The sequence below is a fragment of the Botryllus schlosseri genome, chromosome 2, assembly GCF_051294905.1.
Source record: "Botryllus schlosseri isolate E-star chromosome 2, Bs_hap1, whole genome shotgun sequence".
Lineage (NCBI taxonomy): Eukaryota > Metazoa > Chordata > Ascidiacea > Stolidobranchia > Styelidae > Botryllus > Botryllus schlosseri.
The window spans coordinates 32,513,932-32,586,020 of record NC_137237.1 but is presented as its reverse complement, the minus strand read 5'-3'; the positions used below and the strand labels follow the sequence as shown (position 1 = coordinate 32,586,020).

The 72,089-nt window shown below is 40.5% G+C and overlaps 3 protein-coding genes and 1 non-coding gene across 4 annotated transcripts in view; 3 read left to right on the top strand and 1 right to left on the bottom strand.

The window, feature by feature from the left end:
- The window catches only part of LOC145434440 (uncharacterized), a 28,707-nt gene extending 17,756 nt beyond the window's left edge, over nucleotides 1–10,951 (top strand). The window contains exons 10-14 of the mRNA XM_080311787.1: nucleotides 461–589; nucleotides 1,996–2,038; nucleotides 4,279–4,393; nucleotides 5,474–5,628; nucleotides 6,030–10,951. Coding sequence (XP_080167913.1) covers nucleotides 461–589; nucleotides 1,996–2,038; nucleotides 4,279–4,393; nucleotides 5,474–5,628; nucleotides 6,030–6,251 — 664 coding nt within the window. The 3' untranslated portion in view covers nucleotides 6,252–10,951. The remainder of the gene's footprint in view (nucleotides 1–460; nucleotides 590–1,995; nucleotides 2,039–4,278; nucleotides 4,394–5,473; nucleotides 5,629–6,029) is intronic.
- A 17,116-nt stretch (nucleotides 10,952–28,067) lies between these two features.
- Nucleotides 28,068–43,355, bottom strand: LOC145458292 (uncharacterized). Its single transcript, XM_080336631.1, has 9 exons — nucleotides 42,497–43,355; nucleotides 42,268–42,371; nucleotides 41,894–41,953; nucleotides 36,175–36,222; nucleotides 36,060–36,110; nucleotides 32,077–32,112; nucleotides 30,863–30,916; nucleotides 30,766–30,800; nucleotides 28,068–28,229 (listed from the first exon to the last, which is right to left on the bottom strand). Exons 1-9 carry the CDS (start codon nucleotides 42,627–42,629, stop codon nucleotides 28,145–28,147), a joined length of 606 nt encoding a protein of 201 aa, XP_080192757.1. The 5' UTR covers nucleotides 42,630–43,355; the 3' UTR covers nucleotides 28,068–28,144.
- Nucleotides 43,356–50,346: 6,991 nt separating this feature from the next.
- On the top strand, nucleotides 50,347–50,429 carry Trnal-uaa (transfer RNA leucine (anticodon UAA)). The gene has a single exon. It is a non-coding gene; the product is annotated as a tRNA-Leu (tRNA).
- Nucleotides 50,430–56,564: 6,135 nt separating this feature from the next.
- On the top strand, nucleotides 56,565–71,738 carry LOC145458258 (uncharacterized). The gene is made up of 13 exons (XM_080336587.1): nucleotides 56,565–56,839; nucleotides 63,172–63,214; nucleotides 66,121–66,228; nucleotides 66,322–66,425; nucleotides 66,573–66,638; nucleotides 66,700–66,750; nucleotides 69,990–70,034; nucleotides 70,267–70,302; nucleotides 70,367–70,417; nucleotides 70,537–70,572; nucleotides 70,821–70,868; nucleotides 70,929–70,961; nucleotides 71,550–71,738. Exons 1-13 carry the CDS (start codon nucleotides 56,675–56,677, stop codon nucleotides 71,622–71,624), a joined length of 861 nt encoding a protein of 286 aa, XP_080192713.1. The 5' UTR covers nucleotides 56,565–56,674; the 3' UTR covers nucleotides 71,625–71,738.
- The last annotated feature ends 351 nt before the right edge of the window (nucleotides 71,739–72,089 follow it).

Below are 72,089 nucleotides of genomic sequence, written 5' to 3'. Positions count from 1 at the left end.
ACCTGTCGTCGGAATAAGCAAATATAATTAGGCTGCGTCAACGACTGTTGGCTAACAATCCGACAATCGCAGCGCAGTGGAACATTGCGGTATCAGCTATCTACCTCCCTAACCGACGGTGTAGTATCGTGAAGTTGTGTCGGCCACCATGCAGTACGGGGCAGATACCTTCTCTTACTATACAGTGTGCGACGGGACATTTTCCTTGTCACCCTCGAAGTAACTTTAAATACCCGCGATATCCTCTATGCCACTGCCTCAATAATATCGATTTCCGCCTCGCTAATCATTGAGTGGAAGGTGGAAACGGTGTTTCAAACCACGAACTATCACTTTACTGAATGATGCCTCGTTCAGATACTCCCATAGGCAAAATTGTGATGCTGAGATTGAATTGTGTCAAATATTTCGCAAGAATAAATCCTACTTGAATAACCCTTTACCTTTCCCTTTATTGTAGGTGTTGGAGCGTTCTGAAAATCGTACCGCAAACAACTGATACTTGTAACAGCGTAGATTCTATGACCATCGATATGTGGACGACGCCCAGCGGTTTCAATACCTGTGATCCCACCTTAACGATTGCAGGGTAAGGTCTATTTCAGGGCCAGGGGTCGCCAACTCAAAACGAGTCGCGGGCCACTTTTCAAAATTTGTAGAGGTCACGGGCCGCATGATTTCAATATCGAGGTAAAAATAGGCAATGCAGATTAACAATCACGTTTTGATAACTATACTTCAGTACAAGGCTGTGCTCTTTAGCATGAGCGACGGACATGGTTACCACAAAAATATCATTGAAGAAATACAAACCCAACAAAAAATATCATGATCATCACTTTCATTGTATTTTGAACTATGAGATGCTCACGATACCTCACTTGTACTCGAGTCATTGCGCGTGACTCGGACCGGACTCGGACTCTTCTATCAGTACTGGTGCATGAAAATGCTACCAGAAACTGTTAAAATGAGGAAAATTAGAATATTATGAATGCGTAGCATTCGATATCACCAAGAAGTTGTAAAAAGTGGGTTTCACGTGGCATTAACTCGGAACCGAACAGTCAGCACAATGACTTGGACTCGGACTCGAGTCAAAACTCTATGACTCGGACTCGACCCTCTACTAGCTGACTTGGACTCGGACTTGACTCTGTGATAATTGAAAATGACTCGACTTGACTCGAGTCAAAACTGTAAAAGTGAGATTGACTTGCGACTCGGAACCTTGTGACTTGGTTACAACCCTGCAAGTTATTATTGCTGTTCTGCATCTTTGGGTGGGCCTAATTGTTATAAGACCTCTTTGTTGCATGCTGTTATTTCTTGACCTCCAATCAGGATTGTCGGTGTAGTTGAAAAATATTGGATTCGTCCAAACGTATGACTACCAGAAACAAATTTCCTTCGCGATGAAGAGACCACGAATATAAATTGGTATTTGTTTATGACGCATCATTTTCCTCTGCTGTTCGCATCTGATCTGTGGGGCTCAGGTTACAAAGGAAACTACAGTATAAAAATCCAAAATTAACTCACAATGAACTCCGCGTAGCGCGAAGAAAATTTCAAAAATCATTCAAACCTCTCATTAATTCGGGAGTATATTCGTGAATTCAATTTGCAAATTGACGGCCGCTAACACATCCTAATCGAATCAAGTGTCGACGGCCACATAATATTCCTTCTACTGCCGCAGATTGGTCACATCTGGACTAAAGAATGATATTACCAGCGCCGAAGCCGTATCTGCTACTGAGAAATAGTGATATTGGGCACAGGAGAATAGCTTGCTGTGAACGACAACAGCAACAACATGTTTAAACTGAAATCAATTTCAGCATTTTGAAATTCTTTACTAAGCGTTCTTCCGAGATTTCAAATCAGGTCGCGGGCCGCAGAATGTGACCTCGCGAGCCGCGTGTTGGTGACCCCTGGTCTATCTGAATAATTTGTTGAAACCATGGTTGGAACCTGAAATTCTCCTTTTAGGGCAAAAGAAAGGGGACAAATAGCGACAGCTCCGCTAACAAAGGTAAAGTTTTATGAAAAAATGCTAAGGTGAACGCCATCAAGGTATAAAGTGGAGAAGTTTCGGTAGCTGGTGGTCAATTGGCGTTTGCCTTTGCCCTTCGTCAGCTCTAATACTTGATAGTCGACACCCTGCATTTTATATATCTATCCGAATTCATGAGGTCTTCAGTCGAGAATCTGTCAGATCTCTCATTTAAGGAATCGTCTGATTAGCCGAATCGGATGTTGATAAAGCAGGCTGATCAAATAGGTCCGGGTCCGAACCGAAAAGTTGCTTGAGCTGTAAGATATGCAATGACTCATACGGTATAAAACTTTCAGACGAGCCAAATATTTGAATAATTGGAACCATAAGACCTGAAATTTTACGGTGCGAAATTCAATTCTCTGTAAACGGCTCTTGATCGGTATAATTTAGAGCAGTGCTTTTTAACCTTTTTGAGCACCATCAGCACTTTCATGCAGAATAAATTTCAGTCGCACGATCCAACCAAAAATTGTTCTACCAAAAGAAGGTGACGATACTTAACAATATTTTGTTCAGATATGCAAAAGATAAGCCACTATATCTTAGACAAGGCCGGATCCAGTCCGCGACGGGGATTTGAGCACCCCGCAGATAGTCTCTATCTACCCTTAAAGAAAATTTCTAATCTGAAACATGTTTTAGTTATCCATGACTGAAAGTATTGAAAATTTTTATGAGTCACTGCATGAATGAATCCAAGTCTGCCAACCTGAGAAAGATGACCTTCAGGGTTGTCCAAAATTCGGAAAATCTCGAAAATACTCCCTTGTAATGTTTCCTCCTATATTAAATTGACAAAAACAACAATTGGCTTGAAATAAGCTCACTGGAAAGCCGCTAAGATTTCGGGCAAACCGTTTGAAAGTAGCTGCCGAAGAATGGGCGTGCCACTGACCATAAAACGGCGAGAAGACTAGTAATCATGAAACCATGGCTCTTAATTGGCTAATCGTCGATTTATTTTGGTGACCCGACTTAACTCGAGTCCTTTTCTTAAAAATGAAAAAAGACTCGACTAGAGAGTCAATTTGTGTATTGAATCGACTTGTACTCGAGTCATTGCTCATGACTTGGACAAGTCACATGACTCGAGATTGGGAGTACAAAGACAGGTACTTCATTGTAATTTCGAAGAATAATAAAGTTATCACACTATTTTATTATTTCGTCCATTAGTACGGGTACTTGAAAATGCTTCCTGAAACTGTTAAAAGTGAGGAAAATTAGTATATTATGAATGCGAAGCATTCGACATCACCGAGCAGAGCTGTAAACAGTGGGTTTCACATGACATTATCTCGGAACTGAACAGCGAACACAATGATTTTGACTCGGACTCGACACTCTACTCCGTGACCAGGACTCGGACTTGACTCGGTGGTGAATTGAAAATGACTCGACTTGTCTCGAGTCAAAACTATAAAAGTGAGATTGACTTGTGACTCAGAACCTTGTAACTTGGTTACAACCCTTATGTCAAGTAGCGTTCGGTTGGAGTGCATCACGATTTGTAAGTGAAAATATCATTCAAACGGCCTCATCTGTGTGACAAAATTTAATTGCGCATACAGACCGCCGACTTCTTGAAATAGATACGTTGCACTGTAGTTGGAGTTCTTCTTCTCTGATCAGGGGCATCAGTCAACATAGCTATTCGAGTAGACAAAAACGTTACGACGTAAAATTATACCTAATTACAAGTATTAGTAGCGATTTCTAAGCCATGTCAAAATTACCTCAGGTATGGAAGTATAGAAAATAAAAGTTATTTAAGTAATAGAATTAGTTGCTTCAAAAAGTTGAATTGGTCGCGGGTTACATGCTTTTATCAGTCGATCCGATGTGGCTAATATCGAAATGCAGGATGTATCTTTGCAATTACCGCAAATGATTAATGCCACGACAAATAGGTAGTATATTGCAAAATAGTCAGATATCGTGTTATAGTGTCTATTCCACGCGATTCTCATGCGAAGAGTCAAATCCATAAAGGCGATACAAACTCATCCCCAAATTACATTCTAATTCTCACAATACAAACGTCATCCAAGACGTTAATAGGTATAGGAGGCAAATAAGAATGAGTGTACGATTAAAAAAGATATCTACAGTGTTCGAGTCGATTGATGCTTTATCTTGCTTTCTCTACACTTCTTTGGAAAACACGACTATTGTACAATACCAGATATGATATGGCCCATGTTCTTATCTAGATTTTGCTGAAGAACCACGACAGCTTGAAGTGGATCGCATTGGCCATCCAGTTGTTCATTGCAATCAGCACTACGGTTTCCTTTATCATTGCTGCGACGTCTATGCATCACGCAAGTATGTTGGGTTCCCTTGAATTGTATTGGAAACGTCATAAAATACATCACATATTCTCGCAGCTTTGTCTACCGCTCGCCGTAGCTGTTATATAGGCCGTGTTCAACTGAAATCCCATTACTTCGCGGGTAGAGAGCATAGATGAGCATAAGCATAGATTATAGTTTCCCCAAAAAATGATTTTGAGAGATATCCCAGTTGAGGGTTTCCGACTTTTGCTAAACTGGATATTTATATGCACACCAAATAGATGACTTTGAAACGAACTATAGTTATGGGCGTGACATTGGGCAGTGAGAACGATACTATAGTAGAGTATCTGATACGACTTTGAACTTGAGTATAAAATCCATCACGGAGTTCGTGTGATCACGAGTCTTGCAAGAACACGCCAAGAACCCGATGACCCGGTTATAATCCGAGGTGATCAGTAACGAAGTTCTTCTACTTTTCCGGAGGACTCAAGTAGAGTTTGCCTACATGCACTACTTACTCAAGTAGGCCTACTGTTTTTTGACTAATTCCACTGCTACTTCACATTGTACAGACAAATAACTTACTTTTTAAACTTTCACTTTCATAAAGGAGACGGTGATTGCCGGATAATTTTACGTCACGTTTTCAGTGAATTTCCACAGCAACCTGACCACTCTCCTACTGAACTCTATCACAGTAACTAAAGGCATTTTCGAAAATCGCACCTATTTGTGGTCGTGTTAAATCAGTCGCGGAGATCCCCCCCTGTACTTCCGAAAATACCCACCGCCGACCGAATCTACTCTTAAAACTACGAACTCAGTAATTTGCAGTCCTTCTTCTTCTAATTCCACTTGGAGTAGTTTTCACATGCCTTGTTTACCCACTGCTTCGAGTTGTATTGGAGTATAATGTACAGCGTCACTTCTTCTTTTATCTCAGTACCAGCGCTGCGTACTTCGAACAGCTCTTTACAAACTAACAAGTTGGACTGTGCAAAATGAAAGTTTGCACATGTTGGTGCATACGGCTAATTATAATTGTATTATCGCCCCTATTCGCTACCCTACACGTCATCAGTGCTGACCCGTGCTTCGGATTTAGTGTGCGGCTGGGTGGACGATGTCATTTCTCGACACCCGGAAAGGATGATGTTCAAAGATTGTTTTCCATCGCTGCAAAAAAATTTCGCCTGGCGTGCAGCCGTGGGGATGCTGTCTTACGCGATTGTTTACACAGTGGCTGTCTTCAATCCAAAGGTAGGTGAAATAGTTTGCGTGTTTAGGTAGACCAGGTCAATGACACTTGTTGCAACACAATAATGCGTTAACACCCATTCCAGGTCATGGAAATAAGCCAATTACACCGCTTCGTGTGGGGATAGCTCCGCTTCGTGAAGTATATAGGTCAAGTTAACTGGTGTAGTTCTTTGTGACTGCAAGAATTTTTTGTTTTGGGCTAACACTGAGATTTTACTCCCGACTCGTTACCAATTAAATCAATAAGCTGACTGAATCTCCCTCGTCGCCCAACTTCATATATATATTATTTACTCCCGAACACGCTGATTTTGACCACCGTACTGCAGACGGCCTACATAGCATATTTTATCCGTTATATAGATCGGTTTAATATTCTGACAAGATGTATATCTTTACAGGGTTTTATCGTCATTCTTGAAAGATTAGTATCGCTGACTGGAGCTTTGATAACAGGAATATTTCCTTTTTTCTGGTTGCACGCGGTGAAGTCCGAAAAGTACAATCACATCAACGTTGGGTTGAAATCCGCCAGTTACCTCCGACACAGTCATTATTTAACTTTAATATTCTTTTCCGTCGTTGTTGTGTACGATATTGTTTCCTGGATTATCGGTCGATGAACTACACCATGTAACAAAATTTTGCAAAACTTTCAGTCGAGTAAATTTTTTTAGGTATGGTGTGAACCTCTGAAAGGTTGAGGTTCGTGTGAACGTGAACCTTTTTGAAAGGTTCTGTGTGATAGCCTATATTATAGGGTTACCATACGCCGGGAAAAATTACCATTTTTCAGAATTTTTCTCCAGTATTCTAAGTCTGAAAATTTTAAAAAAGTGTCCTCTTTTCTGATTCCTAAAATATGGTAACCCTACAGCAGTGATTCTTAACCTTTTTTCTCCAGCGCCCCTTTTCAAAAAAAAAATGCCTGGGTCTGCCCCCCCCTATTTTAAGATTCCTGGTAAAAGCATTGAGTAAGTGGTCGAAGTCCGGTAGGTCTTTTCGAGTCGGGACTTTACTATTGGACATATCTCGCGCTTGAATTCGCGACCGAGGACTACTCGAGTAATAAGCATATAATAATTGTATATGTGCTATTATCGGGATCAAATCGAGGTTGTTATTTATACCAACCATCGGGTAGGCTTACCGACTCATTCCATCTAGTCCGAGTCCGATGTATACACCCCGAATTCACCTCAGCGACTTGCAATACGGGGAGGTTGATTGTATTGGTTTTTGTTTTATTGTATCAAATGATACAATAATCAATGTCTTCCGTCGCTTTGCCAACAATTTCGACGGAGACTTGCTAGGGAATATAAGCTTATACGCATTACCGGTCTGGGCTAGACCGAACCGGACAATGTATTCGACGTCTGAGCATTGCTACGTTGATATTGAGCAGAGTGTAAAACGGGTTTCCATACTTGCTACCGATATTACCCCATTAACAAGTTATACATCAGTAGCCAACACCCCAATCGCACGGATTTGATTTTTATGGTACAAAAAACATATGAAGTCAACATTGACCACGTACGCCTGCTAGATTTTTTTCATAGCAGACAATGATATCAATTTCATTGCTTCGTAGAATAAGCATTATTCGCTGACTACATGTAGTGTATTTTGCTATTGGTGTTGTGTGATTTCTGGTCAAGCTCACAGCTGAGAGTCACTAAATATTCCCAAACGGAAAGCTGGACATTTCGAGCAAACTTCTGTAACAAAGAAAGTAAAATTTTTGAGATTGTCAAGGTGGATACTCGTTTAGTTTTTTTTTATGCTGCCAGTGTCATGCACAGCGTTGAAATGCAGTAAATTTCTACCAAAAATGTTATAATGAAGTGATAATTGTAATATATGAAGAAGGTTCACAGTGCACAACCTGCCAAGGTTCGTTTGTGAACGGGAACCTCTAAATTTATGAGGTTAACACTCAGAACGCGAACGGGAACCTCATGTTCACACCATCCCTAGTGTTTTGCTATTCTAAACTACTCACCAGAATACAAAACAAAATCTAAAGTGTCCTTAGTCTTCGAGTAATGTCAGTTTTCTGATTTCTCGTTTCACTCAAAATTATACCCGACCATTAACGCATAATTCCTTATTAGACGAACAAACACACTAACAAAAAGAAGTAGCCTAGGCCTAATATGCACAAATATCGGTTAACATAGTTTGTATAAGGATGCAAACACTTCAAAGACTTCCATAATGGTTTTGTTTGCGTGATTTGCGTCTATGAACTGAGAAATTGTCTCCTAACACAGACCGCAAATAACCCCTCATCATGATGCAACTCCACCTCCACTTGTATCTTCTTTCCAAATCAGAAATATCATGATGAAAAACATTAATATTTTCCACGCTTACATCACCAATATTTCGACTAAAAACAATGTGAGAGTGCAGGTAATACGTTTATAAGGACATGTCTCACTCTATTCGTCCATTGATATTTTTATCTTTGTTGTTATAAATGTCTTCGATAATAGTGTTCAGTGCCAGCTTGGGGGTACCTTGAACAAAAAAAAAACAAGAATGTTCTTTATAACCTCCTTGCATTGCTTTCAAGAAGCAAATCATTTTCAAATCTCGGCAAAGTTACCAATTGTAGCTGAAAATTATCAAGGGTCTACAACTGACTTTTGGCTGACTGGCAAGACTGTGTCGTAGCGCTTAGTAACGGCTGAGGGTACAATCAGTAATTGACAGAAATGTCCATGCATGAAGATTCTTCTGAAACATGCTTTTCTATGCTGAGGTAGGCTACGACTAACGCTGCGAAGAAAGCATTGGGACTTTCGTTGATGAAGTATTGATATCGGCGTGAAAGCTATTTGAGACAGGCAATGGTCACTTGAGTACTGATCTCAAGGGTGTGTACACTGTACCTGTGATGTAGTGTAGCCCAGTGGTTCTCAACCTCCGGTCCGCTACGACATTCCTGCCGGTCCGCCAGGTATATTACAATTTTATACCCTAATTTCAAGATGAAATGCTGAAGGCTTGTCCATTGATAAACTAAATAAAACATCAAATTTTAAACCGATTCAGAACTTTGTGAGGTAACATTAGGGTAGGGCAGTGGTTCCCAACCGGTGTGCCGCGGCACACTAGTGTGCCAATTGGACTGCTCAGGTGTGGCGCGAGCAAATGTGGTAAACTATGTCGAAGTATAACAAAAATCCAAATTTTGAGTATTTCATTGTTGGTTTTTCTATTGAATTTACCCGATCAAGACACTCGATGTTCAAGCCGATAAAGTGAACAGATATATGCAGAGACGACCATAGTTACGGTATCTCAATCCAGTATCTCAATCTGGCGCCCCCATTAGGTCATGGATTGAGTATTTCTCTGGGCTTTTTATAGTAAAGGCGCTCTGAGCACAGCGAAGTTTAGAGGCGGAGAATCTCATAAATCTGCAACGCTTCGTAACTTGCTACTCCATTGCCATGAATCAAACTGGGCCTCCACTGTCAATGGGTGTGATATACGCTAGTTTGCCCACCATATAGTAGCATTTAGGACGGTGATAACTAAACTCGGGCAATTGGACCGTGCTATTGAGGTGTAGCCGAAGGTGTTCACTGTTCAGCTTTTACGTGTCACCCCCATCAAAACCAGAGACAGAACAGGGACATGACGCAGGTTGATGACCTTATTCTGTTTCTACATTTGTAGTAGTATTCATGCCATGTCTTCGTCATCGATGGTCAATTGATTATTAAATTGAATCAATTGAATATTACATCATACAGACATTACTTTATTTTGATTCCTGAGATGCCAACTAATAGCACGGCCCACCTTTTGTAAGACACTGCTTTTGCAGATCGCAAGGCGAGTAGGAGCCTATATAAACCTCCAACACCTAGGAAGACATTTCCACCATCGACAAATGAACTAAGTTGGAAGAGATGTTCACGTTTGCGATTTAGAATTACCGACACAGACATTCACATTGCGATTGTTGGGTAGCGTGCCAGCACTGCAGGTAAAAAGTAGGCTCAAGGCGCAATGTTTTGTTGCAGGCGACAAATTTGAGAATTGAGAAGTAAAGATGATCAAATTATATCAGGTAACAAATTTCCCCGCCGCTGAAGTTTATTATCTCGGTTTGTTGGAACTACATTTGAACTGCAGGTGGCTGCCAGTAACACTATTGAGGTATTGCTATCCTCACAGGCGCTATTACACGATCTACGTGGAAATGCGTTTGGCATCCATGTATAATACACTTCTACGCCTCTGTATATGTTAGTGGCGATCGTTATTGGACTCTTCGATGCGACGGTTCATTACATCGACTATGCGGTAGTGAGTAGACTACGTTGCCGAGCCAATCTTAAGAAATGAAGCTCAGCCTGAAGTTTAAACGAGATCTCAGCAGGCCAGTTACGTGGTAACAGAGGTAATAGCTCATAATTCTTCTTCCGGCATGCAATAAAATTGTAAAAACATTTTTGGGAAGAATGGAAAACGATTTCCATGTCAATTGATAGGCTACCATTCGTAGATGTATTTGTGACATGGTTAATGTAATGGTTATGTAATGGTTATGCGTCCGGCTTCTCGAGCGGTAGGTCGTGGGTTCGATTCCCGGCCAGGTCATACCAAAGACTCGAAAATTGGTATCCGCAGCTATCCTGCTAGGCGCTCAGCAATCACGGATAGCATGGAGGAGAAAAAAACGGGGGCGCAGACTAGATGACCTCATGGCGCCGTATCGCAACTCCGTCGTCAAAGCATCTCGATGGTGCAGGCGAAAAAGAATATCATCTCTCTCTCTCGGCGGTAGCACGTTTATCTGGACAATTTTACCTCGACACAGTAGACTCAATACCATAAAATCACATGGATGCCATCACAAAGATAATTAATTACGATAAAAACCCTATAAATGTCACTCTCCAGCACCATATGATTGCATAAAACGGTTGCATATTTCACATATTGGCTTCCTTTCAATTTTTGAAACTCCACCGGTCCGCCAGACATTTTCGGAAATTTTACCGGTCCGCGAGGTGAAAAAGGTTGAGAACCACTGGTGTAGCCTACTGGACAGGGTTACCATATTTCAAAAAAATCCTGAAAGCTGTAGTACCGGAAAAGAAAACTGGTGATTTTGGAAACTTTTCGACCAAAAGTACTGCGTTGAATAAAAAAATAGGTCATCACTTTCACTCACTTGACTCCTGAATTGCCCGATTATTACGAAACTTCTGTGGTAATGGAAAGGCCGTATATTCCACCTCTACTCCCGAAATACCCGTCGCGCCGTATTTCTCGTTGTTTGTCTTGCCTACTCTGGCTTTCGCTGCGTCGGAGTCTTAGTTTGTGATCGCATTTTATTACGTAAATTCACAAAAAGAGGACATTTAGGGTCCTTCGAGGACTCTTTCAATACTACAATGTATTTATGGCATTCTAAACCAGTATAAATATTGATTTAATAGTTGTTTGTAATGACTCTTTCCTCCAGTGGTGGTATTGCAGTATTAGAGTTTACATATTATGTGTCGCTATTTTCTAGGCTCCTCCTAGCCATGCGATTCCTGTGAGCGGTGTCTCACAAAAGCCGGGAACGTAAGTGAGCCGTGCTACAAATAGATACACCGAAAATGATACTAAGGAGTATCAGCTTGGTGTAATATGACCGTAGTACTCGAAAGACCACAATGTTTGAAATGAATAGATGAAGAACGGGGTATGACTATTTCACCCATTTCAGAAGTCACTGAATATCCAATATTCCCATAATAGTATATTCACAACTAAATGTCATGAATATATATAATGTACATGAATTGACTCTATCGATCTAATTAATCGACTCTAATTAATCGATCGTTTCGACCAGTTCACACGGGAAAGCAATAGAAAGTAAGCCATTATGCTGCAGAAATGCGCCAAGTTGTCATATTTGGTAAACGTTTACAACGAACAATACATACACATTCGCACATATATCCGTAGCCGGTTTCTATTCACCCTTTTAGCGCTAACACCTCTTGGGCTTTTATTAATATTACTCGTAGTTCATCGTCAGGCCACTGCCAAACGCTGGTCTTGAGCCAATATGGAGATTTCAAAACAACGTATAATATAGGGACGGTGTGAACCTCTGAAAGGTTCAGGTTCGTGTGAACGCGAACCTTTTTGAAAGGTTCTGTGTGAACGCGAACGTGAACCTCGAGACGTCATATTGCTAGTTCCGAACCTATATTTCAGTGAAGTGATAGCCCATATTAATGTACACAATACCTAGCGACAAATAATGCCACAATGCGGAAGTACCCTACATATTGACGTTTTACACGTCGCCAAGTGTATCGACTGGGGCAATTAAATGATATAATAACCCCATGGAATCAATATCTTCTGAGTATTGCTGTTGATATTGAGCAGAGTGTAAAACGTCTTTCCATAATTGCGACCGATAGTACCCCAATAACAAGTTATACAGCAGATATAGAAACACCCCAATCGCGCGGATTTGGTTTTGTGATACAGCTAAACATATGAAGTCAAGATTGACCACGTACGCCTGCTGGATTTTCACATCAGACAACGATATCAATTTCATTGATTGGTCGAGTCAGCATAATTCGCTGACTACATGTAGCGTGATTGCGGGTAAAGCTCACAGCAAAGAGTTACTAAATATTCATAACCGGAAACCTGGATATTTCGAGCAAGCTTTTGTAACAAAGCAAGTAAAAGTTTTGAGAATATCAAAGTGCATGATCGTTTAGGTGTTGATTTTTTTTTATGTTGCTAGCGCCATGCGTAGAGTGGCGCGCAGTTAAAATTCAATAAAATTTCAACCAAAGATGTTATAATGAAGGGAAATCGTAATATGCGAAAAAGGTTTACAGTGCATAACCTACCAAGCTTCGTTTGTGAACGTGAACCTCTAAATTCCTGACGTTCACACACAGAACGCGAACGTGAACCTCACGTCCCCCACCATCCCTGGATAATACGGGCCATGTCAGCACCAGCCATTATACACGAACAAACACGCCCTTCCCATACCAAATCAATTCCGAGATTGAACAATTCAAGAACGAAAGACGTATCGGTTTATTTCAAAGGGTGCAAATTTTTGAAAGTTAGTGAATGAATTATGTCATTACTGACATTACTATTGTTACTTGAATATATTGATAATATTAAGTCATCTTCTCTATCTCCAAGTGTTCAGATTTACTGGTAGAGCTGATGAAGGCGAAGACTTAAAAAAGTTAGGGCATGACATTGTTCATGCCGCACGGTCAAGACAATTCATGAGTCTCTGGTGGGTTCGCTTCGGTCGGGGACATTATAATCAATTACTTTGTTGAAACATCTAGATATTTTGTGAACTTAAAGAAGTATTGTCGCTTTTCAAGTGATATTGGTATCGTTCACACGCACCTGACCAAACTGCACGAAACACAAGGGACATTCTTTTGCTCTGAGGTTCACATTTGCACCACGGGATCAGATAGTCACGTGCCATAAAATTGCCCGACACACCACTAGCCCAGACCAATGCATCCCGACGGCCTTAAGCCACACTAGTTATCTGCTGTTTTCTCACAGTCCCGAAGACGTATTAAGGTATATTTACGTTGATGTTTATGTTTCATTTTTATTTTTACTATTATTTGGGCAATGCTCCGCATATTAGGGATAAAGAATAATTTTGACACTAAATCACGTGTAGCGGGAAGTAAATTTTTAAATGGAATAGATCTGTCCAGAAAATATCCTACTTTGTGTTTGTTTGTGAAATAGCTTGGGCTCTAAATGACGTATAATTTCGAAGTGCATCTCGTACCCCATTATTTGGCGATTCGTTCCCTGCAGGATGCAGAAACTTGACTAAGAAACCATGACTGAGATTTTCAACTGACTCTCATCGGGAGCGGCCAATATTAAATTGCGATTAAAAATTTAAAGAGGACATAGATCGTGACCAGGGCTTTGGAGCAGTCGATAGTTTTAAACTGCTCCAGCTCCGGCTTCGAAGCTCTGTTCTATGATGAATTAGCTCCGGCTCCAAGCTCCGGAGCTCATTGATACCACTGCACCGGCTCCAGCTCCGGCTCCGGCAACTATGGTTCGGCTGTCGATGTCGCAAGGAATCATAATTTTGTGGGCGTATGCAAAGTCCTGTGACGTAATAATTACTTCGTGTCGTCTGTCGATGATGTCATATCCACACGAGAACGCAATTTACTCCATGCCATTGCATGTACATTGTACGTACACATGATACAGCATTAAAACAGTGATGTTATGTTCTAATACCGAGACTGCGCTCGTTAATATCAAGCCTTACAGTTCAATTTAATTTTGAAATGGTGCGTTTTGTTCAGATGTAACTGTAGAAATGAGCGCATGTCGCGAGTAGGGCTGGGCACAATGATTCGAGTACTCGAATCTGAATCGAGTATTAATTTTAATGATTCGAGTCGAGTAGTAAAAGACGATTTTTTCGAGTACTGAAATTATACGCTTCTCGCCACCGAAAGTTAATTTATCAACGAGAATTATAGTTTCGATACTGTTGAAGACCTGAAACCTTGATTGGCGGCATCGTAGCATACGAAACATATAGTACAAAGCTAGGAAGGTTAGGAAAGTTACTGGACGTAGCACATTTCCGGAATCATGATTATCCCACAACATTGTCACCAAGTGCTCTGAAATTGGTATGGTCGGAAAAATACCGAAGTATCTTTTATGAGATGGATAACAGGCATTGTATTATTTGTGGTCGCATAAACGGTACAATTTGAACTTTGAATATTACATTATGTTATGACGTCATAATGAGTGATACTCGATTACTCGACTCGACTCGAAGCAAATTGAGTGATTCAGAATCGAATCACCCAGGTACTCGATTTTATCGAGCGAATCGAATAAACTCGAAATTAGTGCCACTGACTATCTGGTAGTGCATCAATACTTGAGAACCTAATTCAACGTCTTGCACTGTACAGGTCAGCCAATTATACCACAAACTCGCAAGTGACATTGCGCGGCAATTCAATAATACTAGTGTTTGTTTGTTTTTGAGTTATTCATGGTGTTCGTCGACTACTATGGTCATTACACCAATTTTCTTCATTTTTATTCCGTAGCTGCCAACTTGTAGCACGGCCCACTTCTAGGCTTTTATAAGACACCGCTTACACGGATGTGATGGTGAGGAGGAGTCTAGATAAACATTCGACACATGAGTAAGAATTCTAAAGTCAACCTTACAATACAATACTAGTGTATCAAGCAGACAAGAGTGCATACACAAAAGTGATGATCAGAAATTGGAAAGCGCGCATCCAATCACTATTAGCTATGATATTCAACACCAGGGCAGAGTTCGGACACCGCATTGTCTAGCTCGCATCGCGGCAATCGTAGGCTATGCGGACTAGAATAGCGATCTGGGCTGCTTCGACGTATTTCCCTATTTACGTACGCAAATCGTTTACTGGAGTAAACGCTCGTGCGCTTGAATGAATTTCAAATCCTAGGCAAAAACGATAACACACCATCTAATTTAGCGCAACGATTAAAAATCTATCAACGAAGAACGTGTAGGCTATTTCCTCGTTCAATTCAGAAATGAGACAATGTTTTTCGGCGGGCGGCATGCGCGCCTCCAAATCAATATGTGCAGCAATGTCATGGTTATATCCTATCACGCCGCTTATATATTCGTCTCAATGATAATTAGTAGGGATGGTGTGAACCTCTGAAAGGTTAAGGTTCGTGTGAACGCGAAACTTTTTGAAAGGTTCTGTGTGAACGCGAACGTGAACGTCATTGCTAATTCCAACCCTACATTACAGTGAAGTGATAGCCCATATTATTGTACACGAGACCTAGCGACTACTCGCGCCACATGATGCCACAATGCTGAAGTACATATTGACGGTTTAAACGTCGTCAAATGCATCCACTGGGGTAATCAACTGATATAATAATCCCGTAAAGTCAATGTCTTTCGTTGCTCTGCCAACAATTTCGACGAGAACTTGCAAGGGATATTAGCTTACGCCTTAACGGTCTAAGCGAGACCGGACAATGTATTCGGCGTCTGGGTATTGGTACGTTGATATTCAGCAGAGTGTAGAACAGTTTTCTATACTTGCTACCGATATTGCGAATTACCCCATTAACAAGTTATGCAACCGTAGCCGAGCCAACACTCCAATCGCACGGATTTGGTTTTAATTATACAATAAACATATGGAATCAAGATTGACCTGTACGCCTGCTAGATTTTTTACATCTGACAACGATATCAATTTCATTGATTGATTGAATGACCATTATTTGCTGACTACCAGCATGTAGTGTATTTCGTTCTTGAGGTTGTGTGATTGCGGGTCAAGCTCGCAGCAGAGAGTCACCAAATATTCACTAACGGAAAGGTGGATATTCCGAGCAAACTTTTGTAACGAAGCAAGTAACATTTTTGAGATTGTCAAGGTGCGTGCTCGTTTAGCGTTGATATTTTTTAGGCTGCCAGCGCCATGCATAGAGTGGCTCGCAGTTGAAATGCAATAAATTTCAACCAAAGATGTTATAATGAAGTGAAAATTCTAATATATGAAAAAGGTTCACAAAGCAGAACTTACCAAGGTTCATTTGTGAACGTGAACCTCTAAATTTCTGAGGTTCACACACAGAACGCGAACGTGAACCTCACGTTCACACCATCCCTATTTATTAGTCTATATAGGCGCCTAAATGACTGGCGTCTAAATGTTCCTGTCTTGGCAATCTGAACCTCACAAGACAAATACCACCCCACAGGGAAAAATTATATACCAGTGAAGAAATACCAATTTGAAATCGGGTGATCTTTTAGTTTAGTAGCCTACGTTTGGGCGATTGTATGTTTTTGATACAGCAGACAGGAGATCACGAAATAACATCATGTAACGAAGTCATACCAACGGGTCCACCCGTCCGAAGATGTTCAATTATTATTTACGGGCTCTACATTTTCCAAGACAACACCTGACTCAGCTTTACCGGTTAATCTGATTACGTGAGCAACTGAGCAGTGAGCATAGAGGACAAGAAATTGATAGCAATATATATGCAAGTCCCGATCTTATTGACTGATTTTATTATGAATTATCGAAAATTTTCGCGCTTCGCGCTGGCTTACTATTAGCAGTACATCTATAATTTTGTGGCAAAAGTAAACGACGTGATGGCGGGTCGGTTTGTCACCCTATGAGAGCCCAAGACTCCAGTTTTTTGGGGCCTGACGAAGTGCTGTTTCGTTCCTGCCAACGGGTATACAATACACCCGGAGATGTTTATTTATTATTGAGGGGCCCTACCCTTTTAAACACACCTCACTCAGCTCTACCGGTAAATCTGATTACGTGAGCAGAGAAAGGATAAAAATTGATAGCAATATATATGCAATTCCCGATCATATTGCCCGATAAAGTGATGAATTATAGAAATTTTTCGCGCTTCGCGCGTTTAGAGGATAAAAGCTGACTTACTAAACGGACACTCAAGATAGAAGATAAGCAGCGGTAAATAGCGTACAGCCTAAGGGGGGTGTGGGGGGCGAAGCCCCCCAGAAGTTCGGTTTATCACCCTATGGGTGGCCCAGGACCAACGTTTTGGGGGGGGGGGGCTGGCGAAGTGCTGTTACGGCCCTGCCCTTAATACATTGAGCCGTCTGGAGCACTTTGCGACTACCGTACGCGAATGCGGACCATAGTTGAGTTTTGCATCAAATGTCATCCCTAATTCGACCTGTCCAATAAGTAAATTGATATTAGGGTACTTGCGCGTTCTCGTGAACATCACACCGGCCGACTTTTTAGCGTTAATTTTGAATCCCCAATGGGGGCACCACTCCTGAATGGAGTTGAGCGAGGCTTGCACGTTTGAGGCTATATCACAAGCATTTAGTCCGATATCCCAAATGCGTACGTCATCTGCAAATACATTGATGTTAGTCGAAAGGTCATGAGGGAGGTCATTGATCATGATTGCAAACAAAGTCGGAGACAATACACTTCCTTGTGGAATACCATTATCGAGCGCAAACGTGTCTGATAAGGTGTTACTGAGACGAACCTGAAAAGTTCTGTTGTTAATGAATGAATGCACCCACCGCAGTATGTTTCCTGTGAGGCCAATTTTCCGCAGTTTAAGTACGAGGCCGTCTCTCCAAATCATGTCGTAGGCCTTTTCAAAGTCCAGGAACACCGCTAAAACGAATCTTTTATTGAATAATGATTTATAGATATCGTCGTGTAGTGACATTATGCAATCTCGAGTAGACCGTTTGCGTCGAAAGCCGCATTGACGTGGGTGCAATATTCTATTCCCCTCAAGCCACCAAGTTAGTCTGTTATTAATTAACCTTTCCATTGTCTTACAGATGTTGCTCGTCAGAGAAATTGGTCTATAAGAAGAGGTATTATTCGCGGGTTTGCTACCTTTTAGAATAGGCACAATAATTGAATGCCGCCAAGATGCTGGGCACTGGCCCGAAACCCACAAATTATTGATAGAATCCAAAAGTTTTTGGAGGCTATATTCACTGAGGTTTCGAAGCATTGCGGAGCAAATTTCATCAATACCCGGCGCAGTATTCTTCTCAAGTCGCAAAACATCAGACAATTCTGAGCGGGTGAAAGGTAGGTTCATAATGTCATCGCTCGGAATTTCGGTCAGGACTGCGGGAATGGTGTCGCTGCAGAAATCGGAGCGGCGTTGGCGGTGTATTGCGTCTATATTTTCATCACTGCTGGTTGACGCGAAATGCCGAGGGTTACAAAAAGACTCCCAGTAAGATCGTTTTGCATCGAGTAGCGTTTTTCTCGTACGCGCTCGCTGTTGCTTGAACTTGATAACATTATCAACGCTAAAGGATCGCTTCAATTTTTGATAAGAGGCCCGCTTCAACCGGACAGCTCGCGTACAGCTATAATTCCACCTAGGCACACTACTTTTTCTAACTTCCTTTGTAAGCGGAATGGTATGCTTAGCGGCTTGGAATATGACGCTAGTTATATCTTCCATCGTCAATTGACCGGCGTCGTTACTGAGGTTAGAGAGTTGCTGATGGCAAATGTTTTTGAAATCTGGCCACTTGGCCCGACGGAGTGACCACGATGGGTGATGTTGATCTTGGATATTGACTTCCATGTCGAGGCTGTTCAATATGACATAGTGATCACTGCCAAACAGTTCGTCCGTGATTGTTGTTTGCACTCTGTGCGCAATATCCTTTGACGCAATTGTAAGATCAAGTAACGATGTTGCGCCGAGACTGGTTGAAGATAAGCTGATACGAGTGGGGATGGCAGTGTTGATCATCACTAGTTCAAGGTCCTCCATCACAGATAAAATGTGCCTACCATAAGCGTTCGGGTGATTGCTTCCCGACATCGGATGATGCGCGTTGAGGTCGCCAACGATAAGCACATGAGAGTCGAATTTCGCCAACGACTTGCGAAAAACCGATCCGGGTATGGACTTGTTCGGAGGGACATATGCGTTGACGATTGTAATACCTTCAAGGTGGACTATTTGGAGTTCGATCGGTTCGATATCCGCAATTATTGTCTCTGTGAAAGATATCCCCGCTTTAATGAATAGGCACACACCGCCGCCGTGTATGTCACGATCATTCCTAACTAGTACATAATTCGGTATCTTAGGTGTATATTTGGCGACAAGGTGGGTCTCTTGGAGGGCAATGACATCAGGGTTTGGGTAGGTACTCTGCAGGAAATATTTCAACTCATGAATTTTACGGTAGATTCCTCGACAATTCCATTGCATTAGGGTGAAGGATTCGATGGATATGGCGTACTATGCTGCTTCAAAGTAGTATGAGGAGTTGTTAGATCGACACCTCCCATGGGCGTTGGAACGAACGGTTGGTATTCTGGTGTATCGGAACTCGCACTTGGCGTGGCGCTTGTAGCAACGGTTGGAGTCTTCTCGTTCATGCGTGAGGGGGTTCCTTCGTCCCCACATGGCTTACTAAAGTTTGTGATATTTTCAATGACCGGTATCTGGATTCCCAGTTGGTCGCCGGCTGACTTCGCCATGATTTCCTCAATTTGTGGCTGCTTTCCCTCCGAGAAAGCTAAAAGTGTATTTTTCATGACTTCAGCTATGAAGATGAATAATGTCGTGGTTGGGATTGTAACAAATTCTTGCGGATCCACTGTATTAGGCCGATCTTGGAATGAGGAATTAGAAGGAATGCTTGCTGCCGTTGTCGAACTCTGGTTGTGAGGCACTGTTAGAGGTTTTAGTGAATATCTCGTGACGTTTCCATGACTCGATGTTAGTGAAGGAAAATCGGTTTCCGACTGCCAATTAGGTGGAGCTTGTCTTTGAAGATAAAGCTGTCTTGCTTCCCAATAGTTAACGTTCTCATTCACCATTATAGAATTTATCTTTGCCTTTTGTCGGAATCGAGTACAACCTGCATAGGCGGCTGAATGCGCAGCGCCACAGTTCACGCAATATGGAAGGTTTTTGCACTCTTTGTTACTGTGATTGATGCCGCATTTCGAGCATCGCTGACGACTTCGACAGTGCTTAGACCTGTGTCCGTAGCGGTTGCAATTAAAACAACGGGTCGGAGGTGGATTGTAAACCATCGTTCGAAAACGCAAAAACCCGATGTTAACAACTGCAGGTATAAGATGGTCGAGGAGAAACACAGCAAAACCGAACAACTAGGTACTATTCCTTCCTTAGCGCGATAGCTCAGAGGTTTCACGAAGGTAACCTGCTGACTACATAGGGTATCTTTTATCTCGGCATCGGACATGTCGAGTGGGACATTGCTATAATCACTCCACGCACTTCTGGAGTTCTGGCTTTTAAAATCTCTGCGCGTATTTCTATCGGTTTGTCTAGCTCTCCCAGATTATCACATGCCAATAATTTGGATAGTTGACTATTGTTAGCACATTCAACCTACAAGTCCCCAGATGGCAGGACACGAATATCGCGATATCGACCTTCGATAACACGTAGCAAGTTTTTGTTGACGCAGATAGGATTATATTCCCGAATTGGCTTTTTTACACCTGTTATCACAACTGACATATTGTCATTAACTCCAGTCTCCCTATTAGAGCTTTCCTTGGGGGAAGGGCCCTCTAAATCTTCAGTAGCTTTTGCGCTCCTTTACTTCCTAACATCTCTTCAACGTTACCAAGCACGTGACGCGACAGCAACGTACACGATAGGAGAGGGTGTATCTTGTAGTTACCAGTCACAGGCTATATCGATTTGACACAAACTACGGAACATCACACTCTCTCCATGTTCGGGCAATATGTACCAGATTTGTCGTTGGGGATTATATTGAGATAACAGCAAAATTCATATATTTCGAAGGTGGTTGTCTAATAGGTCGTATATTCCCCATATAAGCAGAAGTAAAGTGCTTCAAGCTAAAATTCCGTTTTGGATGAATGCGACAATGCTTAATCTCGTTTATAGACGGATAACAGCAGCATACATACTTGCAGTGCTGGGGAGTCGGCCAAAATTCTAAACCACCACCCTGCCGCCTGTCGCCGATTCTAAATTTATGATCTATTACCTATGACTTGATCACTTTGAAATAGGAGTAAGGCTCCTACTCCATATTCCTTCAAGAACGGAATTGCTTATAAGCTAGCTAAGTATATACCAAATCACAGATATAAGCTACAATAAAATTTTGATGTCCTATTGGGTAACAGTAAAATGACTCTGTTAAGTTCATAGAAGCAGACTTATAAATATGTATTTGATTGATATTGACATTGAATGTAGATTATTTGCTAAAGCTTTACGCGGGTAAACGTACGTAATAGCAATGGTAATCGTTATATTGTCCGCAAAAATTTAGAACCATTAACCAACGATATCAGTAGTTTTATACAGAGGTGGTCAAAGTAGTCAAGAAAGCTACTCAAATAGAAGTAGAAGTAGCCACGAAATAATCTACTCAAGTACGAGTAGAAGTACTTCATCAATAAGCCACCTAAAACTACTTGAAGTAGAAGTAGATTTGACTGACTTTAAATCTACTCAAGTAAGTAAGTAGTTTTGAAAACAGTCCTAATTCGTTCGCATGAACTGTCAAAAGCTGCAAATTGAGCTATGCGGAAGGTGCAGAGAGCTTGATTCGTATTGATGCATCCCAGGAAGAGGTATCAATTTCCGACGGAGGAGCATTTTTTTCGCATCACGGGATGCAAATTATAGTATTGATATGAAAATTCAATACTAACTCTTTGTTTACTGGAAGAATATCATGGCATGGCGCCCTACCCCATATTATAACGCCCCAGGTTTAGGCGCAGAGCAATACGTAGAAGTTTTATCGAATACGGTTTCATCACTTTGCGCGATTAGTATACGTTAAAAACAAATATTGTGGACCGTAAAAGTTATATATAATGTAGCCTTATTTTCGGAAAATAGAGGCATTACTACACTTGCTTTTATGCTTCAACATGTATGTTCTGCAGACAAAAGAACTGCAAGTAATTGGAACTCAAAGTATGATACTCGCAATTGAAAGTGAAATACAAATACCACTTCTAAAAAGCGGAAACTATATTTCATGTTTTTTGTCCATAAAGCTTCAAAGGTGATCTGCTAAAACAGGTGTGATCTTCAAAACAGCTGGATTTTCCAGATTAGAAAGACACGTAATGGGCTGCTATATTACGATATGATTGGTAATTGGTAGATGGGAAATGGTAGTTTCAGACGTTATGGTGGGCCATATCTACCGTGATGAAATATTTGATATGGGCGACAATGCGGTGTGAGCGGAACCAAGCAATCCCGTAACTAAATTATATTCATTGATACTCTCCTGAAAACATATTTGTCCCTCCATAACTACTGTGCGCGAAGCGCAGCAAAATTTCTGGGCTTCACTTGACTTTTATGAATATTAAATGTTGGTACTCCGTGAAAACATCCCCGAAATTCCAAAGGCTATCTTTCGTATTGGGGGATTAAACTACTTCTACTTGACAAACTGAAAATAGCGAAAAGTAAGTAAGTAGATCACAAAATATTATGAAGTAGAAGTAGAAGTAGAAGTAGAGAAAATCAGATCTACTTGAGTAAGTACCAGAAGTAGAGGAAAACTACTTGAGTACTTCCATATAATAGAAGTACTTCGTTACTGACCCCCTCTGGTTTTATATGATTATTAATCACGACATAGAATGCGATGCAGGAAGCAATGCGATGGAAAGATCGATGTCGATGTCGATGTGACCATCATGTGTGTTTTATCAATCTAACATCGACCTAGGCTTACTGGTATCACTGATATTATTGCCAGACAGGATACTGGAATTGACGGTGTCCATTAACTGTGAATCCTTTGACCCTATACTAGGTTTACCATATTTTGGAAATCTAAAAAGAGGACACTTTTTCAGAAATTTGCAACTTGCAAAACCGGAGTAGAATTCTCAAAAACCGGTGAATTTTTCCCACTTTGCGATCGGTTGACTAAAAAAAAAAAAAAGGTCATCTTTTCCGCTCAGAGCTCAAAATACCGTTTTTCTCTCCACATTGCCAGGTGGATGACTAAAGAAAAAAAAAAAAAAAAAAAGGTCATCTTTTCGCTCAGAGCTAAAATCACCGTTTTTCACTCCGAAATACCCGCCGGAGCGTCACTTCTGTGCTAATTTGCGGCATATCACTCGCAATTTGCTCTAAATCTGACCTAAATTTTCAAAAAAGAGGACAAAATCTCAAAAAAGAGGAAAAAAGGGCGTCCTCCAAGGACACTTTCAAAAAAGTCAAAAAAGAGGACAAATCCTCTTAAAAGAGGACGTATGGTAAGCCTACCCTATACCACGTTCATTCATGTCTTGACTATAGTCATATGGACAGAGACACTGGTGCGGCGCTGAGAGTCGGATAAGTCTTCATGACTTCTAAAAACCTCTAAACATGTTAGGAATTCACACGCCTTTACAGCGAAAGCATTATCGGGACAGTTAACATCAGCCTTTACATAGGATATTTTCCACTTATATTCAGTTCGTGGCTGGGTAGACGATGTCATTTCTAAACATGGGCAATGGATCATCTTCAAAGATTTCCTTCCATCATTGAGAAAAAATTTCGCGTGGCATGTACTGATCGGCATGGCTTGTTATGCTGTCGTTTATCTGATTGCAGCCATAAATCCTGGGGTGAGTTGATAAATGATTATATATAAATATGAATTGAAGGATAGCCTGCTGGGATTGTGTATAGTTGAATGCGGAAGTAATAACTCAATTCTTCAGAACACCAAAACCGATAGGCTCAACCTACATGATGATATTTTATTTAGATTTGATTTGTAGTGGATAGCGCATTGCTTATACCGCACCCTGGAACCGATATCGATTTTGCAGTATGTATTTGAGCCGCAATCTGACAGTTCCACATATTCCACAATCCCACAGTTCAAAATAAAACAATATACGGTGTATACCCACAATATTTATGGCTTTGCACAAGATATGAGCAATGTGTGTGAGTCTGGATTTAAATCGTGAATATGTGACTCGAATATTTAGGGCGGATTTGCATTTGCGATTTATTCGGGTTTGCGATAAATTTGGAATGGCACATCAAATTCGCAGTAATGTTCAATTCTCATGCGATTATTCGAAGAATTCGAGCAATTACCGAACACGGACCTGAATTGGGCCACGACACCAATTGATGATATAATTAAGATTTGAACTTTGATTTTATGCTGGAATCTGGAACATGATTTGGATTTAAAAGTATCACAACCGACCATCTCTGTATTGTGAGAACCAGAATAGTTCGGCATGAGTAAACCGTCGGTTTATGTCATCACGCTGTCTATAGTTACTGATTTATGGTAATTAAATTGTTGAACCAAAGCAAACTTATATCTCCCAGTCACCACGTCAACCACAGAATGTTTGGCGCGTTATGGAAAATGTAAAGTATTTCACTCTCGAAAATGTTACTTCATGGTAGGCAACAATCTATTTTAGGCTCATGCTTATGTGTATTTGTATTTGATTTCTTTCGTACGATCATTACAATTCATTTTTAGGGATTTGCCGTGATTCTTGGAAGATTAGTTTCGGTGGGCCAAGCCTTCACTACGGGACCTTTTGTATTCTTGTGGATGCGTGCCTTGAAATCCGAAAAGTTCAGTCACGTCAACATAGGTTTAAAATCTGCCAATTACTTAAAGTACAGCCACTATGTAACATTGATATACTTTTCATTCGCCGTTATCTATGATATTGTGTCATGGGGCGCGGGACGCTGATGGAAAACGTCTCCTATTGAGAGCATCTTCACGCCGCATAAGTACCACACGATCAAATGTTTCAACGTACTGATGTTTTATTCGTTCTTATCCGACGAGTACGCTTAGTGATGGAGCGTTCGCCAACGGTAGGTTGTGGGCACAGGTGGTAAGTAAGAAAGTACCTTTACATTCTCGGACTACAGTTGAATAGTATATTCATATTGAAATGAGCTCAAATATTTCGGTTGAAACTCGTCAGAGGTAATCGTCATCAACTATAGTAGAAAATTGTGAAGAACATTGTGTATCGACAATCGTACAATATTCTTTCCAATTCTCTGCTAGTTGCTGACGATTACCCCGGACTAATGTCAACTGAAAATATTCGTTGTTTTTCAATATGAATATTGTAGAGAACGTAGTGTTGTCGGATAACCTGCAAAAGTCGTAAGCCTGAGTCCACCGTAAGTTGTGACTTAAGTAAATACTGAACTAGCAGTGGCGGACGCCTGATCCTGTGTTTGTTCTTGATGTGACAGCTCAACGACGCATGCGAAGACAATTGCCTCATATAGATGTATTGGCCGAACGAATATGAACAGTAGTATAGCGTATATGAGTCCCATGTGGGATATCTGAATGTGCGCGTTTATATATGGCGCGATACACGAAGAAGCGCGTGGTCACGTGATTCACAGCGTCGTACAATATGCTATAATGGCGTGTTATATAATATAGGGTGTATGAAACGCGATGGGTCCTAGGGGGACCTGCAATATACTGTTCATTGTTCAATTTTATATTGAAGTTCTGTACCACCAAGAAGCTCTTCAAGTATTTTCGGAGTCCTGTCAAGTACTTTCGAAGTAGTGTTGCACTGGCAGCACTTACTGAAGTGGTTATGTTGTTAGACCCTTTTCACTTCGACCTAACAGTTTTTTTAGGCAAAACTACTTACTCATTGCAATTTGTATTATGTTGGATATGTTCACATTGATTTTCGTAGTGAAATTGTGATACCAAATCGGCGAAATAGCCCTCGTAACTAAAGTAAGTTCGAAAGTTCCGCCTATATTTTTGTCATTTGAAAATAAGTCAAAATTTTGTCAAAATTGTAGCGTTAGGTCAAAAAATTGTTAAAATTGTTTACAAAGTAAAAAATTTCTGACCCCTGCACTCCGTTTGTATCGTAGTTTATGCACTGTCGGTGAACTTATCATTTGATATTTTACAGTTTTTAGCCTACTTTATAGGCCTACCGTTGTAGACGGTCCATTGTCTGCTCATTGTGAATCATAAACGATCAAAGGAAACAAATAGGTTGACATTGTGTTATGGTCAACGTACCGCAATATCCTAACTGAAGCAAGACTGCTTGGGCATTGCATGGTTCCTATATCAAGAAGCGCATGATGAAAAATTGTGATGTAGCCAACTTTGTCAGAATGTAGCAACATGGTGTGTCACCAGCAGTGTACGCACAACTTCAGTATTGTTAGCCAACAACTGCTGCTGTTAAACGTTCTTTCTCCATTTTTGGCAAGCTACTTAGTAAGGACAGACACTTTCTACCAGAAAATGTAGGAAAGTATCTCTCGTTGTATTAAAACAAATTTTAATTATCTCTTCCATAATACGTGATGTAACGACCAGAATTCGTCAAAGGGCCAGATTTCGTTAAAATACAAGTTTTTTTTTATGTACAAATTTGTCAGTTTTCAAGTCAAAAACGTTTTTTTAGGCCAAACTATTTCGTAATGACAGACAGTTCCAATCAGAAAGAGGCCTTGACGCGCCAATTTTGTTTGTGAATTACATGAATCAATATGAAATAGAGTATTTCGGGGCAGACGAATTCCACCTAAAAACCTTCACACTTCGTGCAATTTAGTGTAACTTTATTTCCTGGTTTTATTATGGGAACCCCTTCTGAATCAATTTGTTCCCCCCCCCCCAAAAAAAAAATACGCATAATTTCCCGTGCATTCATAAAGAATTTTCAACTTCATTTATTCTGGCTACACCCTTGTATATGGCGTTGCTTCTATTGCTACTTAAATATCGAAACTGATTGCTTTGAACATCTCTGGTTGTGGTTTCGATCACCGACCGGGTCAGAGCAAAGACCTGCACGTGGAACTAGCATCAACCGCTTCTCAGCCATAGGCGCTCGACACTCCCGCTTAACCTGATGGTAAAAATGGTGCTACTTACTAGATATCCTTGTGACCTGATATTCGATGTCCATGCACCTTGGTGGTATGGATCAGTGTTATGGACGAAGAGAAAGTCCCCTAATCCTTGCTTGTGTCTGCCAAACTCTACACCTGCTTTAGACGTCCGTACATGCATTGCTGTTCACGATGTGAACAAGTTCGATTCAAGGACAAAATGCTTGTCCCCGATGTCAGCCATGTTTGCTATGGAAATTCTTGTCATTGCTAACGGAGGCTGTCTGACACAAGTCTTGAAAACAGCGCCACCAGTTTACATTATAGTTTGATTGCTAAGGGTAACGTTCTTGCAGACATTTAGAGTCTACATTAGAATATTCTCTTGGTTTCGATAGCATAATATTTCATGTGTAAACAAACGTTTTTGCATATTCGTCATCTTTGTTACCGTGCCCCAGAAAGACTAAAAAAAATATGTTTTTTTATCATGATTTCTACAAATACACCTGATGTGACTCCATTCAGTTTCTATAATACGATGTTGAAATATTCAGCGTTCTGTCGCGTATATAAGAGAAGTACAGATCGTGTAATACTTTCTCGTAAGTCGTGAAACAAGTCGTGGAGGTAGTCACCCGCATGTCTACCTCAATTTGACTTCGTAGTGACTGACATAGGACGGTGTGCGAATTTATGCGTATACGTTAGGTCATGACACCGTTGGGCTGGGAAATTCAACCGCTGGTAATGCCATCAGTGCCTAGGAGTATTTAGCATCAATTACACGCAGTCATCTTCAAGTGTTCGCAATAGGAAGGTAATATGCTTGACTCGACATGGCGTATTTGTAGGAGCGCCAGCTCAACTGCAAGACGTCCTATATAGGCTATATACCTTGCTCCAATCGTCGTATTAACGAGCAATCGTAAGATGCATTATCTGAATTTATTGTCGCAAAATTAGTTAGAGACCGTCAGTATATATCATTAATGAATTATCGGAATCAGAAGCTATTTCCGTCCCCAACGTCAGGAGATACCGATGCTGATACGCTGGTCTCTTTGACCCCATCGATCACGGGAAACTCCCTGCAAAAAGGAGGTCCTGATCAGCCGACACAAACCACAAGGAAACACAGCCACCAGGAAGATCTGGTAAGTAATAAATTGCACACCAATTATCCAGTATTTTTGTTAGTTTCATCGGCGCTTATTACAGGAGTTGCCTCCGCATTACATCCTCCTACAGTGCTGCTAAATTTTTCCAAGACAGATATCTAGTCCTCTCGCATTAATGTCAGCTAAGCATAGGTAGGCCTATTGATTTGATAAATATGCATCATTCTTGTGATGGAAATAGTCATATCCACCAGATGGTGGATATCGGATGGCAAATAATAGGAATGATACGCATTGGCAGCACCGGGTATAATCAAGGAACAGTCAGTGTGATAGAACTTGCTTTATTTCGTAAGCCAATTCTGACCATTCTGCTGTACTTTTCAGAAAATATCACACTGCAATTCCATATGTTCGTCAAAATTTGAACCTAATTGAGACGACCAGTAACCGAATTTAGTGAAATGCACCGACCCCAATAAAGACGTTGATGAAATGTTCCTGATATTCTTTCAATATCACAGAGAAATCTGTTGTATTCCTAAGTTCGAAGAAAAACAGTGAAACAATGAATGAAAAAAATAGATAAAAACTATATAACGCAGGGGTTCTCAACTTCCCGTGTATAACGGGCCGCATTTTATCAGCAAAATACGCCGCGGACCGCAGAACATTATTAATATGTATTTGCGGCCTACTAATCAATTTAGGCTACTGTATAGCCTATTTACCAGTCGTATACGGGCGTTTAGTACCCTTTTATGCATTCTAAAGCAATAATGGACGGAGTTCTTAAGTTTGAAGTTGCTGTTTTTTTTAGAATAATGTATCTCCCATCGGCGCATTACGGTAACATTTTCGTTACAGAGGCGATTATCACTTTGAGCTCTCCGTAATAAGAGAAAAAGTCTGGTGTTTCGAGGTCAGCAATAGTTACAGAAGTCAGCTTTGTTGTAATGCTGATGCTTTTCGCTGGTCCCCTTCCCGCGTTCGCCTTGCCAGCATTTCCTCTGCAAATATGTCCACTCTGATAAAATTCACCCAGATAATATCGATATGCAGCATCTGTGGAGTTGGTGGAGTCGTCCGATGCTAGGCTAATGTGGTCTACGCGACAACGTGCAATAGACGATTGACTGACATTACTGCTACTCTTCTGGTCGCGGCTGCATCAAACAACTGTAGCTTCGAAATCTGTCATGTGATGGTGTCCCTGCTGCTATAAAGTTCATGAAACAGCGAAAATTCGCACAGTATGCTCAAGTTTATTGAAATTACACCTTCTCAAGCAGATTCCTGGGTTTAGCGCTATTCCAATGTTCCTGTAACGTCGTCGGCAATTTTAACAATGCCTTGAAATATGGATTCTTGGGCTTGACACCTAGACCTAGCTATCAACGATTTTCAAGATCAGGTGATATGCATAACTCCAGAATAAACTTTCGTTGTATCATTTTAAGCTTCGTCTACGCTTCGTTGCGACAATTGTTCTTCGACAAATATGACAAATCGGTTTTCCATTTATATCTGATAAAGCAAATTTCTTGTTCTACGCGCAGTGTTACAAACACCGTTTTCGCCGTTTAATTTCCCGTTCCTTTTTCTTGTTTCTGTTCAAACCATTCGCGGTGAGTGAGCCACTCTCTAAAAATGTACTACGCTGCGGGATTATCTTAAACCAGAGTTCAGAGGAAGGCCGATTAAAAAGAAATCTTAACTCGAGCAGATATCGAGAAATCAGAACTCATCAAATAATGAATATTTCAACGACACAGAGACGGTACGATAAGAGAGCCAAGCAGCTAAATTAATATGCAACAATAACGTGCCAATAGTAAATGCGTTTATAATGAAAGATGTCGCGGGCCGCGGGTTGAGAACCCCTATAACCTATAAATTACCACCATCCCTTAGGCCGGATAAAGACGAGTACTGCATGCAAACCACATCCTTCATCACAACATAATGATAGGAAATAATTAGTCGGTTTAGCGTTAAGCACTAAATTTACTTGAGCCATAAAATTATTTCCACTCGGACTGACCGACCGTGGCAGTCTGCTTAATTTATCGATGGCCCGACGCAGGCTACTTCCACTTCATGAGACTAAACACCAAACACGATCGTCGATAGCTTTCGCAAGTATGGTCGGCAATTCAAATCATCAATTATCCAAAATCAACTAAAATAATGGTTGTATACTAGAACTAGAGTAATCAAATCGCCTCATTATTAGGCTAGCTGTGTCTTATCGCATTGTACATTGTGTGTGACTTGTTCAGATGAAATATATAACACATCGATATCATCAAAATCGGAAAGGATCGCTGTTCAATTATAGATATCGATCATGCGAGTGCATGTACAATGACTTGAAATTATATAACTAACGATAAAGCAAACGACTCAAGAAACATTTTAAGATTGATATTGCTATGACAGCTCTCATCTCAAAATACACTATGAACCGCCTGAACTATGAATCTAGATTTCAGCGAATACTCACCGCTCCTGCGCGTATACGTGACCTCCTGGTATGTTCTGGAAACAAACATCACAAGTATCAATAGCATTCGCCATATCAATCAACTCGCAATACCTACAGGCCGATATCCGACGTTGGCGTCGTAAGCTCCACTGGGATCATGCTGGTAGGTCTGTAATGGAGACAATAATAATGGAATGAAAACAATGATCATAATAAAGTTTATTCGCGGGTTGAAAATGTTGGCATGTACCAAACTTCTACTGCATAATCGACAATGTTTTGCAGTTTCCATTTTTTCCTATTACGATTTTGGGTGACTCAACTTTACTCGAGTCAAATTTTTAAAGGCGTAAAATGACTCGACTCGAGTCAATTTGTGTATTGACTTGACTTTTATTCGAGCCTTTGTGCATGAGTCGAACCAAGCCATATGAATCGAGACTACGGTGGCCAAAACAGACATTTCATTGCAACTTCGAAGAATAGTAAAGTTACGGAATGATTGGTATTTCGTGTATCTGTCTTGATACTTGGCAAATAGAGCCAGAAACTGTTAGGACTGAGGAAAATTACGACGTTATGAATGCGAGACATTCTATATCACTCGAGCGGAATGAACCGGATTGAACTCAAAACTGTACAGTTAACACAATGACTTGGACTAGGACTCGAGTCACAACGCTAAGACTCATACTCGACCCTCTACTACTCACTGCCTTGGATTTGGACTTGACTCAGCGGTGAATTGAAAATGAGTAGATTTGGCTCGAATCGAGTCAAAACTAGAAAAGTGAGATTGACTTGTGACTCGCAACCTTGTGACTTATTTACAACCCTGGTTGCGATGGATCGTGCTGTAAGTTACTTTTGTATTTCTCGCGGCCTCGGGGGTCGGGTGTGCTTTATCCTTAAATATCTCTGCAGCAGTTGTTGTACAGATATTGCACTGCTAACTGCGTTTTGCCCGACATCAATATATTAAGTAAGAAAATTGCTAGATGACTATGACTGACTCTTCCAGCACGAGTAAGATTGATTGGAATTGATGTGGACATAGCAATGTGAGAGTACGATGCGTAAAATTGAGCATTGTGATGTAATAAAATTATCTTGAACATATTTAAAACCACTTCTATATAGTAAAAGATATAGAATGAAAAGAAAAGCCAATTTATCGAAATGTAAGTTCGCCATAAATTATGTAGGTGATTAAGATGATAAAATAAGTCATTGCGAGAAATACCGCTTGGGCCACTTGTAACCTTTCCGCGGCCACGGTTTGTTCACTTCAAATATAGACTATTCGATCAAAAGCGACAATCCACTTACCCCATCTGCCTGGACAATGCCGTTTCTTCCAACGTCCTGTATAGATGAGTCAGATTTACAAACTGACAATATAGGCCTACTGTATGCAATGTTCCCTCTAAGCTGCGCACGTGCGCAAATGCGCAGTGCTGAAACGGTCTCTGCGCACAGAAAATCTAAGCTGCGCACAGAAAATTCGAAGTGATGTTTTTTTTTAATCGTTGCGCACTGTTGTCCAATGGACCACGCTGGCGCGCAGTCTCGTGACAAATTAGATGGAACATTGCCACGGGCAAATAGTGTTATCACTGAAGTCTGAAACCGAGGTACAAGTGAAGCCCGCAAAGGTAAATATTGCGCTCCGTGAAGAAATGAGCATTTACAATCACGTGCGCCTCACGGAAGAGATTTTTTAAAGTATGCTCTCGTACGCGTGAGCGATACTGATATAATTTCGATAGCGCAGTATTTTCTGGGAATGGCGAAATAACATGGTTTAACAAAGTTATAAATAACAATGGGACAACAAGTGGCTCGAAGTTAATCTGCGAGAAACTAACGAATAGTCTTCTCCGCGTGGCATGAACATTGCGTAAGGAGGGGCCGAGCTCGAAGGGGGCCCAAATTTATTTCGTGAATTAACATAAATCATAGTGTATATGTTGGAATATTTCATGAATTTTTGTCGCACTATGCGCGATTTGATACTGTCAGATATATGGAATATTGGTTACCCTTCCCCAACAAAAAAAAATACGCATGCTTTATATAAATTGGCACTTGTGCGTCTGCCATTACCGCACCATGACGTGCCATAACATATGAAGTTATAGGCTATGTAACATGCGACTCTGAAAAGTGCGCCAGAACGATCAGCAGCGAGAAAACCTTGGTCGAAAAGGACTGCCCTTATGCTGACCGAAAACTCCGATATATATACATATATGTTTAATTGTCCATGTCCATAGGCGCCTAAATGGCTGGCGCCGAATGTTCCTGTTCTGCGATCCGAGTCCCACAGTATACTTATGCAAAATGTTCACACAAACCTGAACCTTTCAGGGTTCTTACCATCCCTTTATTCATGTTATTCTGTTGATATAAGCTCTGAGAGTTTTACTAGTAATAAAACAAAACTGCCAAGTGATTTTCCGAATTTAAAAAAATACAAATTAGGTTATCAACTATTTTGAGGCTTCGCGAACCCCCTGAAAATGCTTTGCGGACCCCCGGTTGGTAATGATACATCTTACTTCGAAAAGGCAACTTGACTCGTGACTTGACTCGAGTCACTTGAGACGTAATGATACATCTTACTTCGAAAAGGCAACTTGACTCGTGACTTGACTCGAGTCACTTGAGACGTAATGATACATCTTACTTCGAAAAGGCAACTTGACTTGAATTCTGACTTGACTCGAGTCACTTGAGACATATTCATACATCTTGCTTCGAAAAGGCAACTTGACTTGAATTCTGACTTGACTCGAGTCAAAATGACTCGTCACTCGAAGGTAGTGGCTTGATCCCAACACTGCTGATAGCTAGAAGTATGTGTCTGTGTGATGTGCTGTGTAGATTTGTCCTAATTCTTTTTTGATATAATAACAGACACCCAAACACGGAAATGGATACCCTGTCATTTGTTTTGATACGACGAATGAAGAGTGGACAGTCGGTTTTGAAGGGCAACGCATGACACAAATACGCAGCTTTCATCACGCATTGGCGGTGATGATATCAATTCCTTGGGTCTTCAACATGACATTTTCACCCAAGACTGAAAGATCTCTCACTTTCATGTCGATTTTTCTCGCTCGCGTGCCTAATTTAAAGGCCAGTTGTGCTGTTCGCACCAAACTTCGTGAGATTAGTGACTAATTTGCAAATGAGTTGCCTGAAATAATGACGATGTTTGGTAATTTATGTCAGCATGCGAGGCATAATGAACACTTCGATAAACATCACAAAAACCGATATGGTATATAAGAGTGCAGCAGGAATAGGCGTTTGACAAAGATATGGGTTGGTATTGGTAACCGGAGATTGAGCGTTTGATGAAGATTTTCGGGCAGGATATGGGTTGTTATGCCTTGGATTTACTTTTGTAAATAATATCCGGATAGGTAAGGGTTATATCCGGATAGGGGTGGTTAGACCAGTCTACCCTGTGGCGTGGTTGGACCAGTCTACCCTGTGGCGTGGGTAGACCAGTCCACCCTACCGTTCTGATCATGGGGTGGCATTTTGAACCACCTCTAGGAGTGGGCCCAGTTTTTACAGTGTAAGACAAATGCCATATCGAGGGAACATTATTTTCCGGTAAAGAAATGCCAATTTGAAATCGTGTACGTCTTTTAGTATAGTACGTTTGGGCGATTTAAATATCTTTTTACACAGCAGATGGGAGGTCCCGAAATAGCCTCATGTAACAAATCATTATACCAACGGGCAGGCCCGAAGATGTCATTATTATTTAGAGGGCCAAACTATTCCAACACACCTCACTCGATCAGCTCGACCGGTAAATCTGATTATGTGACCATGGAGAGGATAAAGATTGATAGCAAAATATATGCAATTCCCGATGATATTGGCCGATGCAATCATGAATTATATAAATTTTTCACGCTTCGTGCGTTTAGGCGATCCAACCATTAAACGGGCCCCATGTAGATGATAATGACTGGTCAAAAAACTAGATGCCGAGGGGGGTCTGGGGGCGAAGCCCCCCATAAGCTAGTTTATCACCCAATGGGGGGCTGGTTGCGCACTGTTGTCCAAGGGCCTGCGCAGTGCGTTGACGTGTTTGCGCGGACTCATGAAAAATTAGAGGGAACAATGACTGTATGGCCGTTGGACATCATAAGCCGCTACTTCGAACCGTTCGTATTGACGGTAGAAATTTATGAAGCAAGGAATAATTTTATTTTATGCCTGGTTAATTCCCCCTGACACTGTTATGCCATTTTTGTTTTGTTTTCCTGAAATAACGGAACTTATATTGCAATAAGGTCGACAAAATGTAAGCAATGTATCACCTCTAGCTATGTAGGCTATGAAGACGTGGATAGCAACGAAGTATTACATTTTCGGAGTAGCCAATTAAGGTTTGTCTACTTGCACATAATTAATCAAATGGTTATATTTTGTGACTACATCCACTTCGACTTAGAAGTGTTTTAGTCAAAACTAATTACTTTTTCCACATTTTTCGAAGAATACAAAGTCGTTTTATGGGATGTGTTTCTGTCACCTTTTTGAGTGATATTGTCGTAACGACTGAGTGAAACTTCTCCTGTATCACGGTAACTGAATACAATTTCGAATATTGCTTCAATTTGTAGTTTCATTATTAATTTTTTATTTACAAATATGTCATAATGGTAATGGAAAGTTAACAACTCGGCTGTCCTTATTTTCTGATCCGTATCAAATAGCAATAGCATCTCTGCCCAATAAGGCCGGCAAGTTCGACAATATGACGAATGGGACTCCAGATCGACCGCTTCTATTAGCTTCTATGATTGGGATGCACAGATTACACAAGAACGGGACACAAAGCTTCAAAGTTACACCATGTGACCACAACGAATACCATATCAGTTATCCGTATTTGACAATCGAAAATTATGATATACCGATATTTCTTTAACGCTGACAGTCGGGCCCTACCAACCTCTTTCAAACTGCTCATATGTATATCAGGATGTAACGTCTTTCATTTGATGTTTGGATGACCGCGATCATGAAATAAGAATAGGTTCGGGACTTCAAGATTTCCGGAGTATAAGCACCAAGCATTTTACCAGGATGATATTTAACGTTTCTAAACTGTATTGCGGTGTAGTTTCGATACCGAAAAATACCATATGTCATGTTGTCGACTTGAAAAATACTATGGAGTATGGACAAAGATCCGTTGTTACTATCCCTGATACATAATATTTTCTAGAGAATACGAGTGTTAGCTCGTGCATTCACATTGCAAATGGATATCTTACCACGTCCGCTTCGAAGCCACCTCCTGCCCGGCGCTTAGACCTTTTCAACGTCTGAATTGTAAGCGCACGAAAGTGATAGAAGGAACGTGAGATTCGCTACAGATCGTTTACTCACAGTCTCCTCTGGCATATTTTCCTCCATAGGCGCAACGGTAGCTTGATCCTGATAGAAACAGCATAGGTGATCAAATTAGTCATCGTTGCTACTCAAGTAGATGTATACGTAACGGCGAAAATTTCTGCGCAATTATCAGTAGAAGAAGCCGTTTCCAAGAAATGTCCAAACCAGTGCAAGTGCAAGTAGAAAAGAAAGGATAAAGAAGTACTCAAGTAATTAGTTTCCAAACGTATATTTCACTGCTTCGCCGATTTCACGTAGACTTCACTGCTTTTCGCAGTGAAGCGAAGCTGACTTATTTTGAAATCGCAATGTTTTTTTTTACGTGACGAACGCAAACTAATTAAGTACTCTACAAATCGATGATATCTTCGCAAATATCTTTCGTTATTGTAATACAAGACCTATTTCATGCCGTTCTTTCGAAAATCTCACTTTTTAAAGTGATGCAATCTTATCCTAAAACTATTTTATACTTTACAAAATCTGAATTCTCAAAGGTGGTTTTACTAAAAATGTAAAAGTGTAAAGTCTGAAAATATGACCAGCTGAGTAATTAGTAGGAAAAACCTACTCGAGTACTCCAAAAAAGCGTAAATACTCCGCCACTGACCATCTCTGGGAGAGTGAGAAGATTTTGTCGAAGGGAACGACGGGGAAGATGCAGCAAGGATTGCTTATGATAGGCATTGCATTGATTACACATACATAGCAGCAAGTAGATAAATATGCAAGGGACAATATATGCGACAAAATACAGCCTCCGTGACTGACTATGAACACCGATATCGGAAATTTGAAAGAGATCCATCCCGTGTATAATTTGCAGTTGTAAAAGAGCTGATTGTTCGCGATAACGAAGTAGATTGAAAAGTGTCGTTTGATTCGTAGAGCGCAATCTGATATTAAGGATCTGCTCGTCAGAATAACGTAAATTAGACAACATTAGTCGTAAATACAATTACGAGCAAACGCATTTAGTGAAGTAGTAATATTTGATTATTTCCGTTTATGTTTTCCAAGGCTTCAGCTTGCATCCTTGTTTCATCAATGAGTGTGTTGTATACCGGCGAGTAATAAACATGTACTCTGCAGTCTGTTGCTAGCTTAGTAAAGAAGCAGCTATTATTACATGGTGGCAGCGGTGTTGGCGTCTATGTTGAAAAGGTACGTTTTGTCTCCTACATTTTTCAAAGACCTTACCTACAATGGCAAGCAATATTCCAATGCCGCATATGGACTGGAAACATGAACCGCTCGTGGACTCGTTTAGAGCCTTCAAGGCAAGAATGGACTTGTTCTTTATGGACCAAGAGATCACAGACGACGTGAAAAAGGCCATAAAAATAAAAATAGCGCTTGGCGACGAGGGAATGCGCAGAATCATGAATTCTGGCCTCACACAGCAGAATCAAAGAGATCCAAAAGAAATATGGAAGCAGATAGAAAGTGAGATTGACGTTTCAATCAAGATTAACTTTCGTATTCACAGGCTTGAGTACTCTCAAATCAGGCAGCGACCTGAAGAAACTATTACTGGATTTATCTCACGATTGAGGGAGAAGGCCTCTCGTTGCGAGTTTGGACTTGAGGAGTTGAATGAACGTCTGATAGAGATGATTATCCTATCCACTCCATTCGAGAACTTTCGAAAGGAATTGATGATTAAACCTAAAGGTGCTAGTCTGGCTGAAATTCTAGAAAAGGGGAGAGAATATGAAGCGATCCAAGCGTCAAGTAACTCACTGTCTAGGATGACTACTGGCAGTGGAATGTACAATGACAATATAGACACGATAAAGAAAGGTAAACGATGTACAAACTGTGGCCTAAATCACAGGCCGAGAGGTTGCCCTGCATATAATGCCACTTGTCATCATTGTGGTAAATTGGGCCACTGGATGAAAACCTGCAAACATGCTCAAAATGAACGTGATGAATCTGCAGAAGAACAAGACAGTGAACAGCAATTTCAAAGAAAATACCACAGAAACAAAAGATCAAAGAGTTATCACAACGAGATACAGCTGGACAGTGATGATGAAGCTGGAATTGAGTTCCACCATATATTGATCAATGACATTGCATGTGATGAGGACTGTAAAGAGGTCATTATACCTCTGTTGATGAAATACACAGAGCCAAGAGTAACTGGCAAGCTCTACTCCAAGCTGGACACAGGAGCTGGTGGTAACACTTTACCAATACGAACATATAAACAGATGTTTGGCAGCAAGCCATATGCTGAAATCCTACTAGACGAACCTAACGTTCGATTGACAGGATACTCCGGTACGAAACTTCTTTGCCATGGATCAATAACGCTATCAATAAGAAAGAAAACTGACCACGAACCGGTTGAGTTCAAGTTCTACGTTGTGGATGTGCCCGGACCAGTAATTCTTGGGTTACCAGGTTGTTTGAAACTAGACTTTATCCAGTTTAATATCGACGATATTAAAAGTGAATCGGACAGAGACGCTCTGAACACAGTGGAGGATCTTACTAGAAGATTTCCAGGGTGCATTAATGGCATTGGAGAGTTCAATGGAGAAGAGCATCTTTATGTGACGAAGGATGCCATACCGTCGATAGATCCACCGAGAAGGGTCTCTCTCAATTTAAAAGACAAGATCAAAGCTGAACTGGAGCGAATGGTGAGCTTGAAAGTTATTCGCAAAGTAGAGGGACATACAGATTGGTGCTCCTCACTAGCCTATGCAGTGAAAAAGAACGGTGATCTTCGTATGTGCCTCGACCCACACAACTGAACAAGGCACTGAAACGATATCCGCACAATATTCCCACGGTGGAAGAAATAACTCCATCCCTATGCAAAGCCAAGTTCTTTACCAAACTGGATGCGAAGGCGGGGTATTGGAGTGTGAAACTGGCCAAGGAGTCTCAAGAACTAACCACATTCAGGACTCCATTCGGTCGATATTGCTTCATGAGACTACCTTTCGGGCTATCAGTAAGTCAGGATATATTTCAAGCCCGAATGGACAGCATTCTAGAAAAATGTGACGGTTGCGCCGGAATCTCGGATGACATAGTCATCTACGGCAGCACAGAAGTCGAACACGATGAACGTGTCCTGAGATTCGTGAAAGTTGCAATGCAAGAAGGTTTGAAATTTAATCAGAGTAAATGTATCGTGAAGTCAAGAAGAATCTCATTCTTTGGACGCATTTACACCGACAATGGAGTATACCCTGATCCAAAAAAGGTTGGAGACATATTGAGAATGCCGTCACCAACAACCAAGCTAGATCTCCAAAGGTTCCTTGGGATGACCAACTTTCTCGCTAATCATCTCCCAAACTTTTCGGTTAGCTCTTCCATTCTGAGAGATTTGACTAAAAAGGATACGCCATTCACCTGGGATACTGACCAAGAGAAAGCCTTCAACGAAATGAAAAAAGGTATCTCCGACTGCATGGCATTGAGATATTATGACCCGCAACGTCCTGTCACATTGGAAGTGGACGCCTCGATGAAAGGAATGGGCTCAGCCTTGATTCAGGACGGGGCACCCATTTCATTTGCCAGTAAAACGCTCACGACGTCTCAAGCAAACTACAGCAATATAGAAAGGGAATGCCTTGCCGTTATATGTGGTATACAGAGATTCCACCATTATCTTTATGGTCGATACTTCACCGTGGTCACAGATCACAAACCTCTGGAAATGATCTTTAAAAAACCTCTACGGGTCGCACCTCCAAGGCTGCAAAGAATGATGTTGAAAGTGCAAGGATATGACTTTGATGTTAAATACAGACCTGGCAATGAAATGACTCTGGCAGACACCCTGTCAAGAATGCCTAATACAGCCAATGCTGGATATATTGACCTTGACTCGCATGTGGAAGAAATCTCAATGTGGTCAATCGAAAACACCGACATAGACATGATCCACTTTTCAGAAGAAAAGAGAAAAGATCTGAGAACTGAGACAACCAAGGACCACGTCCTCCACAAACTATCTGAATGTATTTTCATTGGCTGGCCAGAAGATATCAAGTCCATCCCAAATGAACTGAGAAGCTTTTGGACTTACAGGGACGAACTAGCAGTTGAAGATGGCATCATCTTCAAAGGTCGACAAGTCATTATTCCCGAAACCATGCAGAATGACATACTGTTGCAGCTTCATGCAGGTCATCAAGGGATTGAGAAAACGCGTGCTCTGAGCCGGGAAAGTGTCTATTGGCCAGGGCTATACAAGGACATTGAAAATCTCTGCAAAAACTGTGAATTATGTCAGGAGGCTCTGCCGCGACAAACAAGAGAACCGCTTATCAGTCATGAGCGACCAAATATGCCATGGACCAAGCTTGGAACAGACCTTTTTGAAATTCAAGGTAAACATTTCATTATAATTTCAGACTACTACAGTCGATTCCCGATTGTGAAAAAACTGTCTTCAAGCACCAGCGAAGACGTAATCGAAGTTGTCAAAGAAAGTTTTAGCCTTTTTGGCGTGCCGCAAGAAATCGTCTCCGACAATGGTCCATGCTATCTCAGCAAGTTTGACAAATTTTGTCATATGTGGGGTGTCAAACATACCAAATCCTCGCCCCGTTTTCCAAAATCAAACGGGTTCATCGAACGACAAATTGGATACCTGAAACCAATTCTTCGCAAATGCATGAAAGGGGGAGAAGATATCCATATGGCACTATTAAATGTTAGAGCAACTCCACTGGACAGTGTTCTACCTAGCCCAGCCGAGCTGATGTTTGGTAGACCGATTCCTACAGCTATGCCAAGTCACGGTATCAGCAACAAACCAGAGATCTATAAAGAACATGTGCAAGCTCGACTGCAGAAACAGAAGGATTATTCTGACATTCGCAGCAAGGCTCTCCCTCCATTGATAGAGGGACAACAGATTCGTGTATTCAACAAATATGATAAAATATGGTCCCCAGCTAAAGTGGTGACTAGAGAAAATGAACGTTCGTACAGGGTACTAACTGAAAAGGGTAATGAATTGGTACGTAACAGAATCCATCTACGTGAAACCAGCGCAGCAAAACGAGCGACACTCGACGATGCCGAGCAAACGAAAACAAACGACATGGATATTGGTGATGCGTCTTCAATGGCTAATGACGGCGCTCGAGCAATTACCGCAAGACCTTGCAGACTTATCAAGACTCCGATCCGATCCAAATCAAACGACATGGATATTGGTGATGCCACAGCAATCAGTGATGGCAGCACTCGTGCAATTACCACGAGATCCGGCAGGCTTATCAAAGCTCCGAATCGGCTTCAATACTGACTTTTCTTTGTGTAGTATTGTAGTCACTGTGCCATTCTTACTTCTAAACTATTGGAAGGAAGATGTTGTAATATTTGATTATTTCCGTTTATGTTTTCCAAGGCTTCAGCTTGCATCCTTGTTTCATCAATGAGTGTGTTGTATACCGGCGAGTAATAAACATGTACTCTGCAGTCTGTTGCTAGCTTAGTAAAGTAGCAGCTATTATTACACAAGTCACATATTAATTTATCTATTTGGTGATGAATGTGAATCGTTTATAGCCGGCTGCTCGCGAACTGATTAGCAACATACCGACTCATGAGTTGATTCATTGAATCCAATACAAACACAACTACTTTGGGAGCTCGATCGGAAAACACTAATTCTCCTGAGTCTAATATTTGCCTGCCGATCGCAGATAAAAATACATCTTTTGGTTACCTGCATTTCCGAGTTTGAGTCTTCCTCTGGCGTAGTATCCTCGTATCTTGGTTCCGGAATCTATAGTGAAATACGTATATCAGCGTTTGGATTTCGCGATATTTATTTCGACATCTGTTTTTCCACGTCCATTACAAATAAAATGGGGCATTCTGAAGCCGTGGGCAAAAAAGCGCCGCCAAAATATCATATACAACGCCAGTTTCCATGAAATGCGGCAATTCACAATCGTAGGGCTGAACACGTACGTTAACTATGGGGTTTCAAACATAGGCACATAGATCGACCACGCGAGTCGAGACGCACATGAGGATTTTGTAGTATAGACGCCATAGATTGGTGATTCAGAGCGAGTGTTAGGGTAACGATCGCACCTCTGTCATTATGCATTCCTCTCCAGTCCAGCAGCATTCGTCTCTTATCGAGCAGTCGATTTCAGTTTCTATAATTTCCCCAGTGCAGTAGTCTTCACAAGGATCTAATTATGAGGCAAAATCAAAATACGTTCAATAGGTCATATGGCTATGAGCTTTTTATATATTCAATAGACCCTCCACACATAGTTTTCAACCGGTACGCGGTGAACATAATACATTTACCCACCTGAACTATTCATTGGACATATCCCGTTGTACGCAATGATGAGTTTGGCTACCTCGCAGTGATTTAGTGAGATAGTTGCGGCATCAATCGTGTCGATTGCAACAATCGTTAATGTTATGAATAAGACTCTCATTTTCGTAGATTTTAGATTGCTCCGTCAACAGAGAGAACGAAAAGATGACAGGTAAATTTCAGTGTGGATGGATGGGTGATATCGTTTGTATAATCATTATTGTCCGTGGTCACGTGAACATGCGACACAATGGCATACGGGACTTAATAACATGATTCAAAAAATCCTTATACATGTATCCAGCGACTAATATGCGATATCCAGTGGCGCTGAGCACAAACATAGCGTCCCAAGGACATAATATGATAAATTGCATAAAACATCCTTCTCAATGTTGAGCCATATATCCTATGTTTTTTCAGAAGAACTGGCATTTCATTCGTTGCCACAGGGAATGCGCATAGCCTTATTAAGATTAACCGATTTTGTCAGTCCACTTTGATGAGAACTATAGCCAACTTGAAATGGTGACCCGACCTAGCCAGATCCCAATCGGTAATTAGACATTTAATAAGTATATAGTTATGAATAATTAATGAACGGATATACGTTGGCCCATCCACACCAGGCATAAAGCACTTATAGCCATATACAATGGCTACGCCAAATCGCATTCATATATCAAGAATATTCTCGAAATAAAACGTGGGTGGATTAACTCCTCTTGGCCTACTTATAGTCCGAGAGTCTTGGAAATAACCGAATCAGCAGAGCGACAAAGCTAGTCAATGCAATCGTCATTTTCGATTTTTCCAATGCAGCTTTTTATAAATCAATACTGATCGAAACTACTAGAATTCGTTCCGCGAGCAGAGTTTCATATGATACCGTAGTAGTGTAGTCATCCTTTTTATAGACGCACCAATCCCCGTCCCTGAGGCTATTTACGTTCATCGTGCCTGCTAGACTATTGTCGTGTGTATTTATGAGTAACTTTCATTGTTTTGTCAATTTCAATACCGATTTTCCATGTGTATTTAGCAATATGTATTGAATAACGTGCTTCCGAAAAATAAATAACATTCATTATACGTTAGATCAGGGGTTCTCAACTTCGCTTGTATAATGGGCCGCATTTCAACGACAAAAGACGCTGCGGGCCGCATATAATTATTTACATGTATTTGTGGGCTACTAGCAAATTTAGGCTACTGTAGCCTATTTGCCAGTCGGATAAGGGCATTGTGCATTAAGTACATTTTTATGCATTCTAAAGCATTATTGCGCAGGGTCGTAAGTTTGCAGTTGCTGTTTCTTTTTGTGAGGATATGTATCTTCCAGCGGCGCAAGTAAATCCCTTCATGGGGCGTGCATTGCATTCGTTGACAAGTCGGTATATGCACCTTCAAACCCTTCCACCAGAGAACCGAACTAATCACGTTTTCCCAGCCTATATCCCCAGTACTTCCTCTGCAAATATGTCCACTATGATAAAATGCAACAAGAAAATTATCTGTGGAGTCGGTGGATTCGTCCAATGCTAGGCTAGCGTAGTCCACGCGGTAACGTGTTTCAGAACATGCGATAAAAGATCGACTGACATTGCTGTTACTATTTTGGCCACGGTTGAATCAGACAACTGTATAGCTTCGGAATTTGTCAGGTAATGTTGTCCTGGCTGCTAAGTTATGGAAACCGCGAATATTCGCACGGTACGTTACGGTTTTAACACACCTTCTCTAGCAGATTTCTTGGATTTAGCGATACACCAAGCAATTTTGAACGATGTGTCTGTAATTAACGTCGTCGGCAATTTTAACAATGCCTCGAAATATGGATTGCTGGGCTTGACACCTAGCTAGCGACGCTTTGTTCTTAGATCAGGTGATATGCATAATTCCAGAAGAAACTGCCGTGCATGGTATCATTTTAAGCTTCTACGCTTCGTTACCGACAAATAAGACACATCGGTTTTCCATTTATATCAGAGAAAGCAAATTCATTGTTCCAGGCAAAGTTATACTAACCATATTTTCGCCGTTTAATTGCCTTTGTTCGTGTTTCTGTTCAAACCATTCGCGGTGACGGAATCACTGTAAAGGTGTAGGCTACTACGCAGATGGATTCTCTTTAACCAGAGTCCAGCCAAACACCGATTCAAAACAATAACAATATATCAGGGTAGTAACTCGAGTCTCGATTTTATGATGGTTCGAGTTGACTCAAGTCATTTTCTCAAAATATTGTGTGTTGACTCGAGTCATTGCGCATGACTCGAACCAAGTCATATGACGTGACACTCAGACGGTCAAAACCGACATTTTATTGTAATGTCTAAGAATAGTAAAGTAACCATGCACACTATTGGGATTTCGTCTATTGGTTCTGGTACTTGAAATGTGACCAGAAACTGCTAAAAGTGAAGGAAATTAGTATATTATAAAGGCGAATCATTTGATATCACCAAACAGATTTGTAAAAAGTAGGCTTAACAAGACTTTAACTGGAAACTGAGCAGTCAACACAATGACTTGGACTCGGACTCGAACCGCTACTCGCTAGACTTGGACTCGGTGGGGAATTAAAATGACTCGACTTGACTCGAGTCAAAACTACAAAAGTAAGATTGACTTATGACTCGGAGCCATGTGACTTGATTTCAGCCCTGCAATCTAAGCTCGAGCATATATCAAGAATACCAGAACACATCAAAGAATGAGTAATCAAACGAAACAAAGACGGTGCGATAAAAGAACAAATTAGCTAAATTAATATGTAACAATACTGTGTACTGTGTGCAACTGCTTTCATAGCGAAATATGTCGCGGGCCGCAAAAAAACGTCTGCGGGCCGAATGCGGCCCGCGGGCCGCGGGTTGAGAACCCCTGCGTTAGATGATTAAATTCCGAGACTTTATAATAACTTGCTTTCGAAAAATAAATATAATTCAGATTATACATAAGCTTCGAAAACTATGATGTCTATGCAAGGCTATATTCGCCAGATAATTTTATTATGTGTATTTGGACTTGTATTTTTGCGTATAACATTAGCTCATAATACTCATCAACGTTGACTATTTCCGTGGTTTTATGATGATTACGTTAGATGATTAAATTCCGAAACTTCATAATAACTTACTTTCTGGATATAAATAACATTCAGATTACACATAAATTTCGAAAACTATGCTGTCAATAGAATACTATATTTGCCAGATATGCACAGATAACACTCATCAACGTTGAACTAGGCGCGGGGTTTCATGATGATATATCAAAATTCTACACATCATCACTAATTAATTAATTAATATAAAATGCGATTTCGAGCGCAGACGGATCGTGGTTTCAATTGCCGAGGTCTCCGCATTTCATGACCTAATATGAACGCACACTACAATTGAATAGGGCTGCATTCGAATACCTGCAAATTTACTTTGCATGCCGAGTATAAGGATGATTTAATTAGCACTAAAACGCCAACGGACTACCCGCAGGCGCAAAATTCTCGGCGTTACAATTAAACAAACTTTTCGCTGCAGGTACGCGATTCCTAACTCGCAGTTACGGTTCCTACAGTTTCCACATTTTACGACTTATTTTCATTAGACGCATACAAGCGATTCCCAAGGTCGGGGCTATGGAAACAAATCAAGCATGAGTAAGTAAATCTTGAGCTTAGATCACCGAGACTCTTGTATGCAACTAACATTATTAACAACCATTCGACAATATTCAACTAGCATTAATGCTTTCGATATAGTGCATCATGTACAGCGACACGCCGATCAATTCAAATTAAACAATGGGACCCCCCGCACAATTATGAAGCCCGATTTGCGTTGAATATTAACGATACCAACAAATCGGAAGATCTCTTTTCACTCTACATCTATGATAGAGGTACCATACCATTGACTACGAATAACTCGAGATTCTGCGCGATTGAATTCGCAATTAAATAATATGAGAGTATCTTTTCCAGCTTTCAGAACTTGGACAATCGTATCAGGCCTATATCGCAACACCGCAGTATGTGTGCGTATAAAACGATACACAGTTATTTTTTAGTGCCATCCGTACGATTTATGTTCAACTTGCAGTGCAACTGATGATTTAAAGATGGTAATATCTTTTTCGAGTGTGACAATAGCACTCGTAAAGGTTATACAATCATAACCTTAAACTACTCTTTACTTCACAAAATATAAAGTTATAAAAGTGTGCAGATTTCTATGAAACCCCGTTAAATAGAAGTAAAAGTAGCCTAGAAACATAACTACGTACTGTAAAATCGTTACGTAGAAGTGGGAGTGAGTATTGCAAAGTAGATAGAAGAACTACTTTTTCCAATGTACTAAAGTCTTACACTATAGATCAGGGGTGGGCAAACTGCGGCCCGCAACACCGTTCTGTGCGGCCCACGAGAGTCAAAAGAAACCTATTAAAAATATTTATAAATGCTAACCAAAATCGAATTAATGCAGTGACTTGATTAAATTTTTTTGCATGTTTCACAATGATATTTTTAAGGAAGTGGTTCTCAAACTCGGGGGCGCCGCCCCCTTGCGGGCGCCGCCCCATTGCGGGCGTGAAAGCATCTGAAGAAAAGTGCGAATCTGAGATCAACTGAAAAAAATTTTCGCGCTCCATGCGATTTACACCCGATTCACATTTGTTGTATTTAGTCTCAATTTCATATTTAAAAATCTCTCATCCACAGTCGGAGCCTTCCATGTCATAAAACTACCCGCTAGGTATGATAGCTTCTTGGTTGCGTTTTGTGATATGACGATATAGGGGGACGCGATATCTTTCACCATCATAAGGGGGCATGTCTTGCAAAGTTTGAGAACCACTGTTCTAAGGTAAATACTTCCCATATTGTTTTTTATGTTTAATGTCTGGCGCGACAGCCCGATATTAAAGCTCGCGCAGTTTGAAAGGTTTCAACTGCTAAAAATCACAGTAATCCTATACGAGATTGACGTAATACGGATCACAGGTGTGATTTCAGATTGGCCACTCCAGATATATTTTTTCAGTGATGTGGTTATAAAAAACGATTCGCGCTTGTCTTAGGTCAGGGGTCACCAACACGCGGCCCGCGGGCCGCATGCGGCCCACGAGGTCATATTTTGCGGCCCGCGACTTGATTTGAGATTTTGAAAGAAAGCTAAGAAAACCATTTTGAAATGCTGAAGTTTACAACAGTTTCAACATATTGTTGTTGTTGTTGTTTCAAAATAAGCTATTTTCCTGTGCCCAGCATCACTATTTGTCACTAGCTAAAACGGCTTTGGCGATGGAAACAGCATTGCAACGAGGGAGAATAATCAGCTGATATGAATGGGCTGGGCATATTGCCTTAACGTGCAATGGCCAAACACTGCCAAGACTGAGACGCTTGGAGAACGGCATATAGTGCAGTGGTGTGCACCTCTAGTAGCGTGAAATCATCTGAAAGGGGCGCGGAGCTGCTATGAATTGAAAATTTTTCCGCGCTCGGCGCGAGTTACATGACATTCATATTTTGTGTGTAATCCGGAATTCTTATTGTAGAATTCTCTCATCAACAGTCATAACTTTCCATGCCATCAAACTATCCTTTGGGGTTGCTAGCATTCTGGTTGCATTTTGTGATATGACGATACGGGGAGAGCGAAATTTTTCAATATCATAAAGAGGGGCGTGTCTAAAAAAGTTTGAGAAACACTGGCGTAGGGCTTCCCCAAAAGATCGAGCTTTACGTGGAGGTGGTCTTTCAGCTAGTAACGTATCTCGCTAGCCCTAATATCGATTCCTTAGTCGCTGAAAAGCGTTTTCATGTATCGTGCACAGCTCAGAGTTCAAAATAAAATGAAATTGATGATAAAATTTTCTGTTGTATTTGTATTCCTTTAATAGAATATTACTTCTTTTGCCTATGTTAGGTAGTACGGCGTTGTACTGACGTAGAGTTTTAAAACGCGGTTGCCTGGTTTATATCGATATTGAATTCATGCGGCCCGCGGCCGCTACGAAATGTGAAAAGTGGCCCGCGACCCGTTTTGAGTTGGCGACCCCTGTCTTAGGTAGATTCGTTCTCTGTATGCGTAGAGTTATGGTATTTATATTTTATCTACACACAGTAGAAGCGTGTTTAAAGCTGACATACTTATGATGCCGTCAGCATTGTGTGTCTTGGAACTGAAACAAAAGTGGAATTAGCAAATCTATGAACAGATCGCTGCTGACAGATTTAAATTTCAGTCCTGTTCTAAGAATCGGGATCACCGACTTTCATCTCTATACTTTACACAAATTTGGTTATTGAGGTCGGCCAGCCAATGAAATCTCGCCACTTTTTCTGGCGCATATACGATATCGTCAAAGCAATGCTTGGTTTGTGTTAAATAAGCATCTCCATGTCCTCGCTATATAATCAAATACGAATATTGCGTTTTGGTAATTCCCAATTTTATATAATGCGGCCCGCGAATGGATTCTGATGTTGAATGCGGCCCGCGAGCTCAAAAGTTTGGCCACCCCTGCTATAGATTGTAGAGTAGATATAAAACTACCTTTTATAACGTATATTAAATATTAATTTTAATAAAAAGTCGGACACTTCTACATCGAATTTGTAAAGTAGACGGAAACTACTTAGTCCTCACATAATAATAATTCTACTTGTACACTTTTTCACATTTTATAACTCGCATAATTACTTTTCGCTATATTTAAAGTCTACCAGTATACCAGTATAATACTAATTTTAATAAACCGAATCGGATTTTATAGAGTAGAAATAAACTACTTATTCCAATGTATTAAAGACTTTTGACAATATGAATTTGTAAAATGAATGCTAAACCTATTAAACCATCGAACGCTTCTACTCTGTGATGATTTCACCGTTGTTCCATACCGATTTGGGAGATAGTAGGCTACACTTAATTTCGTAAGGTAGATAGAAAACTCTTACACATCTACTAAACTGCTACACTGAATCTAGTAAAGTATATAGAAAAGGAAAACTATTACATAAGGTAAGCGCGAAGTGCGCAAATTTCGATGTCATAATTTTAATGAAAAATAAAATAGTTAAAAAGCACGAAAAAATAATACTACGGTAGATAGAAAACTTCTTATTCATGACATAATAATTCTACTTGTACACTTTTTCATATTTTATAACATTTTTAGTAGTTCTTAACAGTTTCAGTTTTGAATAAAATTCGAAATATAAACTAGTCGAAAAAAGTCACGATGTCCTGATACGCTATATCTGAGTTTAAAAAATTATTCATCCTAATCTGCCTCATCATTATACGCTTGTAACTAGTTCCGGGCTTGCTTGCGTCATCGGCTACGCGGTGCTACTCTTCTTGGCTGCATGAAATAGGATGTTTTAGCTTCAAACTCAACGCATTAGCATACCGAATGTAAATATAGGCGATGAATAATATGCAGTAGCTCCAATTTTATTGAAAAATAAAAATAAAAAATAGCTCGAAAAATTGCATTTATCCAGGAACGCACCAAGTAAAATCGTATTGTAGATAGAAAACTACACTATTCCGGTGCACTAAAGACTTTGACACTCCGGATCTTGTATAGTATATACTAATTTTACATTGCAGAGTATTCAGTAAACTTTAATCCAGTGATCCTCCATCTATTTTCAATCACGATCCTCTTATTAGTCTAGGCTTCGGACCCCACACCCAGTACGTTTTATGGGGAGTAATATTTTGGGAGTCAAGCATAACGTATCGAGACTTCATGAAACTTACATGGAAATAGTTACTTCTACCTAATTTAAGAGGTTTCTCAGATATCGTTACGGTGGAACTGGGTTGGCCGAGCGGTTAAGGCGTTGGACTTAAGCTTCAATGAACAGGTGTTCACGTGAGTTCGAACCCCACACCCAGTACGTTTTAAGGGGATTAATATTTTTAGATTAAAATATAGCGTATCGAGTACTTTTTCTCAATTGTACTAAAACTTTTACACTCCGGATTTTGTGTAGTATATAGTAATTTACGATACCGCATTTGTAATTCGTGCAAGTACAGGAATATCATAGTTCTTGTAATAAAGTTGTATGCGCACAATATATGTTTATCAAAAGTCCTACACATTCATGATTTCGTCCTAGTTTGAGTTTTAGAAAATATTATACCGACATCGCAACATCTTTCAAAAACAAAACCATGGTCAATGCTTGAGAGACCATTTTTGCTATTTTCATCGCCATAAGTCATTCTGGACCGCGAAAACGCATTGTACGATATAGATGAAACTTAAGCAAATCCTAGGATCCTCATTTTCAAAGTAGCTTAGATCTCGAAATAAGCTCTGACTCGCTATATTCTCCTCAAACCGTGGAATTATCACGAGTATCACCTTCGATCTCTGAAGAAAAGGATGAAATTATATCAGAAGCATATTCCTTGACCAGGAATTTTATCATGTACGAACTCGACGGCTCATGCTTTAAGGTAAATACGAAAGCAGAGATAACCTTACGTCGAGTTGGAGATGAAATGTTCGAGTGACATCGAACTGTCCTAAACGCATTCTCCAGACGTCTCCGCTATAGCATTTTTGTGAATGTGAATTTGAATTCAATTGATCTATGTGCGTATTTACATCTGCAATAACACTTCGCTAACGGAAACCAGTTATTGTCGTGATAACCAAAAACTATGATGTCTATGCAAGGCTATATTCGATAATATTATTATCATGTGTATTCAGGACTTTGTATTCTCATGGATAATATGAACAACACTGAACTAAGTGTGGTTTTATGATGATATACCAAAATTCTACACATCATCACTAATTAATTAATATAAAATGCGATTTTGAGCGCTGCGACTTGATAATATTAATCCCTACGCTTCTGATGCATGATTTTTTGTGATAAGGACCTTGGTAACATTCAGAGTCTGCAACGATTGTTTGGATATACATTATAGCAATATAGCCCACTAAACTATATGCGGTTATATTACTCTATTGATCAGAGATAACTCATCCGTCCATATTAGTAAACTTGATTTTATGTATACAAGATACGGTCTCTGCAGGCTCCACATTTTACGACTTATTTTCATTAGACGCAGGCAAGCGATTCTCAAGTTCGGAGCTACGGAAACAAATCACTCGCATGGGCGCGTTCCGAAGTCGTAACAGCTTAATAGCATATACGTTAATCCCAAGGCGAAAATAATCGAACGAACAATAGCCGCAGGCGTGCGATCCGCAGGGCTTTAATTATACAAACACTTTCGATGCCTATACGCGAACCTCGGCGTTATAACGATAAGGTCCAATTTAGGGTTACCATATTTTTGTGAAGCAAATTCCGGACACTCTTTAGCGCCCACTAGCAGATTTTAAAATGAGGTGTAACACGTTGTCCGTCAATATGACGTCACACTAGCAAAGCATCGCCCATCGACTGAGATACACTATACCCAGGGTTGCCATACCGTCCTTATTTCTAAGATTTGTCCTTATTTTGAAGGGCCACGTCTTAGAAAACTCAACTGTCCTTATTTGTAAGAAATGTCCTTATTTTCGACTTGCGTCCTTATTTTGTCTTATTTTCAACCACTACTGAACTTCGATCGTTTTCCTCTGGTATCTGTGTTGCATAATATTATAAAATTATGCTTTTGCGTCGAGATTTTATGACATCATAAATGATAGGAACTCTCGTGACTTACACACCACAAGATTTGACTTCTAGGTGGTGAGTTAGCTTGGGCAGTGAGTGGTGGTATAGCAGTTTCGTCTGTACCAAGCTACCGCAGCGGACGTCATTTTAGCAGTAAGCAGCAGTACCAGGTTCCTTCTGTTTGGTCTACTGCAGAATAAGCTCAAGCTGTGGGGAAGGCAGCATTTATTGCGTAGTGAAAAAAGGCGCAGTGGGGTCGACACATTGGTTAAACCAGACCTGGGCAAAGTGCGGCCCGCGAAGCTATTCTGTGCGGCCAGCGAAAGGTTATTTTGGATTAAAAACATAAAACTTGCTTTTTGAATGATTCAAACCATAGACTGTATCAACTGAACGGGAAATTCGGTTAATTTGAAGCCTGTTCAGTAATATGACACGATTACGCTGGCTACGTACCTCGCAACCGTGATCCAGATTCAAAATAAAGGCAATGCGACAATTGATGAGTATGAGTAGCAATTAAAGTCAAAAGAAATCGCTCTTTCCATATAATTTAGTTCAAACCTTCTTTGTTGTCATTGTCACATTTTACATTATACGCTATCTGTTTCAAAATGTTTAGAGCACTAAATATTTGTATACTGGATATAGGGGAAACCCGTCCTTTTAATTTTTGCAGGTTATGTCGCTTTGATTAAAGATTTTAATTCATGTTTGTCTCATGACAAAAGCACGAAACACTCGGTAAAGGTAAGGCGAATTTCAGATAAACTGCACTATTCGCTCAACATCAAGGCTATATTTAAGCTGCACACTGCTCGTAAGGCAGCGACCAAGACAATAAGCTTTGTACTATCGCATATACATTTCGGTGCAGTGGTTCTAGAAGTGGGGGCGTGAACGCATCTGAAGGGGGCGCGAAGCCGCACTTCAATTGATTTTTTTTTCGCGCTTCGCGCGATCTACCTCAAGCTTATACTTGGTGCTCCGTCTTTTGTCCGAATCTTATATTTCAGAATTCCCTCATCAACAGCCATAACCTTCCCTGCCATCCAACTATCCGTTGGGATTGCTAGCATTCTGGTTGCACCTTTTAATATGTTGTTATATCATGATAAGGAGCGCGACGATTTTCACTGTCATGAAGGGAGGCGTGCCTAAAAAAGTCTTAGAACCACTGTTTTAGAGTCCTAATAGAACGTGAATAGGGGTGTAAAAATGTTAGAAATGCATCATGTTTAACATTGTTTCGAATCATGATGGCAAATAGATATTTCTTCAAATAACCGTCACTTACACATTATCTAACATCAACACATTCGCTGAGCAGCATTTATTAACAATGTAATTTAGAAATAAAATTAAAACACGCCAGACAATATAGCTAAAAAATTTCATTCGGCCCGCCAACGTTTACTTTACTTCTCATTTGGCCCGCGGAGGAAATTAATTGCCCACCCCCGGGTTAAACAGTAGTAAAGCTATAAATCATTGATAAATTTATCTAAATTAAATTGCACTTGCGCATATAGTTTTAGCTACTAATAAGGCTAAATCTAGTTAGTTAAAATGAGCAGGCGTAAAAACGTTTTTCGTCACGATTATGAGAGAGAATTCAAAGGTATAAAGAAACTTGAACGGCCGTGTTTCGCACATTGCAATATCTGCAATTGTGACATTAACCTAGAGGCCATAGGAAATACTGCTATTTCAACTCACATTGATACCCCAAAACACAAGAAGTGTGTCATAATGATTAATTTGAGCCAGTCGATGAATAATTTTTCCACAAGTCGATCAGCACCAACCACCACAGACGACAATGCAGCTGCTGCAGAGGGTACCCGGGCATACTGTCAAACACCAGCAATCATTCCTCACCAACGATTGCACATCGCAATTGTTCAAGGCAATATTCCCCGATTCCAACATCGCAAATACGTTTTCTTCGACCTGGACCAAGACTCCAAGCATTGTTACTGGAGTTCTTGCTCCATACGCTCAAAAAATGATTTTGTCTAAACTTGGTGTACGGCCTTTCTCCATCTTGATTGACGCCTCTAATCACAACGAGGGAAAGTTTGGTTCATCACCCTATGGGGAGGCCCACGACCAGCGTTTTTTTCAAGGGGGGGGGGGCTGACTTTCGTCCCTGAGTAGAGGTAAACCTAGATCTGAGCTGAGATCCATGAAGCACTATCTAATAAAAAGGAGTTGCTGTAGCAGATTGTTTCTGGCGAAAAGTATGGAATGTGATATGTCCCGGCCAGTGGCGGCTCGTGACAATATCGGGTGGTGGGGCAAGGGCCGCAAGCGACTTGTTATCAATATGACGTCACAGTAGCGTTTTTCAACGTTCATGATGGTCACATGAATTTCCCGTAAACAATGATTTTGGGATTTTTGATGCGCTTTCACACGCTCTGACAAATGCTTCAGATCGCGATAACCAATTTTGTTCCAACAAGAGCCACCGCTTCCGGTACCGGCACTGTCGAATAAAAGACAGTAAAAGCAAAACAAGGCGTTTTTATCCTCGCTATAAGTAAGCCATTCATTTTTATCGAAATGCGCTGAAGAAAAGGCACGAGTGCGTTTTCCTCCGGCGTACGATTGGACCAATGGGCAATTTCTAGGCTGATACGGACCTAGTCGCTTTACCTCTAATTTTCGCTCTAAAGGCAGCTGGCTAAACGGCGTACGGAGCAAAGATTCAACACGATTCATGTTCGCACTTGACCTGACTACTTATCTGCAGAAATGGAAATGACTATAAATCGAGAGATTGCGTATGCCTTACTGGAAAGGTCAACGAGTTCGGACACATACGCAATTGTTATCTCATAGATTGGACAAGGAAATGTCATATTGAATCCAAAACATCATTCTGAAGAACTACGGATAGCAGCCTCGGAAATTCGGTCCCGGTACAGCTTGGGAGATTTTGACCTTGAGGCTGGAGATTGTCACACGACACATACGGCTTACGGTCTATAGTGTCTACTGTCTATATGTCTGCTGCAAAATCGCCTTCGGAAAATATATTACCGAATAAATACGTGGATGAAAGCCGAAAACTTGGTACACTGTTACATGAAATCATCGAGAAGTAGCCTCATGACCGTTTTCGGTATGGTACACTGTCAAAATTAATACGAATTGATCAACGCCGAATTTTGCGTAAAATTTACTGAGGAATAGGCTGATCAAGCGATAAGCTGTTAGCCGCCATCGAAAACGAAACAGCTATTGCGCTTGACATGGGTTGTAATTGTGAGCAAATGGTCCGAAGGCCACCATTCCACGGTGAAATTGACATTGGAGAATATAAAATAAAACTAAATATTTGAATGCAAACCGAGGATGTTAGTAAACTGTTTCATGATATCATCATCTCATCACCTATCTCAGTATGGAACACAGATACACCGGCTTTTGCGTGAAATCCGCAATGCGTTAGGTAGGCTAAGTGTCAGATCAGCGCACATCTCTACCATCCTCGAACTTGATAACGAAATTGCTGCCCTAATCATTGAGTGCCAACCTTGAGACTTGGCACAGCGTTCGATACTAAAATCAAGACATACCATGTAAAAGCTCATGACGGATCTAGCTAAGGAGCATCGTTAAAATTAATGGAGACCAATACCGGCTTTGCGTGAAATATGTTTGCGATACATGACGGATCAGCACACACTCGACTTTGGAAACGGAATTACTACCCTAAACTTTGAGTAGAAACCCTGAAACTTAGGACAGTGTTAAATACCACCATCACGACATGACATACCAAGTTTCAAGAATTATCATGGTGTGAAACACCATCAAAATCGACCTATACCAGCAAAGGTCGACTCAACGCATATCACGGTATCCGAGTTCAGATATAGATACGATTGTTACATCACACCTTAGGGGCGACAGGCATATATGCCCCGGTTGCTCGGCCATTTTACGAATAGGAGAGAGTATATCACCGTTTCTTAATTGTGCGCGGCTTTGAGAGAATAGATAGTGAAAGCTTGTTATGAGCGCTACCGGGGCAAGCCCCGGCTAGGCATTCACAAAGCGAAAACACAGAAGAGAATTCGATTTTCGCAGAGACTTCTCTATGTATGGGCATTTGCAAGCGAAAGCACAAGAAGAACGCGGGTTTCGCTGTGATCTCGGTATATATTGAGCGCTGTGCGTCTATAAATGGTTAAATTGTTATTGAACAGAATTTTAGGTGGGGCAATGCCCCAGTTGCCCTATAGGACGAGCCGCCACTGGTCCCGGCTCGTATAACTACAAAGTATGTACAAAAACGCTTTTTCGTGCAAATCTAATTTTTCGACTGTCCTTATTTTTGGGTCCATGTCGATGGCAACCCTGTATATAGGCTATATAGGCTACCTTGCTCCAATCGTCGAATTAACGAGCAATCGTGAGATGCATTATCTGAATTTATTGTCGCAAAATTAGTTAGAGACCGTCAGTATATATCATTAATGAATTGTCGGAATCAGAAGCTATTTCCGTCCCCAACGTCTGGAGATACCGATGCTGATACGCTGGTCTCTTTGACCCCATCGATCACGGGAAACTCCCTGCAAAAAGGACGTCCTGATCAGCCCACACAAACCACAAGGAAACACAGCTACCAGGAAGATCTGGTAAGTAATAAATTGCACACCAATTATCCAGTATTTTTGTTAGTTTCACCGGCGCTTATTGCAGGAGTTGCCTCCGCATTACATCCTCCTACAGTGCTGCTAAATTTTTCCAAGACAGATATCTAGTCCTCTCGCATTATTGTCAGCTAAGCATAGGTAGGCCTATTGATTTGATAAATATGCATCATTCTTGTGATGGAAATAGTCATATCCACCAGATGGTGGATATCGGATGGCAAATAATAGGAATTATACGCATTGGCAGCACCGGGTATAATCAAGGTACAGTCAGTGTGATAGAACTTGCTTTATTTCGTAAGCCAATTCTCACCATTCTGCTGTACTTTTCAGAAAATATCACACTGCAATTCCATATGTTCGTCAAAATTTGAACCTAATTCAGACGGCCAGTAACCGAATTTAGTGAAATGCACCGACCCCAATAGAGACGTTGATGAAATGTTTCTGATATTCTTTCAATATCACAGAGAAACTATTGTATTCCTAAGTTCGAAGAAAAACAGTGAAACAATGAATGAAAATAGATACAAACTATATAACCTATTAATTACCACTATCCCTTAGGCCGGATAAAGACGAGTAGCCTACTGCATGCAAACCACATCCTTCATCACAACATAATGATAGGAAATAATTAGTCGGTTTAGCGTTAAGCCCTAAATTTACTTGAGCCATAAAATTATTTCCACCCGGACTGACCGACCGTGGCAGTCTGCTTAAATTATCCATGGCCGGACGCAGGAATTCTTACAGGCTACTTCCTCTTCATGAGACTAGAAACACGATCGTCGATAGATTTCGCAAGTATCGTCGGCAATTCAACTCATTAATTATCTAAAATTAACTAAAATAATGGTTGTATACTAGAACTAAAGTAACCAAATTGCCTCATTATTAGGCTAGCTGTGTCTTATCGCATTGTACATTGTGTGCGACTGGTTCAGATGATAGCTGTGTCTTATCGCATTGTACATTGTGTGTGACTTGTTCAGATGAAAATTATAACCCATCGATATTATCAAAATCGGAAAGGACCGCTATTCAATTAGATATCGATCATGTGAGTGCATCTACTATGACTTAAGATTATATAATTAGCGATAAAGCAAGCAAACGACTCAAGAAACATTTTAGGATTTATATTGCTACGACAGCTCTCATCTCAAAATACACTATGAACCGCCTAAACAATGAATCTAGATTTCAGCGAATACTCACCGCCCCTGCGCGTATGTGACCTCCTGGTATGTTCTGGAAACAAATATCTCAAGTATCAATAGCATTCGCCATATCAGTCAACTCTCAATACCTACATGCCGATATCCGACGTTGGCGTCGTAAGCTCCACTGGGATGATGGTAGGTCTGTAATGGAGACAATGATAATAGAATGAAAACAATGATCGTAGTATATTTTAATCGCGGGTTGAAAATGTTGGCATGTACCAAACTTCAACTGTATAATCGACAATGTTTAGCAGTTTTCACTTTTTTCCTATTACGATTTTTTGGTGACTCAACTTTACTCGAGTCAATTTTTTCAAGGCGTAAAATTACTCGACTCGAGTCAATTTGTGTATTGACTCAAGCTTTACTTGACCCTTTGTGCAGGAGTCTACCCAAGCCATATGAATCGAGACTACGGCGGCCAAAACAGACATTTCATTGTAACTTCGAAGAATAGTAAAGTTACCGAATGATTGGTATTTGATGTATCTGTCCTGATACTTGGCAAATAGGGCCAGAAACTGTTAGGACTGAGGAAAATTACGATATTTTGAATGCGAGCCATTCTATATCGCTCGAGCAGAATTGTAAAAAATGGAATGAACCGGATTGAACTGAAAACTGTACAGTGAACACAATGACTTGGACTAGGACTCGAGTCACAACGCTAAGACTCATACTCGACCCTCTACTACTCTTTGCCTTGGATTTGGACTTGACTCGGCGATGAATTGAAAATGACTTGATTTGGCTCGACTCGAGTCAAAACTATAAAAGTGAGATTGACTTGTGACTCGTAACCTTGTGACTTAGGTACAACCCTTGTTGTGATGGATCGTGCTGTAAGTTAGTTTTGTATGTCTCGCAGCCTCGGCGGTCGGGTGTGCTTAATCTTTAAATAGTTAAGCAGTTGTTGTAACGTGGATCATCAACTACATAAGTGGGTATTTTACAATTGCATCTGGCAAATTGCCACACTGTCAAACATCCAACAAAAGAGGTCACACGTCCAAATTTGGGGAAGATATTCCACTGCTAACTGCGTTTTGCCCGAATCTCTAATATCAGATGGACATCAATGACGTAAGTAAGAAAATTGCTAGCTGACTGTGACTGACTCTTCCAGCACGAGTGCGATTGATTAGAATTGATGTGGACATAGCAATATGGAAGTACGATGCGTAAAATTTAGCATTGTGATGCAATAAAATTATATTGAGCATATATAAAACCACTTCTATATAGTAAAAGACATAGCGTGAAAAGAAAAGCCAATTTATCGAAATGTAAGTTCGCCATGAATTATGTAGGCGATTAAGATGATAAAATAAGTCATTGCGAGAAATACCGCTTGGGCTACTTGTAACCTTCCCCGGGGTCACGGTTTGTTCACCTCAAATGTAGACTATTCGATCAAAAGCGACAATCCACTTACCCCATCTGCCTGGACGTTGCCGTTTCTTCCAACGTCCTGTATACATGAGTCAGATTTACAAACTGACAATATACTGTATGGCCGTTGGATATCATAAGCCGCTACTTCGAACCGTTCGTATTGACGGTAGAAATTTAGGAGCAAGGAATAATTTTATTTTATACCTGGTTAATTCCTCCTGACACTGTTATGCCATTTTTGTCTTTTTTCTGAAATAACGGAATTATATTGCATTAAGGTCGACAAAATGTATGCAATGTATTACGTCTAGCTATGTAGGCTATGCAGACGTGAATAGCAACGACGTACTACATTTTCGGAGTACCCAATAAGGTTTGTCTACTTGCACATAATTAATCAAATGGTTATATTTTGTGACTACATCCACTTCGACTTAGAAGTGATTTAGGCAAAACTAATTGCTTTTTTCATATTTTTCGAAAAGTACAAAGTGGTTTTGGGATGTGTTTCTATCACCTTTATGAGAGAGATTGTCATAACGACTGAGTGAAATCTTTCCTGTATCACGATAAATGAATACAATTTAGAATACTGCTTCAATTTGTAGTTTCATTATTAATTTTTTATTTACAAATATGTCATAATGATAATGGAAAGTTAGGAATTCGGCTTTCCTTATTTTCTGATCCGTATCAAATATCAATAGCATCTTTGCCCAATAAGGCCGGCAAGTTCGACAACATGACGACTGGGACTCCATATCGTTCGCTTCTATCAGCATTTATGTTTGGGATGCACAGATTACACAATAACGGGACACAATGCTTCAAAGTTACACCATGTGACCACAACGAATACCACATCAGTTATCCGTATTTGACAATCGAAAATTATGATACAACGATGTTTATTTAACGCTGACAGTCGCGCGCTACCAACCTCTCTCAAATTGCTCATATCAGGATGTAACGTCTTTCGTTTGGTGTTTGGATGACCGCGATAATGGAATAAGAATAGGTTCGGGACTTCCAGATTTCTGGAGTAAGCACCAAGCATTTTAACATGATAATATTTCACGCTCCTAAACTGTATTGGGTGTAGTTTCGATACCGGAAAATACCATATGTTATGTTGTCGACTTGAAAAATACTATGTATAGTATGGACCAAGATTCGAATGCACGACTCGTTGTTATTATCCCTGATGGTGGATACATAATATTTTCTATAGAATACAAGTGCTCGTGCATTCACATTGCAAATGGATATCTTACCACGTCCGCTTCGAAGCCACCTCCTGCCCGGCGCTTTGACCTTTTCAACGTCTGGATTGTAAGCGCACGATAGTGATAGAAGGAACGTGAGATTCGCTACAGATCATTTACTCACAGTCTCCTCTGGCATATTTTCCTCCATAGGCGCAACGGTAGCTTGATCCTAATAGAAAAAGCATAGGTGATCAAAGTAGTCAGCGTTGCTAGTCAAGTAGATGTATACGTAACGGCGAAAATTTCGACGCAATTATCAGTAAAAGTAGCGGATTCCAAGAAATGTCAAAACCAGTGCGAGTGCAAGTAGAAAAGTAAGGTTAAAGAAGTACTCAAGTAATTAGTTTCCAAACGTAGATTTCGCCGAGTGGTAGCATGCCTTTCGCAGTGAAGGGGAGCTGGCTTATTTTGAAATCGCAATATGTTTTTTCCGTGACGTACGCAGACTAATTAATTACTCTGCAAATCGATAGTATCTTCGCAAATATCTTTCGTTATTGTAATACAAAACCTATTTCACGCCGTTTTTTCGAAAATCTCACTTTTAAAAGTGATGCAATCTTATCCTAAAACTATTTTATACTTTAAAAAATCTGAATTCTCAAAAGTATTTTTGCTAAAAATGTAAAAGTTTAAGTAGTCTAAAAATATGACCACTTGAGGGAAAACCTACCCGAGTACTCCAAAAAACGTAAATACTCCCCCATTGACCGTCTCTGGGAGAGTGAGAAGAATTTGTCGAAGGGAACGACGGGGAAGATGCAGCAAGGTTTGCTTAGGATAGGCATTTCATTGCTTACGCATACATAGCAGCAAGTAGATAAATATGTAAGGGACAATATATGCGACAAAATACAGCCACCCTGACCGACTATTAACACCGATATCGGAACTTTGAAAGAGATCCATCTCGTGTATAATTAGAATAAATAAGAAGAGCCAATTGTTCGCGATAACGAAGTAGATTGAAAAGTGTCATTTGATTTGTAGAGCGCAATCTGATAAGTATACTTACTATTAAGGATCTGCTTGTCAGAATAATGTAAATTAGACAACACGAGTCGTACATACAATTACGAGCAAACGCATCTAATGAAGTAGCAAGTCACATATCAATTAGGCTTACCATATTTTGGAAATCTAAAAAGAGGACACTTTTTCAGAAATTTGAGGCTCGCAAAACCGGAGAAGAATTCTCAAAAATCGGTGAATTTTTCCCACTTTGTGATCGGTTGACTAAAAAAAAAAAAGGTCAACTTTTCGCTCAGACCTCAAATCACCGTTTTTTTACTCCGAAATAACCGCCGGAGCGTCATTCCTGTGCTAATTTACGGCATCTCACTCGCATTTTGCTCTAAATGTGACCTAAATTTTCAAAAAAGAGGACAAAATCTCAAAAAATAGGACAAAAGGGCGTCCTCCGAGGACACTTAAAAAAAAAAAGTCAAAAAAGAGGACAAATCCTCTTAAAAGAGGACGTATGGTAACCCTACATATCAATTGATCTATTTGGTGATGAATGTGAATCGTTTATAGCCGGCTGCTCGTGAACTGATTAGCAGCACACCGACTCATGAGTTGATTCGTTGAATCCAATATAAACACCACTACTTTGGGAGCTCGATCGGAAAACACTAATAATTGCCTGCCGATCGCAGATAAAATATATCTTTTGGTTACCTGCATTTCCGAGTTTGAGTCTTCCTCTGGCGTGATATCCTCATAGCTTGGTTCCGGAATCTGTAGTGAAATACGTATATCAGCGTTTGGATTTCGAGCTATTTATTTCGACATCAGTTTTTCCACGTCCATTGCAAATAACATGGGGCATTCTGAAGCCGTTGGAGAAAAGGCGCCGTCAAAATATCATATACAGCGCTAGTGTCTATGAAATGAGACAATTGACAATCGTAGGGCTGAACACCTACGTTAACTATGGGGTTTCAAACATAGGCACATAAATCGACCACGCGAGTCGAGACGCACGTGAGGATTTTGTAGTATAGACGCCATAGATTGGTGATTCAGAGCGAGTGTTAGGGTAACGATCGCACCTCTTTCATTATGCATTCCTCTCCAGTCCAGCAGCATTCGTCTCTTATCGAGCAGTCGATTTCAGTTTCTATAATTTCCCCAGTGCAGTAGTCTTCACAAGGATCTAAATATGAGGCAAAATCAAAATACGTTCAATAGGTCATATGGCTATGAGCTTTCTATATATTCAATAGACCCTTCGCACATAGTTTTCGACCAGTTTGCGGTGAACAATACATTTACCCACCTGAACTATTCATTGAACATATCCCGCTGTACGCAATGATGAGTTTGGCCACCTCGCAGTGATTTAGTGAGATGGTCGCGGCATCAATCGTGCCGATTGCAACAATCGTTAATGTTATGAATAAGACTTTCATTTTTGTAGATTTTAGATTGCTCCGTCAACAGAGAGAACGAAAAGATGACAGGTAAATTTCAATGTAGATGGATGGGTGACATAGTTTGTATAGTCATTATTGTCCGTGGCTACGTGAACATGCGACACAATGGCATACGGGACTTAATAACATGATTCAAAAAATCCCTATACATGTATCCAACGATTAATATGCGATATCCAGTGGCGCTGAGCACAAACATAGCGTCCCGAGGACATAATATGATAAATTGCGTAAAACATCTTTCCCAAGTTGAGCCATATATCCTATGTTTTTTCAGAAGAACTGGCATTTCATTCGTTGCCACTGGCAATGTGCAATCTTATTAAGACTAACCGATTATGTCAGTCCACTTTGATGTGAACTATAGCCAACTTGAAATGGTGACCCGACCTAGCCAGATCCCAATCGTTAATTAGACATTTAATAAGTATATAGTTATGACTAATTAATGGACAGATATTCGTCGGCCCATCCACACCAGGTATATAGCATTTATAGTCATATACCACGGCTACGCCATATCGCATTCATACATCAAGAATAATCTCGAAATAAAACGTGGGTTGGATTGACTCCTCTTAGCCTACTTATAGTTCGAGAGTCTTGGAAATAACCGAATCAGCAGAGCTACAAAGCTAGTCAATGCAATCGTCATCCTCGATTTTTCCAATGCAGCTTTTTGTAAATCAATACTGATCGAAACTACTATAACTGACTCCGCGAGCAGAGTTTCATATGATACCATATAGTTCATATTGGTATTTTATTGCTCACAGTTACCTTTAGCGATGATCTCTCACGGTTTAAAATTTCGATCAGGGTGAAGAAAAACTACTGTAATAGGATATGATTTTTAATAAATGTGTATGAGAAAAAGTACCGCGCAAGTGCGATGCAACTCCAGTGTACCTCTCCCTCAACCAGTGGTGGCCAACCTGTGATTCAGGTTGACTTGATTTGTAGATTCTGATATAGCAGTGTCATTGCCATCTGAGCCTCAGCTAACAAATACGAACCGCAAAGGAAAATGATTCGCTCATAAAGTAATGCCAATTTGAATCGTGTGCGTCTCACTCAAGAAGTTATTTTTTGGCACTTTTGGGCGATTCCAATATATTTTGATTATACCGAAAATCCTGATGGGAGGTCAAGTACTAACAAGGTGCAATAAAGTCAATAATACCAATGGGTCCACCCCAAGTGATGTTTCAGTCCTGTCTCTTCCTGTCATCGGATTTGAATGTATGTCACCAAAAGCTATAATGAGATTTGTAAGTTTTATATTTCTTTGGGTGTATTTCCAACAGGTTGTGATCCGATGGTCCAGATGTGAATTTACTTTCACATTTTGTCGTCAGGGGCCGACTTATAGCCCTGTCCACTGCCGTTATTGGCTCTTTGTGAGATACCATTTATGCGGATCACGTGGCAAGGAGTAGGCTAGATAAACCTTTAATGTTTAATAGGTATAGGAATTCTGGAGTCGAATCAATTAAAATGTGCAAGTTTTAATAGCGGCCGAAAATACATAGAATTCTTTGAAGTCGGAGACGGATAATGTCGTGGGAGTCTTTGGTGCCGGAGAAAAGCAACACCCTGTTTATGAAAAGGCGTTTTCTGCTTCTATATTTAGAATCCTTCGTGCGCAAGCTATTTTACAAGAAAATAGTCATGACTGAAAAACCACAAGGGCGCCTTGTGCCTGGGTGCAAAGTCCCCCAGCAGCCAATTTAACATTGATATTTGACATCACAGACACCAATTCAGAAAGAAAGGAAAAGACGTAGGCTATCTTCCCCCTGTCCCTATCCCCTGCAGACATGTCTACTTCAAAGCCAAAAAAGATCTCGAACTTGAACCGCTGTTACCTCTGTGGTCTATCTGAAAATAATTGCAAATGGGACAGTAGTGGGCCCATGTCTCACCAGTCAATAAGCGCTGCCCTGTAATATTTTATGGTTTTTGTTTTGTGGTGTTCATGGTGTTTGTCAACTACTACGGTCGTTTACACCATGCCGATATTCTTCATTATTTTCCGTAACTGCCGACTTATAGCGCGGCCAACCTGTAGGCTTTTTGTAAGACACCGCTTACTCGAATGAGCCTAGGTAAATCTCCAACACTTAAATATCGGAATTCTGAAGTCGACCTCGGTCGGACTCGAACCCGCACCCATTGGTGTTGCAGCCGTGGACTATACCACTGCGCTATCTCGCCACTACTTTAGGGTTGTTGTGGTGAACGCGTGGTCTGTTTTTCACATTTCGCCGTCCGTGTGAATATTCCTAGTAATCTGGCCTATATATCAGTTTATTTATATTAAAAAACATGGTTTTCATGTTGTCGAAATGGGCATCACTTCAATACATAACCTACAGAGCAGCAATGTGAACTAAGGAATACCATGAGGTAGCCTGCAAATAGAATGACCGGCAACTATGATATGTCATCTGTGTTAGCTATTTTCACGATAAATGATCAAAATCGTCAGAAAATTCTGCAGAAATAAAAAAAGGCATGAATGAACCTAACTGCAATGAAACCTTGGAATGAACCCTATTTGAAGCGATACCCACCCGAACTGCGTAATAGCCATTGTTCAGTTCTGATTAGTTTCGACAGCAATCTAATCATGTTGGTATATTGCCTGTCAAATAATCGCATGGCATTTGCCATGGTATTACCCAATATTCATTCGAAACGAAGTTATTTCGATGAGGTAATTCAAGTTTTCGATTTGTGTATTTTACGCGACATCCGAAGTTTCAATAGTCCACGAATTGCCGGTGCCAACCACATAATTTCCCCGTAAATTAGTATATAATATCTGTCCAATCCGTGAGTTCTCTAAATTGAAATTTGTCAAGAATATCTCGGAACAAAGAGGTAGAATCGCGCATACATCATGATGAAGATGGCAATTGTTTTTTTAGCTTTTGCTGCTGTGCTCCAGATTCAAGCCACTACCTTGCCTTTGCGAAGATGCGAGTTGAACAGACTTGTTCTTGTCCATATCGGTGTTTGCTCCACCGACATCGAAGGTAAACAATCTATTTTAGAGTTATCACTTCTCAGTTACAAATTCGAAATTTTGACATTGTCACGCTAGTTTCATGAATTAAATATGTATGCAGATACGTGCGTGGATCTCTGCACTGGAGAATTCGTTGAAACGGCCGATAAATGCTCTACGACTCACGAATGCTGCTGGAATGGTGTGAGTTGCATTTTGAAGTCGGTAAGTGGAATATGATATGCTTCGTATTTACCAATCTCCGCTTAGTTGCTATTTTGAATTTATCCGCTACACGCCATTGTCAATTGGACGCAGTGAGCGTAATTTACCTTCCTGTATTACGCCAATTAAACTCGAAATTCATTGCAGATACCTCGCTTCCCAGTGGTTAAGGATGACAACCAACAGGACGTGGCGCATAGCGAACCGACCATGGTAACACCACATCTTTTCGTATTAAATAACCGTCGCATTTATGATATGATTGCCATTCCAGCCACGACGTAGAGCAAAACGCCAAGCCCGGGGAAGTGTTGAAGGCAGCATTGTAAGTAAATCAGTTATTATATGGGAATGTGGATGGGCTATAGTGCTATACAGGTGCAGTATATGCTGAAGTCATAATCGCATTCTGTGACGTTCAATAACTATAAGGTATTAGCAGAGGTGGTCAGTAACGAAGCACTTCTACTTTTTGGAAGTACTCAAGTAGTGTTCCTCTACTTCTGGTACTTACTCAAGTAGATCTGATTTTCTCTACTTCTACTTCTACTTCGTAAAATTTTGTGATCTACTTACTTACTTTTCGCTATTTTCAGTTTGTCAAGTAGAAGTAGTTTAATCCCCCAATACGAAACATAGCCTGAGGAATTTCGGGGCTGTTTTCACGGAGTACCAACATTTAATATTCATAAAAGTCAAGTAAAGCTCATAAATTTTGTTGCACTTCGCGCATAGTTGTGATGGACTGACAAATATGTTTTCATGAAAGTATCAGTGAATATAATTTAGGTACCGGATTGCTTGATTGCTCTCACACCGCATTTTCGCCCATATTAATTATTTCATCACGGTAAATATGGCCCATCATAACGTTTGAAACTACCGTTTCGCAATCTAGCAATTACCTATCATATTGTAATCTAGCTAATCGTTTACTGCTAATCTGAAAAATCCAGCTTTTTTGAACGTTGCACCTGTTTTTAGCATATCACCTTTGAAGCTTTATGGGCAAAAGACATGAAGTATATTTTCCACTTTTTAGATGTGGTATTTGTATTTCACTTTCAATTACGAGTATCATACTTTGAGTTCTAATTACTTTCAGTTCTTTTGTCTGCATGACATACATGTTGAAGCACAAAAGCAAGTGTAGTAATGCCTCTATTTTTCGAAAATAAAGCTACACTAAATATAACTTTTACGATCCACAATATTTGTTAATAACGTATACTAATCGCGCAAAATGATGAAACCCTATCCGATACAACTTCTACGTATTGCTCTTCGCCTAAACTTGGCACCTTATAATATGGGGTATGGCGCCATGCCATGATATTCTCTAAAAACGGGGTCTTCTAGTAAACAGAGGGTTAGTATAGCATTTTCATATCAATACTATAATTCGCATCCCATGATGCAAAACATTGCTTATTCAGTCGAAAATTGATACCTCCTGGGATGCATCACTACGAATCAAGCTCTCTGCACCTGCCGCATAGCTCAATTCGCATCTTTTGAGTGTCCATGCGAACGAATTAAGACTGTTTTCAAAACTACTTACTTACTTGAGTAGATTTAAAGTCAGTAAATTCCACTGCTACTTCAAGTAGTTTTAGGTGACTCATTGAAGAAGTACTTCTACTCGTACTTGAGTAGATTTTTTCGTCGCTACTTCTACTTCTACTTGAGTAGCTTTCTTGGCTACTTTGACCACCTCTGGGTATTAGCGGAAGTGAATGATCATGATCATTCATATCGTGCACGTCTTGGTGAAATTTCTGGAATATGTGATTGTAGCCTAATAATAGATTTTCAGGCAATCAAAAATGGCTTGAAATGATGGGTGATAAGAGAAAGATTTAGATGAATATTAATAGAATAAGCCAGTCTCTAAAGTGACTAATACCTCTAACTCTTGGACGACCAGAAAAGCTCTAGCCAATGCTGCAATATGCATATATGTAAGTTAGTTGTATAATGGCCGAGAGATCGACAGCAGCACTTTCGAATACATAGATCCCGAAATTACAGTTCTGCCTGTGTAAACGGAGGCACCATTTTCAAATAAATGATGTGAATCCATCAAAGCGAATTACGGAATATTGAGGGAGTCAGGAGCATATAGTACTTGAGTGTCACGGTTTTGAAGTTTACTGATCGTCTATTCCAGTGGTTCCCAACCTTTTTCGACTCATCGCCCCCTTTTGAAGCTCCACACCGATCATCGCCCCCCAGATATTGGGAACCGAAAAACAGTATTCGTCAGCCTCCCCAAAAAAAACGTTGGTCTTTGGTGATAAACCAAACCCCAGACCCCCCTCAGCCAGTGGGCTTTTTGTCGCTACATATCAGCTATACCCTATTTCATGTACTGTTTGGTGAGTCACCGTATTTCGCCTGAACGAGCGAAGCGCGATAAATTTATATAATTCCTGTTTGAATCGGTCAATATGGTCGATGTGGTATGTCGGAAAAGGTAGGACTCCTAAATAATAATTAAACATCTTCGGCGGAATCGTTGTTATATTGACTTCTTTACATGATGCTATTTCGTGACCTCCTATATCTGCTATATCAGAAGATATGGAAATCGCCAAAACGTACCAAACTAAAAGACGCACATGATTTCATATTGGTATTTCTTTACTGTCAAATAATATTTTCCTTGCGGAATGGAATTTGTCCTGTAGGGTTAAGGTCACCAGGACAGGAACATTCGACGCCAGCCATTGAGGCGCCTATAGACAACTAAACATATATGTATATATATCGATATTTTCGGTCAGCACAAGGGCATTTCTTTCGGACAAGGTCTTCTCGCTGCTGATCGTTCTGGCACACTTCTCGGAGTCGCATGTTACAGGGCCTCCAACTTCATATGTCTTGGCGCGTCGTGGCGCAGTAATGGCCGACGCCGAAGTCTCCCATTTCCATAAATCAGGCGTATTTTTGTTGGATGACGGGGACCCCAACATCCAGATACATGAAGATATTAAATCACGCACAGCGCGAAAATTTTGAAAAAGTCGCATGATTTTCTAAAAAATTACTCTATCATTCATGTTAATTCACGAAATAAATTTGGGCTTCCTTCGATTTCGGGCCCCCACTCCCAATTGGGGGGTTTGGGGTGCGGTAGTTACGGTCCCGACTCCAATATAGCCGTTTTAACGCGCCATCGCCCCCCTATCGCCCCCTTCTTTGTTTTCGCCCCCCATCGCCCCCTTCTTCCATTTTCGCCCCCCTATCGCCCCATTCGTTATTTTCGCCCCCTAGACCGCCAAATCGCCCCCTGGGGGGCAATATCGCCCACGTTGGGAACCACTGGTCTATTCTATCTTCATAAAAGCAAAATCGCTCATTCCTGCCTGCTATAGGCCGAGATGTACGAAATACTACGTGAGTGCCGGAAAAAGTCGAAATCACCCGTTATCAACCGATTAAAAACCCTCTTACAGTTTATAAGTTGTGCGCAATTTTAAGCAAATGTTCAGTTTAGACTTCGATCAAGCGGAAATGAAACGAAGTAATATTCAAGTCTTTATGATTTTTATTTTATTTCAGGAACACGATAGATACGGAACTACGTACAATGGACGTTTGAACCGGGTATGTAGAAGATCTAGTTTAGAGATAACTTACACAATGGATTTCTAATTTTTGGGTATGGGATGTAGCTTGACCAGTACCCACTCCGGTACATTCCAGATCCTATGCCATAATAGCGTTTTTGAAAATAATCTTTTGAGAAATACTAGATCTTTGGTATGGTATATGGAACAGCTAGGTTGCATTAACCAGCATACCCTTTCAAATAGAAAATTGAGTTCTCCTTTCTTAGGGTGTCGGCAAGAATGGAAACGCGTTTGTAGGAGGGGTGAGTGTTGAAATTATATTCCTCTGTTTCACAAGTAATTCAATATGTCACTGGGTCGTTTCAGAGCTTCCATCATCCAAGTAATGCATGGCAGCTACGTGGAGGATACGAGCACGTAAGTGTATACACAAGCGGCTCCAAATCAGTGATTATAGTGTCCAAAATTAAAACCACAGAAAACGCGGAAAGGGAAACCATGAATTATTATTAAAAATCTATTTATTTGTATTTCAGAGGTTCCAAAATAATGGAAGAGCGTCGATTTCTGGGGTGAGAAATAATTTCTATCATAACTCGCGTAACACATGAATGTGTTTCCACTCTAGTGCTAGATGAATAGCACAATGCATAACCGCCGATTTATTGAGATTCAACATTTTATAACCCTAGTTGAACGTGTAAAAGATGTTCAAAATTTATTTAATATATTCTATATAGCCTATACATACCAGTGATTCTGAACGAATGAATTCAAACCCAACTCGAATTCACCCAAACTGTTATCTTATTGCTAACAGAACAGAAACTCATACGGTGGATACGGGGTGAACGCTGGATATTCTGGGGTAAGATTAATAATATTCGAATCATACCTTCGATGCCAGTTTCTCGATATTTTTTCACAGAGAGTCTTTGGCGGACGACTTGGTGCCTCGGCGGTAAGTATGACAGAATTACAACCACGACCGAATGTGTAGTTATCGACACTGTCTTTGCCTAAAAAAAACAAGTGTGAATTAATTTACATTCTACATTGTTGTAGCCAGAAGGCGCCCTTTTCCAACGATATTGCCATGGTAACGTAGCAACCGCATATTCATTTCTTGTGTCACGAGGTATCCGTCTGCGATCGCACTTAATTGCTAAAATGTTTTTCACTTTGAAAATGTCATTGTGGTCACGTCCCTGATCGGCTCAGTTTTATTATATAAATGAGGCTATCCTTTACCATGATGAGTACTCAAGTAGGAAAATTCCACTCACAACTTAATCACTGAGATATGTTCTTAGGATACATCTACTTGAGCAGTTTTGGGGCAGAACTATACCTAATCGTTAGAATTCAGCTCTTAAAAAGCGGAATGTAATATTGGGATGACTCAGCATCACTTTTATCGGTGATAGTGTCATGGAAACATACTCAAATAGCTCTCCTAATGTGAACGCTTTGAAACTAGCCGCAACAAAACGAAAATTACATGTGCTTTTGACTTCAAAATCAAATGATGCAATATTTTTAAACACAGGGCCTTCAAAGAAATCCGTATGGTCGCACCAGTCCATCGTTCCAACTTCGCTTCTCGAAACGTTTCGGGAAATAAATGTCAACTTGAAACAAAGAGATGGACGATGAAACAACTATATTTTGCTATCATTGTTGAAATATTTCGAAGCACATTTGTTTTATGAAATATATATATGAAAATGACAAATGATGCAATTTGTAATGGTTTTTTAACGAGTAAAAAGGTCGATGTTAGGATTTTCTTGTATTTGCTCGAATGGTTTTGGTTTTGCGTGATATTAAGAACGGGAGTATTTTTCAACGTGGAATAGTCCTGAATAGAGGTAGAAAGGACAGCGGTAACAAGTTGTGATAATAATAAGAAGACGCCCAAGTTCACACAAGTTCGGTGTATTTTTAAATCAGGGGTGGGCAACCTGCGGCCGTACGGCCGCATGCGGACGTAGAGAGGAATTTGCGTGGCCGTCAACACGTAATTCAATTAGTATGTGTTCGCGGCCGTCGACATGCAAATTGACTCCCGAATTTTCGAGAGATTTTA

Coding starts and splice junctions, on each gene's coding strand:
- LOC145458292 (XM_080336631.1), bottom strand. CDS start 42,629: ATGAGAGTCTTATTCATAACATTAACGATTGTTGCAATCGACACGATT. Junction 30,801..30,862: donor CCAACGTCGGATATCGGCCT/GTAGGTATTGCG, acceptor GTTTGTTTCCAG/AACATACCAGGAGGTCACGT. Junction 28,230..30,765: donor CACGTATACGCGCAGGAGCG/GTGAGTATTCGC, acceptor TCCTTTTTGCAG/GGAGTTTCCCGTGATCGATG.
- LOC145458258 (XM_080336587.1), top strand. CDS start 56,675: ATGAATTGTCGGAATCAGAAGCTATTTCCGTCCCCAACGTCTGGAGAT. Junction 66,751..69,989: donor GAAGTGTTGAAGGCAGCATT/GTAAGTAAATCA, acceptor ATTTTATTTCAG/GAACACGATAGATACGGAAC. Junction 70,303..70,366: donor GAAACGCGTTTGTAGGAGGG/GTGAGTGTTGAA, acceptor GGGTCGTTTCAG/AGCTTCCATCATCCAAGTAA.